The sequence below is a fragment of the Tenrec ecaudatus genome, chromosome 4 (genome assembly GCF_050624435.1).
Source record: "Tenrec ecaudatus isolate mTenEca1 chromosome 4, mTenEca1.hap1, whole genome shotgun sequence".
Taxonomy (NCBI): domain Eukaryota; kingdom Metazoa; phylum Chordata; class Mammalia; order Afrosoricida; family Tenrecidae; genus Tenrec; species Tenrec ecaudatus.
This window is the reverse complement of record NC_134533.1, coordinates 103065051-103137139: the sequence shown is the minus strand read 5'-3', so window position 1 is coordinate 103137139 and position 72089 is coordinate 103065051. Positions and strand designations below refer to the sequence as shown.

General features: G+C 40.7%; 2 protein-coding genes and 1 non-coding gene across 5 annotated transcripts; 2 read left to right on the top strand and 1 right to left on the bottom strand.

Annotated features, from left to right (window-relative positions):
• Nucleotides 1–14763: 14763 nt before the first annotated feature.
• AASDHPPT (aminoadipate-semialdehyde dehydrogenase-phosphopantetheinyl transferase) lies at nt 14764–42057 on the bottom strand. Of its 2 annotated transcripts, XM_075546540.1 has the most exons (7): nt 41796–42057; nt 40083–40308; nt 26875–26996; nt 26162–26323; nt 18254–18325; nt 16528–16681; nt 14779–15153 (listed from the first exon to the last, which is right to left on the bottom strand). In XM_075546540.1, exons 1-7 carry the CDS (start codon nt 41976–41978, stop codon nt 15134–15136), a joined length of 939 nt encoding a protein of 312 aa, XP_075402655.1. In that variant the 5' UTR covers nt 41979–42057; the 3' UTR covers nt 14779–15133. The 2 variants fall into 2 exon arrangements, with proteins under 2 accessions (XP_075402656.1, XP_075402655.1); XM_075546541.1 differs by having other exon boundaries at nt 14764–16681; nt 41796–42056.
• Nucleotides 42058–42368: 311 nt separating this feature from the next.
• Nucleotides 42369–69834, top strand: KBTBD3 (kelch repeat and BTB domain containing 3). Of its 2 annotated transcripts, none has more exons than XM_075546538.1 (3): nt 42369–42414; nt 56904–57148; nt 61849–69834. In XM_075546538.1, the coding sequence occupies exons 2-3, from the start codon at nt 56928–56930 to the stop codon at nt 63449–63451; spliced, it is 1824 nt and encodes a 607-aa protein (XP_075402653.1). In that variant the 5' UTR covers nt 42369–42414; nt 56904–56927; the 3' UTR covers nt 63452–69834. The 2 variants fall into 2 exon arrangements, with proteins under 2 accessions (XP_075402653.1, XP_075402654.1); XM_075546539.1 differs by having other exon boundaries at nt 42389–42404.
• Nucleotides 55432–55538, top strand: LOC142447454 (U6 spliceosomal RNA). The gene has a single exon (XR_012784155.1). It is a non-coding gene; the product is annotated as a U6 spliceosomal RNA (small nuclear RNA).
• Nucleotides 69835–72089: the final 2255 nt, after the last annotated feature.

Sequence of the window (72089 nt, the reverse complement as noted above, 5' to 3'; positions counted from 1 at the left end):
TGTGACACCACTTCTTGATAAAATTTTTGTTACTACAAGATGTGTAACTACTGGAAATATTCAGAAACCCTTCATGCCAGACACTTCTAAGCCTGGGGACACAAGCCAGAGAGCTAAGTCTGAGGTAAAAAAAATTGTTCCTGCTTCAAGCAATTTTTAATATAGTAAGAGCTAGATATACCAAACAATAAATAACAATACAAATTATGGCTGAGCAAAAAAAATGGAGCAAAATGCTGAAACGGTGGTTTAAAGTTTGGGCTGTGCTGGGTTTGAAGTATAATTGAATCATCTCTGTTAGGTCTGAGGGCAGTTAATGAACCTAGGGGTCCTTGTGGCATGGTGGTTGAGCATCGGGCTGTAATCTGCAGCATAGGCAGTTTGAACCCACCAGGGGCTCCGGGAGAAAGATGGGGCTTTCTGTTTCCATAACTAGTTACCGTCTCAGAAACTCAGGGGGCCTATGAGGCCACCATGAGTCAGGATTGACTGGATAGCAGTGAGTTTGGTTTGGGTTTGGGGATTCCTCGGGTGGGGCAGTTAATGGGCTTAGCTGCTAGCCAAAACATTGGAGATTTCTGACCACCCACGGGTACCTGAAAAGCAAGAGATCTACTTGCCCAAAGCATCCATTGAGAACCCTCTTGGTTCGGAACTGCTAGGATGCACATGGGCTAACTGCGAGTAGGAATTGGCGACTATAACTGGCTAGTGTTGGACTCACAGTGATCCACAATTTAACGGAAATTCAGGCTATCTTAAGTTAAAACTCACAACTTCTTTTTTACACATCAAGGATGCCAAGTTTAAGAGGCATGAAGAGAAGTGGATTTTTCCCTCACCCAGTTTGCTAACTGATCAGTGGACAATTCAATGTCCACTGGAAACTTAAAGCTGGGTGCAGCAGACTGTACAAGAAGCTCTGTAAGTGCTACGCATAGTAAGGCTTCTTCCGGTGAGAAGACCCTTCCCCTAAGCACTACTTTCAGACCGCAGGACCCTGACGAGCAATACTCCACCATCCCTACCCCAGACATATTCCCAGGGCATACAGCTATCTCAGAGTTGGGAAGTCAAGTCAGTCTCAGGGATGGGTGGTTGTGGAGTTTTCTGCTCTTTTTTTTTTCAGGGTTAAGGTTAAGGTGGTTAGGTTAGGGTTAGGGCTGGGTTAGAGTCAGGGTCAGGTCAGGGTCAGGGTGGTTAGGGTTAGGGTTAGGGATAGGGTTAGGGTCAGGGTTAGGGTCAGGGTTAGGGTTAGGGTTGAGTTTTCTGCTCTTAAGGTGAAGCTTTTTAGATATCAAGGTAAGAAGAGGAGAATTTAAGGAGGCAGAAACTTCTGTGGGGAAAGTTTTCTCAAAAATCTTTTTAGGTGAAGTACGAATACAGTGTTCAATTGTAATGACTTCCTGCCCTAACTACCAAACATTAACCTTGTTTTTTCAAACAGGCAAATGGAATGATTTAATCTGGTTTGCCAGCAAAATAATTTTGGAAGCTATGAGCAAGATAAACTGGAAGGCTGTTATTGTGTATATGACCTTTATGGCACATAAAACTCCTCTTACAACCAGAAAATAGAATTTATTCTATAAAACCAAGCTGTTAAAAAATAACTTTGCTAAAGAAATGTAGCTGACACTCCATCCATAACTACCGGAATAGCAATGAGGACATTTAAGATGTGCGCCATTGGGACACAAATGCTGAAGACTATACGGGTACATGAATTGGCATGCTGGGATATGCAGCTCCGGAAGAAATGGGGACTGGGCAGATGGTTTATAACACGTCCTTCTATATATTCACCAGAGAGAGATTTGTCTGTTAGTCTTATGACTATCTGTACAGGTTTTTGTTTTTTTGAGGGGGAGGGGGGGTTAGTGTTTATCTATACAACACAGGCAGGATAGACAATCTTACAGAGACAACGAGTGGTCTGATGGTCCTGGGTGGCATGGGAGGGGCAGGAAGGTAAGGCGGAAACCAGTAATGATGGCTACAGGGGAACAGTAGTAAGCGTTCTCAAGTCCATGGTAAGAAGGGGTTAGCTTTTCTGGTCCTGTTTGATCAATCAAGTTGTATCTGAGAGGAATTACTGAGAGGTAAATGGTAGGTAAACACGATAGTGGGGTGGGAGAAAAAAAAAGAAAAAGAGGAAAGAAGAAAATATCGTGTGTATGTATACTTTTTAATATATGTATTTTTATGCAAAAGCACCAAGGAAGCAGATGGACTTTGAGCTCCACTTGAATCTGACCTCAGTACAAGACAGTTTGTTCTAATCATGTGGCACTGGATGATGCTCACCTTCCTGATATAATCACTGAAGACAAAATGGACGCATAAGCTAATGTGATGAAGGAAGCTGGTGGTACCTGGTTATTAAAGAATATAGTGTCTCAGGTCTTAAAGGCTGGTGGATAAACAAGTGGGCATCTAGCAGGGAAGCAACAAAACCTACATGGAAGAAGAACACCCGCCTGTGTGATCATGAGGTGTTGACGGGAATAAGTATCAGAAGTTCAAAAACAAGCAACCGAATTGATGTGAAGCAGCATGGATGTAGTGGAGACCCAAAACCCAAGATAACTGGACAGTCCCACTCAGAAGGGCCATAGAAGGGATGAAAAATCCAGCACGAATGAACCATCTAACTATTCTCTAGTTCTTTAATATTTCCTCTTATTATTATGGTTTTTATTTGTTTTACCTCATTAATCTTGCTAGATTTGCATATGTTCATCTGTATTTTTAAGATCATTCGTTCCATACATGAAAGCCAAGATAGATAAGCCTACAGAAACAGTAACAGGAGTAATGGCGCCCTGAGGGTGCAGGAAGAGAGGGTTGGGAAGGGAAGAACAGGGAGCATAGAGCACTGATGACTGCGTAACCCCATGAGATGAGATCAAGCAACAGAATTTTATGTGAATGGATATATTGGATTATGTAAGAAATGTCACACAAACACACACACCCTTTTATAGGAAAAGAAATAAATAAGGGTTCCTGGAAGGAGGTAGGATGGTGGAGGTAGGGGGAAAAGAGGGGCTGATATCAAAGAATTCAAAAAGAAAGACAATGTTTTGAAACTGATTGTGGTAGCAATTGTAAAATGCTGTTTGGTGTGATTGAACTATGGAATGTTATGATATCTGTAAGAGCACCCAATAAAATTTAAACATTTTTAAGTAGAATTAACAGATAAAGATGTATAGTCACGATAACATAATTTACATTTGCAATTTTGCTATGATCAGACATATAGCTGAAAGATATAAAAGCTCTTGCTTTTAAGTAAGCAAATTAAATACACACAATTGACTTGCTTAAAAGAATGAAAAAATCAATGTGGAATAATCAGCTTTTTATCATGATGGCAATCTGGCATATCTACCTTGGGCATGCTCATTTTTGTAATGTATTATATTTGTTTCTGGCCCACTCATTCTTAATTATTTAAGATTTTAAATGATCAGATATTATACAATCTATCTCTCTCACGCAACACACGCACAACACTGTGAGACATGAGTGACTAGGATACAATACACTGAACAAGAACATAGAGGATTCATTTACTTTATTTTTTTTTCATTTTCTTATAAATGTGAAGCAATTGCTTTGAGAACATTCTTCTGTTTGATAACTACATAAGCAAATGTATCTTGACTTATAATTTATCAACTTCTGAGGAACAGCATTTTAAATTATAATTCTAAGTGTAAATGTGATTAAACTGCAGGGACAGGAAAATATGTTTGTTCCTTTGAGTAAATTAGTCAGACACAAAATAGAAAGACTATCAGTTTCAAAACAAAAACATTTCCAACATATTTGATAATTGAGCCATGCTTTGTATGAACACTGGTGCAGTAAGGCTGTGTCTGTAACCTAAAATAACAATTCTGTTTTTGAATCCCAGAAGCCCTTTCTACATAAAGATTGGCATTAAAAAATAATATTCACTTAAAAAATATTCAAGTTACCTGTATCAAGACTCAGTATCTGATTAGCTCTGCTCCAAAATGATAACATTTATTTGCACCAAAAATATTTAGTTTAAAGCCCATATCCAAATGTGATGCTGAAAAAACAAAAAGGAAAAATAAACTAATTTCATTTTCATTGCTGTGTGGTAATGAAACACCTCCCAACTTGCTTCTCTTCTGTAGTGTTGTAAATGCCTAAGTTTGCTGAATGAACCTACCCTTCAGATATAAAATATATTGCCATAGAATTTTGAAACATGTATCTCAAAATATTCTATAATGAACTTATTTCCCTGTTGTTTCCTACCTGTGAACCTGCTTCTTTTGAGCCCTTTCCCAGTATCTCACCAGAGCACAAAAAGTATCGATAATAATAAGACTCGGTGGCATATGGTGCTGGGCTGCTGGCTGCAAGTATGATGTCAGCCCTGTGACTTCCGTGAGGGGATGTCCAATTGTCTACAGATGGGCTTTGAGTCTCCATTCCACCCCACTTTGTTCGCATCCATCTGATTGTATGGCGTCTTCTGATGCCTGATACCTGATCCCGTTGATGCCTGATACCTGATCCCGTTGAAATACACAGGCTGGTGTATTTCTTCCACGTGGTCTTGGCTTCCCTTTTACATGGCTAACTGTTTAACTTTCTTTTTATTTTTTTAAATCATTTTATTTGGCTCATACAACTCTTATCACAATTCATATATACATCAATTGTGTAAAGCACATTTGTACATTCGTTGCCCTCATCACTCTCAAAACACTTGCTCTCCACTAAAGCCCTTGGCATCAGTTCATTTTTCCCCTTCCCTTCCCCCTCCCCCTCTCTCATGAACCCATGATAATTTATAAATTATTATTTTATCACATCTTACACTGTCAGATGTCTCCCTTCACCCACTTTTCTGTTGTCCGTCCCCCAGGGAGGAGGTTATATGTAGATCCCTGTAATTGGTTCCCCCTTTCTACCCCACCCTCCCAATATCACCACTCTCACCACTGATCCTGAAGGGATCATCTGCCCTGGATTCCCTGTGTTTCCAATTCCTATTTGTACCAGTGTACTTCCTCTGGTCTAGCCGGATTTGTAAGGTAGACTTGGGATCATGATTGGGTGGTGGGGGAGTAGCATTTAGGGACTAGAGGAAAGTTGTATGTTTCATCGTTGCTACACTGCACCCTGACTGACTCATCTCCTCCCCGCAACCCTTCTGTAAGGGGATGTCCAGTTGCCTACAGATGGGCTTTGGGTCTCCACTCCACACTCCCTCTCATTCACAATGATATGATTCTTTTGTTCTTTGATGCCTAATACCTGATCCCTTCGACACCTCATGCTCACACAGGCAGGAGTGCTTCTTCCATGTGGGCTTTGTTGCTTCTGAGCTAGATGGCTGCTCGTTTACCTTCAAGCCTTTAAGACCCCAGATGCTATATCTTTTGATAGCTGGGCACCATCAGCTTTCTTCACCACATTTGCTTATGGACCCATTTGTCTTCAGTGATCCTGTCAGGAACATGAACATCACAGAATGCCTAGTTATTAGAACAAAGTATTCTTGTGTTGAGGGAGGACTTGAATAGAGGCCCAATGTCCATCTGCTACTTAACATATAAATATATGTACATAGGCCTATATCCCTATCATTATATATTAATATATTTACATATCTACATGCCTATATCTGTACTTTTGCCTCCTAGTTCTTTCCTCTATGTCCTTTTACTTTCCTCCTGTCCCACTATCATGTTCCACCTTAATTCGGCTCAGTAATTCCTCTCAGCTACATTGCACTTGCTCAAACCAAACCAGGCGTTCGACACACTCCTTGCTATTGATTTTAGATCTCTTGTTGGTCCCTTGTCCAATAAGAATTGTTTTCCCTTCCCCCACTCCCTCTCCCTTGTCTCCCAGGAACCATTGTCCTGTTTTTTTTCTCCTCAGGATTGTTTATCTTGTCTATCTTAGACATTAAAAAAGGAGGAGGAACCAGTGGAGGAGGAAGAGGTAAAGGAGAAGAAAAAAAAAGAAGAAAGGGGGATGTCCTAGAAGATAAAGAAGAAAGGGGGAGGGAGTCCTATACATAGTTCCAGGTCTGTCTGCTGACCCTTATGTACATTTTCTGATCGAGTCTGATGAGGTACCAAGCCCTGCTAAGTCTGAAGTCTGTTTTTGGGATTCCTTGAGGACTTTGTTGCTTTGCTCCCCTGCTGCTCTGTTGCACTTCGTGTTTTGTGTGTGTGTGTCTTGTGGTGGTGGTGGTGTCAGACCGGGCACAATTCCTATACTGTGTCTCCAGTGCTGTCCCCTGCAATGCTGGGTCAGGGTGGGAACGTGGTGTCCAGTGGTGGGCTAGCACTACATTCCTCTGTGACTTCACTGGACCCAGTTTGTAAGATAGAACTGGGGGTGTCATCCCTTTGGCTTGGTGGGCCAGGAGGCGGTTCTGTGGTTTTCTCTCTTTCCCTCTTAGTTTGCTCCATGTGGTCTCGGCAGCCCCACCACTCTCCCAGGCTGGATGTTGAGAGCTGTCCTCTGTCGTGCAATCTCTGGGCAGGGGTCCATGTAGCTGGGACCGGGGCAGACCCCGCAGACCTCTGTTAGTTCACTATTTCATGCCGGTATGTTACGCTCCAGGCCTGGCATAACAGATTGTTGCACTGTTGTTGGACACATGCTTTTCCTGATTCTGAACCATGCAGCATGCCCTTGCTCTGCTGGAAAGACTGACTGCCTTTTGTTTCATGGACAAGTTGCCCATGAACACAATATAGTGTTCTGAATTTCCAATTTGTTTCAATTTTATCCATGGTCATGAGCCACATAGCCATTCTATGGTCAATAGATCAAAAACAAACACCTTGATGATATTCTCTGATTTTAGCAAAGATGCATGGCATCAGCCATGCTACCCTTCATGCCACATCCTCTGCTGAGTTCAGCTAGACTTTCTGGCAGTTCCTAGAGAATGGACTGCTACAACCACGTATGGATTGCTGCCACAAACAAGGGTGTGTGTGGTTCTATTCCTGTTATGGATCTTACTGCTCTAGGACCGTTACCCAGAACTGGGATTGCTGGATCATATAGTATTTCTATTTCCAACATTTTAAGAAGCACTATTCCATTTTCCACAGTGTTTATACCACTTTAAACTCCTGCCAGCATCCCAAGGGAGTCCCAGCCTCTCGACAGTCTTGTCAGCATTGATTGTTTTCTGTTTTTACTTGAACATTGCTGTTATTGCTGGGGTGAGATACCTAATGTGGCTTTGATTTGTCTAATGCAAGAGTTTCTTCATGCGTCTGTCAGTCACCTGTATGTCTTCTAGAAGCCAGAAGAATGATATTTCAAGAAAACAGTTCTGTCTGACAAACAATGCCAATTAATGAAGCTTAAGAATCCATTGTTAACTTTAGCAATGTGGATGCTGCAGCATTACATGATCTACTGTCAACTTGAGGAAGGGGTAAAGTCTAGCCTGTCAATCAGGTTGCAACTAAATGACCTCATTTGGAGGTGCAAAAGAGATAAATAGCTCACTGGAGGACAGACATTACTGTTGACAAGCCACATGAAGCTATGCTGATGGAGCCAGAGCCCTGGAGCTGGAGTTGGCACATGGAGACTCACACCAGCACTGAGATGCTTCCACTGCCACTGGATCCACAAGACTTTCCACCTACTGGCCTGTGATCTTCCTGAATTCAGCATCATTGCATGCATTGTCTGAGTCTGAAGAGGAATTTATAGACTGGTATCGGACATATGGGCTAATATCAGAATTATGGACTTGATCTGGACTGGGCTAGGATGTTTTCTTAATGTGCAATTGCTCTTTGATATAAAGTTCTCTATTACACACATATGAGCGTCTCTGGATTTATTTCTCTATTTAACCCAGACTAACACAGATATCATTAATAAATAAAGACTGCTTCTACCAGCAGGAATGAGTGGAAACAATCAGATTTAAGAGAGTAAGAAGATAGACGTAGATTCCAAGTATAAACAATACCATAATACAGAGAAAAAGAAATAGGGTGGAGCAGATGACTTAAGAGGGGAGATGTGACTTCAATCTCTACATCAAAGAGAATGGCCCAGTTCCGAAGGAAAACAAATTGATGCAGGTCTTCTGAGCACTAAGTGCATATGGGAGCTGGTTCAAAGTGCTGTACTTAGAAACAGGAGTCCTGCATGCAGCGCAGGCGGGAAGTCAGACGTGTAAGCGCAGTTGTAGGGAGGGAACGATGGTAGTGCTCTTCTGATGGCATCATGTTTTGTTCAGCAAACAACTAAAAAGAATCTATCTAAGACAAGTGTCAGAGTCCTGCATGCAGCGCAGGCGGGAAGTCAGACGTGTAAGCGCAGTTGTAGGGAGGGAACGATGGTAGTGCTCTTCTGATGGCATCATGTTTTGTTCAGCAAACAACTAAAAAGAATCTATCTAAGACAAGTGTCAGGATGTGAGAAAAGGAGGCACCAAGCTTTACAGGAGAACAAACGTTGAAGGACTCACTGCAGGAATTGCTGGTGAGAACGCAAGTAAGATGGTGCTGCTGCAGGGGAAGGTTAGGGAGTCCTTCAGCTATTAGACAATGACTACACGAGCCAGTACTTCCACGCCTAGCTCCATCTCCAACAGACTGGGAACAGGATCATTTGTAGCCCTAGCCACAATAGCCAAGAGCTGTAAAAAAATGGCAAGCCTTGAAAAACCAGGTGCATCAACTGATGAATAAATAACCTGGAGGTCTGGTACCTGCTACAACATAGATGCTAACTGAAAGAGCCAGAACAACAACAACAAAAGAGTACATTCTTCTATCTAGTTGGAAAGTCCAGAGTCTAATCCATAAAAACATAAAGTAAATTAGTTCCCATGGGCTAGGAGGTGAGGGGATGGTTAATGGCTATTGGCTATTGATGAGTATAGAATTTCTTTAGGGGCAATCAAAAAACAGTCTTAAATTTTAAAAAAAAGTTTTGTTTGCACAACTTGGTATAAAAAATTAAAACTACAAATATATATATTAGGGAGTAGTGGCTGCAACAATAGGCTCAAACATAACAACTGTGAGGGAGACAAAGGACAAGCAGTGTTTCATTCTGTTGTAATCGGTTCACTGAGTAGGAACCAACTCAATAGTACCCAACGGCAACATGTGCTTTCAAATGATGCACTTGATGCATGGTGTGTTATGAATATCTCAGTGAAAACTAGTAATTAATATAGTATTAAAAAACAGAAACAAAGATGCCAAACACAAAATACAAATATTTTCACTGTACCTTATAAACAGTATGAGCCGTTTTATGGCCTAACACATGGTTTACCTTGTGGAACAATAAATGTGAACTTGAGAACATGTATCTGTTGAAGTTGGGTAAAGTGCTCAATACATGTTAGATCTGTTGATTGCTACAATGCAGTGTGTTACTTAATAGGGCTCTTCTAGCCATGAAAAAAAAAAAAGACTAAGCTGACTGCCAGTCCATGCCAACTCATAGCAACTCTACAGGAGAGAGTACGTAGAACTGCCCCCTGTGAATTTCTGAAGCTGTAGCTCTTTATGGGAGTAGAAGACCTCGAGTTTCTCTTTTGGATTGGCTAGTGGTTCCGAACTGCTGACTTTGCAGTTAGCATCCCAACATGTAACCACTACGTCACCAGGGCTCCTCTTCTAACCAAAGCCTTTGTTAATCTATCAGACTTTTCCTGAGTTTGGGTAAGGTGTAGGTAGAGACTCTGACTGTATTACCGGAATTCAACGGTGAGTGCCATCCTGCAGGGTAGAGTGAGCCTCCGCAGCAGCAGGACAGCTCACTGCCAGCAAGAACCAGGGATGGCGTGTGTCCTCTGGGTTGTGAGGTCCCTCCCTGAACAGTGATATCTCCTTGATCCAAAAAGTTTGCTTTGACACTAGGACTGAGAGGGCAGCCGCAACCAAACTAGGACCCCCAGCAGAACAAGTAAGCGGAGTGATTCGGAGCAGGGGGCTGGCTTGCGGAGTAGAGCACCTCGAGGCACTAATTTAGCAAGCTGGATTTGCTGACCCATGGAGCTAGAGCTCCACCTGCAGGTCGAGGTGTACAGAAGCGTGGCATAATCTTAGGCAGTTTATGAATTGCCTTAAAACACTGTAACATGTTCTGACCTAACAATTGTATACCCAAAATTAATCAACTGAATCGTGCTCTGTTACCTTCCATAATAAGGCTGACCACTGTGAGCACTGTTTGTGAGTTTTGTGTGGCTACTGCAATGAATTAATTGAGCCTTGCCGAAATGCCCAATTATGTGTGACACAGGACACTAGCATAGAAAACATCCTGTTTCCTTACTGATCCTGTCTGGTTCTTCTATTTATTACTGAAGAGAAGACATTAAAGTAAGCCAGCAAGGGTAGACGTAGATATGAAGGAGAAAAGAGTAAGCAGTTCACCAGACTCCACCAGTGAAATACTAAAAAAGAACATAAAGGCAGCCAACCATGAAGAGAAAACAGAGCCAAGGCTTTGACATGAGCACCAAAGTCCCCGGCTTCCAATGGCCTCTTCTATTGGTTCTAAGGCAACACCCCTGCACCCCAGTAACTTTTCTGAAAGCTGCTGGCATTTTCCCAAACTTGTTGCTGACCTAAGCAAGCACATGGCAATTGGCTTCCATCGGAAGTTGCTCTGGTGTGGGAGCAAGTTACAAGTTGGGCTGCTAACTATAAGGTCAGCCGTTCAAACCCACCAGACTCTCCTCAAGAAAGAGATAAGGCTTTCTGCTCCCATGAAGATTTATAGCCGTAGAAACTCACAGGGGCAGTCCTCCCCTACCTTAGAGGGTAGCTCTTGATTAGGCAACAGTGAATTTGAGTTTTAGCATATACCTAAGCGTTTATGCCTCTTCTTAATGGGAGTTCCTTTCCAATTTTTCTGTTAAAAAATGACCTTGAACAAATGTGAATGACACTCCACTACAGGAAAATCCCTTTGTGGCTCTATTTGTCTTAACATAGGGGGAAGTTTGTATTAGTTATCTGTATTGCTTTCTTTTAACAAGTGACCCACATTTCAAGTAAAGATTCCATGCAGCATTTACCAAAAGTTATATAAAGGGACTCTAATAGGTTATTCCATAGAGAAAAGCAAGATGGAAACTCTTATTTCCCAATCCAAGTCGGGGTTAATCAACAGGTGGAAAAGGTACTCAAAGAGCTCATAAATGAGCAATAGCTGTAGTTCCATATTAGTTTTCTCTTCTTAAAAACGAAGGAAAATAAAGCACACGCAGATCTGCTGCGAGAATTGAATAGCGCGTATAAAACATCTAGCAGGGCTTTTAGAAGATAAGTCAGGCTTTAGCAGACCAATTTTCAAATACACGACACGGTATACTACAGAGTACAGGAATGTTTCCTTTCTCAAGGACAAAGAGGGTGGAAGACAACAGCCACAGAAACTTAGAAACTAAATTCAATGGATTAATTGTAACTGACTTTGTTGACCTGAAAACCGTGTGCACTAAGCCAGCTGAAAAATGCAGCGCTGTGGCTCATGGCCGCACAGGCTTCAGCAACTGCAAGCACCAATACTCAGGGGAAAGCAGGTGTAATGAAACATAGGATGGGCACCCTGTTTAATGCTCAGCTAGATCCCCCATTTCACTCTGCATTAGGGGACTGGCCATCCTCATGTAAGTTCTCAAAAGTTATTTTCTCCTACAGCTTTCTTTTGAGCTAGTGAAAAATGCAGGAACAGATGTGTGATGGGTGTGAGACATAGCTAACAGGGAGAGGTAAGTGATCTCCTGAATGATGTTTTACGTAAAAGGAGATTCGGGAATGAGTGTGCACCAGTCACACAGACTGCACAAAGCAGATTGGTCCAGGAGTGACTTCTCCAAGGAGAGATGAAAACGATAGGAAATTTGAAATTTCTAAACAGACAGAACTCATAGACCACTGAAAACTAGGTCAACAAGTTATTACTGCAAGAAAACCACCACCAAGGACAGGTGAGAATGAAACATTATGTAGTTGTGAGCAGTAGTTTCTTACCTTAATAATGTAAATGTTCTTAAACTGTCTTAATAAAGTAAATATTGAAATACAAATATGTTGAGAGAGAAGGCCAAGAAAGAAACTTGGAATGGATGGAAAGGACAAGAGCTGTTTTGTACTTTCAGTTACTTTCCAGAAATAATGTTTAAAATTAAGGAGTCAGGTAAAACCAAGTTATTCAGAGCCACGACTGTCACAAATCCACTGTTAAGCCAGCCAAGTCTGACTCATAGCGATGGAATATGGATTTCCAAGGCTGTGAATCTTTAAAATCTTTAGAAAACCAAAAAGGAAAACATGCTCAGCATAGCTTAAATGGAAACAACTCAAAAATTCAAGCCTTAAACTGTAATACTGATTCTACATGTAACATATTGAGTGCTACAGGAAACATCAAAAGAAGATGGAACTAGCCACTGTACCAAAAGGAATGTCAACATCCAACCATGCAAGAGGTAGCACACGATCAAGAACAACTGGTACTGAAGAAGTCCAAGTTGCAAAGAAAGCAGCAGCCAAAACCAAGATTCCAAGAATTGATGGAATGCCAACTGAAATGTTTCAACAAGGTGAAGCACTGGAAGAGCCCACTCACCCGTGCCATAAAATTTGCAAGACAGCTAGTTGGCCAACTGACGGGAAGAGATCCCTTAATTGTGCCCAGTCCAAAAAGAGGTGACCAAACAGAATGCAAAAATTACAGAACATTACTGATCATCGCATGCAAGTAAAATTTGAAAGATTGCCAACGGTTGCAGAAGTACATTGACAGTGGGCTGCCAGAAATTCAGGCCAGATTCAGAAGATATGGAATAGACCATGACTGAAAGCAGAGAATACTAGAAACATGTTTTAATCACAAAAACATGTTTTATTGTCTATGCAAAGGCATTTGACTGTGTGGACCATAACCAACCATGGAGAATGGGTGTGGCAGTTACATAACTCTGTCAACTTGAGTGAAGGGGTTGAGTCGAGCCTGTTAATACAATAGCTTCATGATCTCAATTGGAGGTACAAAGGAGATCAGTTTTCCCTTTCTGGCTGTTAAGATACCCAGAGAGCTGGAGGACATGGAGACCCACGCCAGCATTGAGATGACTTCACTGCCACTGGACCCACAAGACCTTCTACCTACTGGCCTGTGATCTTCCTGCACTCGGCATCCTCGCATGTGCTGCGTGAGTCCATCCAAAGAGGGATTTATGGACAAGTGTTAGACATAGGCTAATACGGAACTTACAGAGTTGATCTGAATGAACTGCTTTAAAATACATTTACCCTTTGACATAAAGTTTTCTCATGCACACCAGTGTCTCTGGATTTGCTTTTCTAGTCAGCCCGGACTAACACAAAGAGAATTCTAGGACACTTGGGTTTGCATAGAATCTGAACATGGATCAAGAGGTCGTTATGCAAACAAAAAAAAAGGTTAACACTGAAAGGTTGAACATCAGTAAAGGTGTGTCAGGGTTGTATCCTGTCATCCTACTTAGCCTGTATGCTGAACAAATAGTCCTAGAAGCGGGACTATGTGAAGAATGTGGCATCAAGATGAGAGAAAGGCTGATGAACAACCTTTGATGTATAAGATAACCCAACCTTGCTTGCGGAAAATAAGGACTAAAAACGCTTCCTGGTGAAGATGAAGGATCACAGCTTTTAATATGGATTACAACTCAAAGGAATGAAAACCAAAATCCTCACACCCGGATAAATGGGGAACATCATGATAAACGGAGAAAAGCCAAGAGTTGTTCAGGAGCTCATTGTGCTTGGATCCACAACCAACGCTCATTAAGTCAAGAAATCAAAGGACACACTGCATGGGGTAAATCTGCTGCACTTCTTTAAAATATTGAAAAGCAAGGATGTTACTTTGAGGACTACTGTGTGGTTGATCCATGTTATGAATGGTATTTTCAATCACCTCATATACATGTGGAAGTTGGACATTGAATAAAGAAGACTGAAGAATCGATTTGAGTTGTGGTGTTTGTGAAGAATACTCAAAGTATCAGGGACTGCTAAAAGAACAAGAAACAGCCAGAATGTTCCCTAGAGGCAAGGGTGGTGAGACGGTCTTAGGTACTTTGGATATGTTACCAGGAGAGATCAGTCCTTGGAAAGGACATCATGTTTGGTAGAGGGGCAGTGAAGAGACAGATTCTCAACACAATGGATCGACATAGTGGCTGCACCAACAGGCGTTAACATTGAGTACAACTGTGAGGAGGTGTACGAACATTGAGTACAACTGTGAGGAGGGCGTACGACTGGGCAGTTTTGTTCTGTGGTTCAGTGGGTCAGGATGAGCGGGAACTGGCACTACAGCCCCTAAAACCAACAAGGCTTTACAGGACAACCTGCCTCACCTTTTCCTCATGGAACAGTTAGTGGTTTTGAACCGCCAACCTTATATTTAGCAGGCCACCACTTAATTCTACAGCACCACCAAGACTCCTTATGGTAGTAACAAAAGAATATGCTGAAGAATAGAAAGTGGTTGCCCTGGGGGATCCGAGATGGAAGGAGGTGAATGTATTGATAAATTTAGGAAAGAAAAAAATCTTGTAGTAAAGAAATTAGGAAGAAAAAAATCGATTTGACTTTTAAAATGTTATGTGTGACTTTGATTTAAATTTTTTAAAAATCTAGCATAGTGCCTAGTTCATAAAAATTCCATAATAATGTTTATAGTTTTATTATTCCACAGTAATGTTTACAGTTTTATTGTTATAACAAGATATCATATCACCATTACATTCATGCTAAGGATAACAATACTTCCTTTATTAAAAATGTAACTTGATCTTTAAAAACATGATATTTACTATGTCTAGATTATTTGAACATGCTTGATAATTTTTTTAAAAAGGATAAAACAAAAAAAAAGAAAAAAAAAGGATAAAACATTCCAATTTTCTTTTACTAATTATTTTTAAATAACCTACACACAATTTTCATTTTAATAAGAAAACAAATTATTTTACTTATTGGTATTTAACACAACTCCCCCAAACATGCACTATAGCCATACAAGACAGTCGGTCCTCAGTATGATGGTCCTGGGGCCTCACATATTAGGCTCCGATTCGAAGTCCTATTTGCACAAATAAAAATAGGCAAATTATGGCTAGGCAGTTCATAAAGAAGAAATGCAACCAAACAATAACATTAAAGATAATGTCAGAGGAAATACAAGTTAAATAAGATACCACTTTTCACATGTATCAGGAAATTAAATACAAAAAAAAGAGTACTTGAGTTGCACAAGGGGCAGGTGAAGCGGGGTGGGCACACACACATTACTAAAAGGCAGTCTCTCTGTACAGCCTTAGCGGGGAGCAGCCGCCAGACCTCCTCATGTTCTCCTGTGGCTTGAGAGCTGATGCGCTGCTCCACCCCTGCACCTTCCTGGTGGACATGCTTAAGCACGTACCTCAACTTGAGTTACAAGAATATCCACTCTCCATCATATGCTTAAGACAACCAAATGTCTCAATATGGGAGGAGTGAGAAAATTATGGCACGACTTCCTTCCACCACGTAATGACTTCCCCTCAAAGTCATTCAGCCATACCTGCTGGTTCACCTTTGACCTGACCAGGGGAGTTCACATGCCCACACAGGAGCCAGTATGGCCATGGACGGGTTTTCTCAGTCAAGGCAAACTGAGGGAGAGGGCGTCTGGAGGCTTCATAATAAGTGCCTTCCCCAGTGATACACTGAGATGGGAGAGAGGTCCTTCCTGCCGTCTGGAGGTGACTACAAGGATGTGAACTCAGACGTGACAGCAGCAGCTTCTGTGAGAACCAGGGGGACAGGCCTACAGCAAAACCAACGACCCGAGCATGTGAGAGCCAGAATGCGATCTTAACGACACCTCAAGCTGTGCTACAGGAGATAACGAATGGCCAATTGTATCTGGACAGTTAGTTACCTCTAACCCAAATCATCCAGCCACACCACGGAGTACTCTACAGCCACTAAAACAAGTGATGCCACAGAATTACATTTATTGATATATATATGAACAGCAGGTGCACAGTTAACAACAACCAAAAACCACACGCAAACAAAAATGTTCCCATTTTTAAAAAATAACTGTTTGGAAACTTCATTTGCCAAGAAAAAATTTCGAAAGCCTATACTACATGGTTTTGGAAGTAGTTACCGCTGAAAAAGGTCTAAATGTTTTTATTTTCTATTTTCTACCCCTAGACCAGCATGTACTTACAATTCTTTTTATTTGTCAAGCCAATGTGATTTAGGGGAGAAATACAGAGGTAAGCCTGTTTCATTGAACAATGTTGAACTGGAAGTCTATTTTTTTAATAGGAAAGATGGTTGCGGTATTTAACTATTTTGAAAACAAAATTTGTTATTAGGTATTCATTTTTCAGTGAGTACCAAAGATTACAAAGTTTTCCTTTTTCTCTGCTACTACTCAGGAAAGCATATCATGATTTTGTACCATTTCGTATCAGTATTTCTTCTGTGAAGCAGAAACAGTCCCAAAATGAAGGGTCTTCAGGTGTCATCGGGACAGCCGAGGCGATCAAGTCATTGAAGGTCAGAATCTTAAACTGCCTCTGCGGAGGGTTAGCCTCATCGTCTTGAGATGGAGCCTAAACACAGGTAGACATGTCATCAAGCCACAGTGCAATTCTCGAGGTATGAAGAAGACCAAATGACATTTTGATGGTAGTTAATTAAAACAGGATTTCTAGAATATTCCTTTTATCCTTGCTTTGTAAATGTAACAAATCAAGAAAAAGAAGAAACAGAAAACGTCACACACAATGAATAAAACCGTTTAAAATACAAAGTTACTGAGTTCTGATCCAATTTGTGCAAATGGGACCTCAAAATCTGCAGCTTATCAAACAGGCAGGTGATTCTGAAAGTAATGTGCCATGGAGCAAATGTGCGTACACTGCTCCTCTGGAGGGCAGATCACCTAAAACTCTTATGACTATAAAGGTGTAACATTTCTCAGGAAAATTATTTATTCAACACTGAATTTATCCTGAATCATCTACTGTGATCTGTGATAGAGCCCTGGTTTATAACTCAACACAATGCCGCCCTCCCTAACTCAACACTTTCTGTTACAGATCATAGGGGGATTTACATTAAGCAGACCGGATACCAATTTTATGTCAGGCCTGGGCCTGCACTGTCCTCTTGTCCTCTTTCTACTATGCCAGGGCTGCCTAATTCCTATCGGATGAAATTAAAAGCAAGTATTACATATGCAAATGTTTTAGAAGCTGTCAGTTCTCCAGAAACATATGCAATTACAGAGTAAGAAGCTGGGACCTAAAATACATGGGAAAGGCAACTCCGATCAGAACACCTTCAGAAACGGAGTCAACTTTCACACGTCTTCCTTTGTAAGGCAGGAACCAGTAAGGAATCCTAACCCATTGATAGGTTGAGCTATTGTCCATGGGTAGTGGTGCACATATGTTCACCATTCTTAAATTAAAGGCAGGAACATAGTTTGTTATGTTAGCCTATCAGCGTTCCTTAGATAAACACATCTGCAGAAGCATCACTACATAAGGCGGGCTTTAAAATGTGTGTGAAAGAATAGAATGAAAAGATAATGAGACTTTTCCATGAGCATTTTTAAGCCTCCTCATCCTAAGGTCCTAATCCCCTTACCAGAAAACTGAAGCAAGCCTGAATTATGACTGGGCAATTATCTCACACTACAGCACACGATCTGCCCCACGTTTCACACTGTGACCACACAAGTCACGCAGGATACTTTTGAAAGGGGAAAGAGACTGAATTAGAAAGATATTACCTAGCAATCTTCAACTTTATACCTTTACATTTCACAGCTTCAACCAACCAGGAAATAAGCCCCCGTTAACATGACAAGGACAGTGACTATCTTGAATTTCTATTGAAAATGTGATCACTACAACAATATTATAATATTTCTTCTCTGTAATACTTAAGTGTATTCCACAGTGAAGAAACAGGTAATTTCTTTCTTCCTTCAGTAGCAGTCAAAAATAATGTTAGGGATTTGATGTTGAAAATCTATTTTTACACCTACAATCTTAATTAAAAATCCTCTAGCTCAAAATAAACTATACAGTTCTTTCCATAAAAAAATAACAAAATAAACACTGATTCGTGCTTTTTAGAAAGGAAAAAAAGTCAGAAAAATTCTAAAATCTTACATTCTGATGCTTAGATCCATCGGGTTTCTTAAGAGCTACTGCGACAAAATGATGCTCATCGATTTTGCTTTCCTAGAGAAGGAAAACAGACCACACACATTACTAAATATGTCAGAACAGATGCACTTTTGTTTCCATTTTTAAAATTTCAATGTATATATTGCTACACATGCCTATACAGATACATACATGAGTAGATATGTCCTAGTCTATCAGGCCATTTAAAGATAAGTAATCTATATCCTGGCCCATTATTGCTAAATACTTCAATATACATTCCCTATTAACCAATCTTTTTTTTAAAAATCATTTCACTGGGGGCTCATCCTATACATCAATTGTATCAAGCATGTTTGTACATGTGTTGCCACCATCATTTTCTAAACATTCACTTTCTAATTTGAGCCCTTACCAGCTTTGCCCCTCCCTGCCCCCCATGATCCCTTATATCATTATATATCCCTTATATCATTATATATCCCTTATATCATTATATCCCTTATATCATTATCCCTTGATATATTGTAAATTATTACTGTTTTCATCTTACACCAACTGCCGTCTCCCTTTGCCCTTTGTTTCTGTTGTTCATCCCCCTGGGTGGGGGGTGGGGGCGATCATTGCGGTCAGTTCCACCTTTCTCCCCTTCTCTCCCCACCTTCCCCCTGCCCGCCTGGTCTTGCTATCCCAATTCTGTCCCTGGGGGAGTTATCGGACCCGGATTCTGTGTGTCGTGAGCTCTTACCTGTACCAGTGAACTAAAGGCAGTGTGGTCATGATAGCTAGTGGGGGGTGAGGAAGCCTCAAGGAACCACAGGAATACTCTTGTTTCATTGGTGCTATACTGGTTGACTCATCCTTCCTTGTAACCCTTCTGTGAGGGGGATGTCTTATTGTCTACAGATGGGTTTGGGGGTCTCTGCTCCGAGCCCCCTCGTTCTCAACAATTTGTTTGTTTTGGGTCTTCAGATACCTATTGCTTGATTCTGTCGACACCTAATGATCACACAGGCTAGGGTGCGTCTTCCATGTAGGATTGTTGCTTCTCTGCTAGTTGGCGGCTTTTTTAACTTCAAGACTTTAAGACCCCAGATCCCATATCTTTTGATAGCCAGGCACCATCATTTTTCTTCACCACATTTGCACCCAATTTGTCTTCAGAGATTGTGCTGGGAGGGTGAGCATCACAGAGGGCCAAGTGATTAGAACAAAGTGCTCGCGTTGCAGGAAGGCTTGGGCAGACCCCAAAGTCCGTTCACTTGCTCAATGCATTGCCATAAAAATGTATGTACAGAAGCGCAAACTTCAATTTTATGAATATCTTTACATAAGTGCACACCTGTTTATACCTCAATCCACAGCTGACTCATAGATCTGTTTCCTTTTACTTTCCTCCTGCCCCCAAATCCTGCAGCCCCTTCTTCTGCCTGTGATTCCTCAGCTAGATTGCTGTTGCTCCGCCACCACGACCTCTATGTCCTCCTCACTGTTGCTTTACAGTCTTTTTTAATAGAACCACAGTAATCACAAAATTCAACATTAATGTTGTGAGTCCTAATTCGCAATAAAACACTGCCCAATCTTGCCTCACATACACTGTTGTCTGAGATGACTTGTAGCTGTGTAACCGTTTCATTAAGGGTCTCCTTCTTTTTCACTGATTTGTTAATAAATATGCGCCCCTTCTCTAGAACTGGCCTCTCCTGAAAACATGTCCAAAGTATGTCTCCCCACCCTCGCCTTTAAGGAACATCCTGGCTGTACTTCTTCCAAAACAGATTTGCTTGTTCTTCTGACAGTCCATGTCGCCTTCAATACTCTTCACCAACACCATAATTTAAATTCACCGATTCTTCTCCAATCTTCCATGTTCACCGTCCAGCTTTCGCATGCAGATGAACCACAGAATGGAACAAGAGCCCAATGGAGAGTAATGCAATAGCCTAAGCCAATCTGGATACACTTGGCGTGTGCCAAAAGGGAACATGTCAGTTAAGCCATACTGACTATATGACCAGGGTAGGAAGAAAACAGAGGAGCCCCTGGAGTTCTCATCCGGAATGACCAGGTTTAAGTAATATTATGAGAAAACAAAGTTAGAAAGAGAAAATAACTTGAAGGGCAATTACCGTATGTACTCGTGTATAAACAGTTTTTCAGCACATTTTTATGCCGTTTTTGTTGTAAAATTAGGTGCCTCGGCTGATATTCGGGTCAGCTTATACTTGAGTATATACGGTACATATTGGGCTGCTTGTTACCTGCAATGTCAGCACTTAGAAACCAGCAGGCACTCCTTGGGACAAAGACAGGGTTTTCTACTCCTCTGCAGAGCCACAGTCTCAAGAACTCACAGCGACAGTTAAAACTCTGTCCTAGAACGTTGCTTTAAGTCAGCATCGATTCTATGGCAGTGAGCTTAGTTTTCTGGTTAGAGTTGATTAAATGTTCAGGTAGAAACACAAAGCAGTGAGAAACAAGAGTCTGAGTTTTAAGATTCGGTAGCAACATATAGTACCATAGAGTGCTTGAGACTGCTAACAGTGAGAGCCACAATAAAGGATACAGATACATGCTTTAGAAACTAGAGCAAATGTAGTAATGAAGTGTATGTACTCTGTTCTAGGATTTAGTTCTTTCTTCTCTTTCTACAGTCACTCTTCTTAATGTTCTCCTGAATCAACACAATGGCAGTGAGTTGGATATTTTGTACTCTTCATGGTCTGATAGTGTATTGTACACTAATAGCCCTTAATGACAGCTGTGTTTTCTTAAGGTTCTCAGTTCCCTCTTCTTATATATTTCACCTGGAGTGTTAAAGGCACCGCTGAGATTGATCTTCCTCATTTTCTTTTTAGTTTTTACATGCATATTCTTCTTTTGAATCCTCATGGAAATAAATGTTCCTTTTCCTCTGGGAATACAGAATTTTAACCAAGGTCCTAGGAAAACATTTCCCTTTGTTTTTGCATAGAGGATTATACATTCAGCTTTCTGCAGCAGGTCCAGACCAGAAGCTGGTGGTTACTCGCAGCCTCAATCCTGTTTCTGGTTCTGTGCAGGCTTCTTATAATGCTGCCTGCCAGAATGGGGCTCCTCTCCCCAACTTAGCTTGTCACATCTCACTGTGAAAAGAAGAATGCTTCAGAGTCCAAGGCAGTTCGGTTTCTGTTGACTGCTTCTATTTGTTAATGCAAGCTACAGTCTCTGGCTGTACGTCTCTCAAGATAGCGTTCTTCATCCTGCTGGCAGTCAATGTTATATTCAGCATTCTTAATTTAAATGCACCAATTCTTCCTCCATCTTCTTTAATCTTCTCCAGCTTTCACAGCTGACTTGTAATGCCTGTCCTCAGCACCTGATGCACGAAGAACAATCGCTCTCTTGCATTTGTGGCTTCGCCTGGCTACAGAGTTCGGCAGCATATTTAGCCCATTGGAATTGTGCCAACAAGATGAACTACAGCCAGCTTCCTCCTCCTTCAACTCGCATCCTACAGCCACTACAACCTGGATGGAGCCGCTCTTCAAAGTTGACAGGTGAGAAGCAGTTGCCATAGCTATCGCCACATCTTTAAATTCCTGAGAACAGTCAAGTCTCCTACACGCTTGATTCTACTTAAGGGAACACCGACACAGGATTCCTAGTGTGAAGAAGACTACTCCCACATACGCCCACTAGTCTTACATAAACTGGCTTTGGTGATGGTCACTGGGCCACTGTTCCCAGCCTAAAAAGAAATACATGAAGATGTTTAGCAATACATGGATATATCTAGCACTCTCTTTAATGGCAAAAAGACAATCAAGATTTACTTCTTAGCGATGATCTCTGTCTGTTTGATTCTCTTTAAAAGCACACTGTAAATGAAATGGTAACTGGCTTTATAATAGATGCAAACTTTCTGTATTAAACCAAGAAAAACATTTTAACCCAATGCTAATCAACTTTTATACAAAATTGCATTGGGTTAAGCTAGAAATTTTTTAAAAATAATATGCTATAAAAAAGATATCAGCATCTCCTAATCAGTTGAAAAGAATGTTTTAAAAGATTCTTATTAGAAAAAGTGCATGTGCTTTGCTAGTAAATGATCAAATACACAAAATAAATTTCATTAAATCAGTTTTCATTAGCTTATACACAGAATAAGAAAATAGCACTAAAGAGAAAAAATAATGTTAAGAAAAATTATACTTAGGGAGGGGACGTGGGGAGGGAGGGGCAAAAATGAGCTGAAACCAAGGGCTCAAGTAGAAAGCAAACCTTTTGAGAATGATGATGGCCCCAATTATATAAATATGCTTGGCACAATGGATGGATGTATGGATTGTGATAAGAGTTGTACGAGTCCCCAATAAAATTATTTTTTAAAAGAAAATATGAAATACAATTTTCAAAGTATTTGAATAGTTTAAATGTACCATAGTATTCTGAATAGGTTAATAATAGGCCCTGGAGAAAACCATTGGTTTGGATGACTAATATTTTATAAATGTTATACTCCTCTATTTCAAGGTTTGATATTTTAACTTAAAGATAAAATTTTAACAGGAAAATTACCGATTTAGGATTCAATGTTTCTATTTAGTATTAAATATATGTTTACATTCTGTGCTTACCATGTAACCCATTAAAAATGATAGATTTTGGTGATGATTGTATAACTCTTCTTGCTGTGATTAAACTGTTGAATTGTAATATGTCAATTATATGCCAATAAAATTGTTGAACGGGAAAAAAAGAAAAATAATAATACTTGCCAAGGTCAAAAAGCTCATGTTAAGATTCTAACTCACTCCCTAAAAATACTAAGACCTTTCCACTACCACTCACCACAGAGTGTACTCCAACACCAAGCTTTCCTTTGTTTCCCTGCTGTAAGAATCCTCTTTGCAACAAACATCAGATAGATCATAATAAGCATCACACCTATAACTATGTATGTAAGCTAATTCTATTAAGCCTACTACTAAGGGTTCACCTAGTTTGCCTCACGGGTTCCAGACTAGGTGACCCACCCACCAACAGTCGCCCGCCCAATAAAAAATGGTGCAACAAACATACAATTGAATTTGTAAATGGTCACATACATACTAAAAGCTTATTTGCCTGGCTCTGATTGACCAAAAAAAGGATTCCACATAGTAAATTTTCATATGGTAAGGTGTCTTCCTTTAATAAAGTTTTAAAAATTGTATACTATCTTTAAAACATAGCATCCTAAATATAATTTGGTCTTTGAGAGAATCCTCTATTGGGCATCTTCTCAGCTGTTAACACAGCGTGTTTTCTCCAATTATCCTCTTCCCGTGGAATTCCTGATGCTACTCTCACTTCACTTCTTAGACCATTCTTCCTCAGTCTCCTCCTCCATTACTTCCAAGAGCTTTGTTCTATCGATGGCCTTCCCTCTCCTTCCTCTTTTCTTAGCGATCTTTCTCTTGCAAATGCTGGATCTTTCTCTTGCAAATGCTGGGCTTCCTCCATTTTCCACAGGCTAGTATGCTGCGAATTCAAGAGTGTCGCCCTGCAGTCCAGTCCTCTATTCTTCTTGATAACTTGACATGTTGGTTGGACTTTTCTAGGGTATCTCACACGTAAGAAGCCACCTGGTTTTCAGGACTCTGTATCTCAGTAGCTGGCTCTGTGTGTCACTCTTCACTACTGCTCGACATCTCCCTCCCTTAAATGCCACATGCCACCATTCACAAGACTTAGTGGCTTTCTGAAAATGCAATTCTCACCTCGTTATTCCCTACTCAACACATCTGAAATTCTCTTAAGAAACTCCTATTTTACCTACCTATCATCAATTCCTTATTCAGGGAACTGCCTTTGTCTGGACAGCACTCAGGAGATCAGAGGAGGTACAATCATATTCGAGATTAACCATTAACTGGGCTCTGGGACACCTGAGTCAATCGGGTTCTGGGACACCTGAGTCAATCACAGTAGACCACTCTCTCGACTTAGCTACATTGACTGGCCTCCAGATAATGCTCCAATTCAAGTACGTTGAGTCCCACACCCAGAGTTTGGGGGCTTTAAAACCAAATATTGCTACTTGCAAGGGTGAGAGGCAGTCATGTTTCCAGCCACAATAACCCAAAAGATAAGAAAGCTGGTATAAGATCTCATCCTGGTGCACCAAGAATTGAGGGCAACAGAGCGGCACAGAACAGCGAACAGAGAGGACTGTGGGGCGGGCCCCAAACCCAGCTACCTTGACCCCCTCCCCAGAAGAACGCACTACAGACACAGCACTGAAGACAGTCTAGGGAGAGTGACGGATCTGCCCAGACCACAAGGGAGCCAATGAAGAGGGAAAGATGCAAAGAGCGAGAGCGAGAGAGCAAGAGAGAGAGAAAGCGAGTGCAAGCAAGAGAGAATCATATTCTGGCCCACGAAGCCTCAAGGATGACATTCAGGCTCGGAGTAGCCAATGCAGAAGACCATAGGGCCTGCCCCACCATGAGACAGGATGTCCCCTCACTGACTCACAGCAATGCAGAGGACAGCAATAGAGACACAGTGTGGGAATGTGCCCGGTCTCACGCCCCCCACCCACACACGCAAAACATGAATGAACGCGCAACAGAGCAGCAAAGGAAACAAGGATGTTCCTGAGGAGTGCCGAAAATATACTTCTGACTTGGGGGCAGGGCTTGACTCCTGGTCAGAAAATTTTCATTAAGGGTCAGCAGACAGACCTGGAACTATTCATGACCCCAGTTTTCCTTACAAATCCGGCTACACTAGAGCATATACACTGGTACACAAGAGCTCTGGTACACAGAATCCAGGACAGATAAACCCCTTAGGTCCAGTAATGTGAATAATGATACCATGAGGGTAGGGGGAAAGTGGGGGGAGAAAGGGGAACCTATAGCAATGATCAATATATAATTACCCCCCCTGGAGGGGGAGGCAAACAACAGAAATGTGGGTGAAGGGAGACTGCAGATAGTGTAAGATATGAAGATAATAATAACTTATGAAGGGGTTCACAAGAGTGGGGGGGCAGGGAGGGAAAAAAGAGGAGCTGATACTAAGGGCTCAAGTAGAAAGAAAATGTCTTGAAAAGTATGATATCAACATATGGACAACAAATATGCTTGATACGATTATTGTTCTAAGGGCTGTAAGAGCCCCCAATAAAATGATTTTTTTTAAAGGCCTAATTTTTTTAAAGGTCTGTATCCCTAATTTTAACTGAGCCAGAGAAATAGCTACGTAAACTGCTCAAGTAATCCTCTAATTTTTTAGTGAGTCTATGTTGGATGATTCCAATAATCAAGAACGGTTAGTGACAAAAACCATAATACAGAATGATATTAAAATCTTTAATCCCGCCAAAAATGCCCACATTACTTTCACAGGCTCATGTGGACTATTAGTAAGTCATCTTGGGTCCAGTGAAATTAGCCTCTGTAGGCTGCTCACACTCAGAGCTATTTCCATTTGAGGGTCTTTACAGAGACCCTACGTTCTCTCTCCTATGCCTGTTGCCTGTGCCCCTTCTCCCATCAGCTTTCCTTTCCTGACTATGACTCGTCTTTAAAGTAGTACCTTAAATGTTAGGGTAAAAGTCCAACCCCTGACTTCCCCTTCAGAGCACCAGGCCTGGATTCACGTCATGTTCATTCTACCAGTGCCAGAGGCCTTCAAGCTGGTTCCAATTCTCAGCACCACCTCCACGTTCCCAGTCAGGGAAGAGCTGTGCTTTACAGTCAATCTTTCTGCCACATCACCTCTGCACGGACTCAAGCCTCTGAGCGCTCACTGGGCAGCTAGGCAGTTACCATTTGTGCCACCCTCAAACTCCTACATCTATTCTTGCATATATATATTGCACCCACAATTAAAGCATGAAAATTCTTACAACAGTTTTGATAAATATCTTACCTCAAATACCCATTCTTTTTCTTCCTTCCCATCTAGGAATAAACGAGTTTCTCTATAAACTTGGCCTATATCCAAGTTTAATGGGGAGATATCAAATTCAAGTCGTTGTAATTCAAATCCTAGTCCAATACCAATGGCTTTTATAAAGCTTTCTTTCAATGCCTAAGATAGAGAGACATAATTTTTTTAGTCAATTTTCCATAGAATCTACAACATAAAACTCAACACATCTGGATTTCTTACACTACAGTATATTATAGCTATAAGGCTCCCTTTTGTTTGGAACCTTAGAAACCTGGAGAGAAAGCAGCTGTGAGCAATCACTTAATCACTTTGTGCCACCACCCCCTTGCCTCCCACGGGATAGTGCTAGTACCCGTCTCCGAGGAGGGTTGTTACCATCAACTAATTCATGGAGCAAATGCCACCTAAGAGTGTGGCACATAAGTAAGGCTATGCACGCTCCTTTAAGTTTAAAACTAGTAGTGACAAAGGATGATAAATGTGTTGATTTACCTTTAATAATGTGATCTTGTGAGTATTAAAGATAGGTTGTTTTAAAATGTCATTCCAATGTAAGAGATTATGCACAAAACCCAAGAAGTTTCATGGTAATGACTCATTAATTTCAATCATGAGATGAATTCCTAATCAAAACATTTTTGCTCAACTGTAAGAGAATCATGATAAACTTTTCAAGTTAGACACTTTACCCAATTTCTATAAAACATATCCAGTTGAGTCCACTCATCCTTAAAGCTTTTGATGGTTTCCCACTCTTTGTTGGTAAATTTTCTTTTCATAATATGGAAGAACTCTGGAATTGAACCGCGACCTGTCAAATGAAAAAATACAGAACAGTCGCTGTTACGTTAGCACAGTGTTCAAGAGCACACAACACGAAATTATAGGCTGATTCCACTCTTCAATGTAGAGATAATCGTTTACATAAAATGCCAACAAATCAAAAGTGGTAAAAAATGAAAAATTGCTTACAAAACAACATCAAAGGAGTAACATACCTCAACAAGCAGGGTTTAGTCCAGAGACAGAAAGGTGCTTTAATGTTAATCAATAATGCTAAACCGAATTGCTAAATTTAATGGAGGGAAACTCAAGTATCATTAATAAACAGGATGAAATTTAGCAGCCTTACCAGTTACAAATGCTGAGTAACTACAGGTGGATATCTCTTTCCGTTAACTTTGTAGAGGAACTAGTGGTAGAAAGCTAAAGATCATTCTTTTATCCAAAACTATCACTATGTTTGGAAAATTAGTACACACTCATTTTTTTCCCAAAATTTGCTACTTTTCAACTTATTTTCTAACATGACTTGTCTGAAATCAAATCAGCGTATTTCAATCCTGACTCTTTTCTGCAATGCCACTGAAAAAGCTTCTTGCTCTGCTTCTGGTTTTTAGTTTCCACATCCATTTCTCCCTGGAAGCTCAGAGGGGAGAAGTCATTTGCACAAAGTCACGTCAGAAGCCTGCCGGCAGGAGTCGCAGCTCAGGACCCGGCCCCTGCGCTCTTTCTCTGCCTTCCGAGCTAAGGTGCCACTTCTGTTACTTCTTTAAAGATAACTTTTTATTATGCACTTTGCAGGTTTGATTGTTTTTTAAATATAAAGCATCTCTAGTGTCACTACTCAATATCTCAAAGTATTCTAAAAATAAATGACAGGAAAGGGTGGCTTAGCTTTCAAGTCCAACTTAAACAATGTGAAAACTCTCCCAGCATCCATGCTTTAATCAACAACTACTACAGGGTGTCTACGGAATCGGTGCCATAATTCAGGAAGTCAGACAACATTCTTAGGCTCAGGGATTCTAACAAGAAACTAGCCATTCATACTTCTCCGCAATAGGAGCAAGGGTTTTACTAGACAAGAGATCACTTCATTGTGAAAATAACTCCCCTCAAAGCAGAGTAACCTTGAAGTTCTCTCAGGATCACATTTTCAGGTACAGGTTGGACTGCTAACCCCGAGGTTAGCAGTTCAAAACCACCAGCCACTCGTTGGGAGAAAGACAGGGCTTTCTACTCAAGTACAGAGTGACCATCTCAGACAATCACAGGGCAGTTCTACCCTGTCTTGAGATTTTTAAGAGAAATGCATCCACTATATTTGATACTAATTGGACTGAAATGCTGCACGTTAGACTAATAAGGCAGGAAAGAGCACTAAATAGATCTTTCAGCAACCTCCGGAGGGAACCCAAATACACTCAATGTAAGAGCACATACTGTAGTTTCCTTGGGTGCCAAAACTTTTTCTAGTATGTCTTATTTTTCAATGGGCCAAAAATAAAAACTACTGATCACTTTCCACTGATAATTGAGTTAAGTTCTAAAGTGAAATGCAAACCACAAACTACATAAACAAGCCTTATTTGTAGCATCAATTTGTTAACCCTTCCAAGATATTATTTCCATTAAATGATATGAGAACGGCATGACAAAAGGGTACTTCACTTAAGACGTGTTGTATGGTTTCTAACTTATTGACCCACTTAAGAAGAACAAAACACTACTATATTGATACGGAACAAATTCTAACAGACAATTTTGTCATGCATGAGCCAGAGTTCTCAATTACATTCTTTAACATAATTAAGTTAGCATTCTAAAGAAATGTTAACATAAAGTAACTGTCTCACTTTTAAATGGTTCAAATTGATAGTGAGGTAAAGTCCTTCTATAAACAGCAAGAAATATTTATTTTTCCTAAATTTGTTGCTAGCAACTTAAATTCTTTAAACATAAAGGTTTGATACCAATGGGACAGATTTCATTTCCCTTTTCACCCACTACAGGAAGTCTACTATGTTACTACAGATTAAATATACCAAAAACTGCCTGGAAAAAATGAAGAAATCCATCTTGAATAAAGAGCAGCCACAATGTTCCTTAGAAGCAAAGATGGCAAGATTTGGTGCTCTGGGCAGGTTCTCCGACGCGGCCAGCTCCTGGAGAAGGACATCGTGCTTGGTCAAATGCCAGAACAGTGAAATAAAGCAGGACCTTCACGGAGATGAACTGACACAATGGTGACACCACGGGGTTCACACATAACAATTGTGCGCCCAGCCCGGGACCAGGCAGTGCTGCATCCTCTTGCACAAAGGGCTGCTGTGATTCAGAATCAACGTCAAGGTGCCCAGCGACAAGGAGACCTGTGTTAGGAATGCTAATACTTCCGCTAACTCCCTGATAATGAATGGAGAGAGGTCTTCCTCATACCCAGGAAAGCTGAAGGAGCTATGCCACCTTCCTACTCCCTCTACAGGAGAGCTCCACAGGTTCACAGAAAAATCCTTGTTCTGCTCCTCGAAAAACATGCAACTACATGGACCAGCTTAACCTGTAACAGAGACAGTTCATGCAACTCACCAAACAGCTGTATTTCTTAATGAACTAAAAATCAAACTTTCGGTTTTGCCATGTGAATAATGGGTCCTAAACTGCAGATACGTGTGCAATAAGAAACTCTGAATGGTTAGAGTTTTACTTATAAGATAAACAAATTTAAGTAAAGTCATCCAGTATTTTTTGAAGGCAGGCTTACATTTCAAAAGGAACACTTCCCAACAAACCTCTCTACAGGAAGAAAGAACGATCCTCTACCTGTCTGCCCACCATGACAGGTGCTAGCCACACAGGTTACAGCTCACTTGGAACGTGGTTAAGGTAACTGAGAAAAGGAAATTGTATATAACGTTGACTAGTTTAATTTTGTATTTGCACAACCAAGTGGGTCTACTCCAGTAGAGTGCAGTTTGGGAAACTACAAACATAAGTTGCAGCATCCTGTCTTCAGAAATTTAAGCCTCACAATTTTGTTTGGCTCCGAGATTCTAACAGATTTCCCTTGTTTACAGATGAGAAAACTGAGCTCTATCAAACCTGGAAAGAGACAAGGATGGTCAGAACTCAAAGGACCTGATTCTCAGAAGGAAGAACTGAAGTATAAATTAAAATACAGGGTGGTCTTCTTACATTCTCTTCTTAAATGTTACAATTATGTGTTTGCCTAAACTTGAACTTTCATATCTCAAATGCCAACTCCACATTTCAAGATCCCTGATTGACTGAGTACGGCTCTTATAAGGTAGCATCAAAACATTATGCAACTCATGTTGGTGGAGCAACTACTTAGGTGCCAGTTGCTGTGGAGTTGATTCTTAACGGAGAACCCCTGTGTGTCACAGTACAATTGGGTCTATCGGCTTTTCAAGGCTGTAACCTTCCAGAGGGAGACACCAGGCCTGTCTTACAGGAGGCTTCTTGTTGGGCTCACACTGCTCACGTGTCAGCTGGCTGTTGAACTCTCAACCATTTGCCACCTCCAGAAGTCCCTACAGCTCTGACGACCAGGATCGATGCCACCAGGTCCAGTGGTCTTTCTTGGGGGTGAAACAAGTCCCATAAAAGCAGACGTCAACGTTTCCTATTTAATGCTTGGCTAATATTTAATCACAGACTTATTCCGTGCAAAGTCGACAGGCATTCCTTCTAAAAACTGAGTTAAGTGCTACACGTAGAACTGAGTAAGAGACCAGGTCCCTCCCTTTATCTTCATCTTCCCTATCAAATATCTTAAAAGTTGAAATGTAAATGTCAGTAGTTTCACAAAGTAAGTTTCTAAGCTCCCTGTCATCTCCACTTCAAATTGGCAGCAGCATGGGTTTGACCAGGCCTCGACTGAGCTGCAGGCCTGTCCTATCGGGTGTCATGAATCAGAACTGATTCAACGGCAGCGCTTTCTCTTTTTGGGTGGTCCATTAGATCAAGACAAATTCCTCACCCATTTCAAATTCACCAGACTCCTTGAACTCTTAGCCCTGTATTCTAATCCACATTAGAAATGACCCTGAGTCAATAATTTACATCTGTTTACATGATTTACAGACTGGTACTTCCGAAAAGTAGACCAGCAAAGCTACAAAATCCTCTTGCGTAATAGAACTGAAATATTAAACTGCCGTCTGAGGATCCTTAAGGGCAGAGCATTCATAACTTTGGGGGCCAGGACTCCCTCGGCAGTCTGGTGCTTATTCCCCGACATTCTATCAACTGGAAACAAACCCCTGCGGGAAAAGACATCGGTGGAAATGACTGACTAACACGTACTGGGCTTGGGAAAGACTCCTTACAGAGTACTTTCAGCAATGAAATGCAGCTCACAAAAGGGACAAGCGCACATAATTCACGTGACTGGAAGACCGTCCAACCCCCTTGACTGGATTCTGGTACAGACTGTGTAACGGCAATGAGAGAAATGGTTTCTCTCATTTGAATTTGGAAGAGAACAGGACATATGTGGGTGAAAATGCTGAATTAATAAACCAAAAAGTCAAAAGTGTTTACAAGCTATGCCTGCTAGTATCTATGGTGTCATTTTGTTTGCTGGTTTATTCTAGTTATGATTTTCTCACTTTCTAGAAGCCCTCTGATTTTTAACTAAATTGGATGGGCAATCAAAGGGAAAAATTTTAAGTATGCATGCTAATAATAACAAACTGATTAACATAAAAAGCAATCTAACACAATCAATGGAAAGCAATCATAAAATTGATTATATATTGCTCAAAACACATCTGATATGAATGCATCCTCACAGACTTTTAAAAGCATCTTTCCTACGGCACAAAGCAGAACTGACTAACTCGAATAGGTGATTCGTTGCTAAAAATTCAGTCAAAGCGCAACAGTGCCACACTGTGGCACTCTGCAGCAAATACAGTGGGTAAATATTCTGTTAACTATAAAGTATTCCTAGAGAATTGAAATTTTTCAAAAATGTGCAAGAAGTATCAGTATTTGTGTGCCTCAAACTACCTGAAGGCAGCATAATCATCAGACAAGAAAGATAAAATGTTTCTAGTAAAAATCATCACAGTCATGACTATTACAATCTTCTGTCATCTTAGTGCACCTTTTATGAACGTAAAGGAGCCTTCGTGGCACAGTGAGTTACCTGTTGGGCTGCTAACCACAAGGTCAGCAGTTCAAAACCATCAGCTACTCAGAGGAAGAAAGATGAGGCTTTCTACTCTCGTAAAGATTTAGCCCGGAAACCCGGGGTGGGGGGGGGGCAGTTCTATAAGGTGGCTATGTGTCAGATTGGACTCAATGGCAGTGAGTTTGGTTTGGAGAGAGCTTCTGAATGTAGTGAGATGCACACAGATTAGAAGAAAATAACATACTAAAAAACTGACACAGAACTTTAGGAAAACCACATCTCTCCTGACTGCTTAATCTTCAGGAAAAGTAAACTTAGATATACCAGTAAACTATCAGGTGCTCTGCATTGATCAAGACCACATACTAACCAAAAGTGTATTCAAACTGTAACAAGACAATATAGAGCTAACACTTCCAGCTGCTATTGCAGACTGTGAAAACATCTTCCCACTAAGGATCAGAGCCTCGAAGCACGTCCACTTCATTTCCTTTCCAAAAATGTGCATGTAACAGCATCTCAGTTGGGGTTAGCTCCCCGCACCTCCCTTTCTTAAAGAAAATGGAATAGACTGGATTCGTGGGGAATTGAGCAAAACCCTGCTGTGTGCTCCAGGGCAGCTCTCCAAGTATCTGAGCTGCCAAGACAGACTTCACAAAGTGCATGAGCAAAACCTCTTGGAGGGTACTGACCAGAATCAGCAACATCTTCCTCCGTAAGGTGAAAGAGCACAGAAATGTTCACTGGGTGGAGCTAGGGTCTGCCCTCACCTGCTAATCTGCAGGATGGCAGCTTGAACCCACTTGACAGCAAAGGGGCGGAGAGGCCTGGAAACCTGCTTTCCTATTCGGATCAGAACTTTGAAGACCCCACGGAGCAGTTCAACTCGACAGCATATGGAGCTGCCAGGAGCGAGAACTGGCTTGGTGGCAATGGGCCTTTCGTTTTGTGTTGTTCAACAGCACTCCGGGCCATGCAGACCTCCAGGAATGCAGGGCAGCCTTGACAGAAGAGACAGCGGGACAGATGGCAGCAACCTCCAAGGTAAAAAGAGGACCTGAGGAAGGGAACAAATGACGCAGCCAGGAAAGGAACAGGAGGAGTGAGGAGGAACGGCACCACCCTAATTCACCGATGAGCACAAGAATGCTAAGAATAGCGCTTTTCACTGTGGCTGCATTTCTTCAATAAGTAGAAGAAACACAGGGGGCTTCAACAGTTTACGGAAAAATTCCATTTTCTTCTCATTAAATCTTCCCATGAACTTTCTGAATCCCTGTATTTTAAAAGAACTTGAGAAAAACGGTCCCCTCGACTCCTTTGTATCACTTAATAGATTGAACAACTATTGAGTGGGCGTGTGCTACGGGCCAGACATCGGCGGGTTGGCAGATACTGGGCATCCTAGTGGACACACCAAAATAAACACGGCTCCTGCGCTTGTCCAGGAGCGAGGACGGGAACAGCCAAAGGGCTCCTAATGACATGTGAGAAGGGCCACGGGCCGGAGGCTCTGACATCAGATGGTTAGGACGAGCATTTCTCGGGTATCTACCTGCTGCTTCTCATTCTTCACGTCGCAGGTAGACAAGAGCGAGGAGTTCAGGCTGCGGAAGCCAGCTTTGCGATGACCTTGAGCAGGAAAGCGCCTGCCATGGAAGCATGAGCGCCAAGGAGGGCAGCCAGAGATGAGAGTGCCAAAGTAGGCGGGAACAAGAAGCAGGACCCTGTTAGGAGGCTTACATCTCATTCCATGGAACAGCACTTGAGTCATCAGCCTTCTGGTTAGCGTCTCGATCCTTATCCCAAAGTGCTGCAGGTATTTTGAAACACCCCTCTGTGTACAGAGAGTAAAATGGAATAACCAATTCAAGAAAAACAAAACAGAAAACTCACTACCTTCGCGTCAATACCAAATAACTCATGGCGACCCTATAGGGCAAGGCAGAACGGCCCGAGTTTCCAAGACCGTCAGTAGAAAGCCCTGTCTTTCTCCCACAGAGCAGCTGGTGGTTTCAAACTGCTGACCTTGAAGCTAGCAGCCCAACAGGTAACCACTACGCCACCAGAACTCCTCGCAAAGCCAATCAGGAGACTAGAAATAGTCCAAGAGAGATGGTAAGGTGGAGAGAGACAAGAAACATGCTCTACACCTTCCTAGCTATAACACAATACTGCAACTTAGGAATACAAACATGAACCTGAAAATATAAAAACTCGTGAGGAAAAATACCCGTCTTTTCCCAGATTCAGGTCATGGTTTTATAGCAGTATCCTGTCCACCCTATCTTGCCTCACTTTGCAAACATAAGACGACAACTGATCATTTCAAAAGGCTATTCTCTTTATAAACACAAGGGCATTTAATGGTAAATACAAACTAGAAAATAAGTGAATAACCACTTCACCTGGTCAGTTACAATGACCAGGACGTCAGGATCCTTGCAGGTTTGGAATGCCTATCCAGGCACGGCAGTCACGGAACACATGCTCACTGAGTGCCTACTTTGTGCCTTGGGTAAGGTTCCTCTCGGTATTACGTAGGCAGGGGGCCTCAAACTTTCTAAACAGGGGGCCAATTCCCTGTCCCTCAGACCCGCTGCAGGGCCGGACTATAGTTTAAAAAAAACTATGAACAAATTCCTATGCACACTGCACATACCTTATTTTGAAGTAAAAAAACAAACGGTGCAAAAACACCCGGCAGGCCGGATAAATGTCCTCGGCGGGCCGCATGTGGCCCGCAGGCCGCAGTTTGATGTACAGTAAAGTGGTGGCTGTGACAATCACTTTGATAGTGGGCATGCCATGAGGAGGGACCCCAAAACTATCCCATGGTCTCCTGCACAGCCACAGCAGCTAGGGGAGAGGACATGCACCGCAGAAATGGCTTGATTAGCAGAAGACTCCACGTTCCTAGATGATGCTCACCGCAGATTAGATGGGAGTAATGGAACCGAGTCTCTTAAATACACTTATCATGCACCTAGAACAGGGGTTCCCCAACTTATTTGGCCTGCCTCCCCTTTTCAGCAAAATAAAATTACTCAGCACTCCCTAGCAATTAAAAACTCTTGTACAATAGCCCATAATCAGAAATAGTCATCTGCTTTTGCAGTCCCCGAGTCCTTCTAGCACCCCACTGGGGGTCCTATCTATCACCCACTTTGGGAAACCCCTGCCCCAGAGCTTCAGTCTATCCTGCAGTTCAAGATCTACTAGGAGTTTAAAATACAGATACTACAAAGTAACAACTGGGGTAACTGTTAAGGCCCTTAAGATGCTAAGTAAAGCAATTCAACTGTGTCCCCCGAGAAACAAACCAGTGCCTCCTTCCTCCCCTCAGGGAGCAATTCTGGAGCTTAGTTAACTATGAATGCATCATAACAACACTAACAACTGGGAACCATTTCATTGCTGAAGTGTAACTGAGCTTACCAAAAGCTTTTAGGCAATGAAATAGTCTAAGGAAGGAAGGAACCCCCTGACTAACGTGATTACTCAAAAAGCAATACTCAAATTAGTCAATCAAAACTACTTGGAAGGATGGGGACATACAGGTCCAAGGGAACATAATGAGCACAAACACAATCTTTAATTGTTGCCCAACTACTTTCCTATCATTTATGATAACCCCATTAGTAATTATTGGATTATCCAATAGGGTCATATGCCATCAATGACTATCAGGCCAACTGTCAACAAAATCTGTTTCTGTTGTTTTGTTTACTTTGGTTGCTTGGTTTTTCTGTCTTGTTTTTGTGCATGTTATTATCTCCGCAGGTCTGTCTGAATCAGATAGGCTGGATGAACAATATGGAGACAATGGGACTGACAGTTCTGGAGGGACATGGGAGAAGGGGGGGTGGGGGGAAAGGTAGTGGTGTTAACAAACCCAGGGACAAGGGAATAAGTGATCCACACCGGTGGTGAGGAGACCTAGGAGGGCGTGACCAAGGGTAATGTAAGCAAGAGGAAATCCTAATGAAGGCGCAACATGATAGCCGGACAAAAGGAATGTAGAAGGAAATAGAGGAAAGAGCTAGGAGGTAAAGGGCATTTATAGGGGGTCTAAATACAGGCATGTACATATGTAAATATATTTATCAATGAGGATGGGGAAACAGACCTATGTGCATACATTTACAGGTTTAGTATTAAGGTAGCAGATGGACATTGGGCCTCCACTCAAGTATCCCTCAATGCAGGAATACTTTGTTCTATTAAACTGGCATTCCATGATGCTCACCTTCCCAACACAATCACTGAAGACAAATAGATGCCTAAGCAAATGTGGCGAAGAAAGCTGATGGTGCCCAGATATCAAAGATATAGCGTCTGGGGTCTTAAAGGGTTGAAGGTAAACAAGCGGTCATCTAGCTCAGAAGCAACAAAGCCCACATGGAAGAAGCACACCAGCCTGTGCGATCACAAGGTGTCAAAGGGATCGGTATCAGGCATCATGAGAACAAAAAATTATATCATTGTGAATGAGGAGGAGTGTGGAGTGGGGACCCAAAGCCCATCTGTAGGCAACTGGACATCCCCTTACGGAAGAGTTACGTGGAGGAGACAAGCCAGTCAGGGTGCAGTGTAGCAATGATGAAATATACAACTTTCCTCTAGTTCCTAAATGTTTCCTCGTCCCTCTACTATCGTGATCCCAATTCTACCTTATAAATCTGGATAGACCAGATGAAGTACACTGGTACAGATAGAAACTGGAAACAGGGAATCCGTGGTGGGTGATCCCTTCAGGACCAGTGGTGTGAGTGGCAATACTGGGAGGGTAGGGTGGAAAGGGGAAACCGATGACAAGGATCTCCATATAACCTCCTTACTGGGGGACGGACAACAGAAAAGTGGGTGAAGGGAGACGTTGGACAATGTAAGATATGACAAAATAATAATTTATGAATTATCGAGGGTCCATGAGGGAGGGAGAGTGGGAAGGGAAGGGAAAAATGAGGAGCTGATGCCAGGGGTTTAGGTGGAGAGTAAATGTTTTGAGAATGATGAGGGCAATGAATGTACAAATGTGCTTTACACAATTGATGTATGTGTGGGTTGTGATAGGAGTTGCATTAACCCAATAAAATGATTTTTAAAAAAATCTGTTTCTGGCAGACAACATTCCTAAGCAAGGGTCAGTCTCTTGGGCCAAGCACTACTGTATAGTTGTGCTGACTGCAAGAAATCACGGCTTCTGCAGCTACTTCTGCTCTTAGAAAAAGAAAGTTTGTGGAAGGACAGCAGCAAGCTGTAAAGCACATGAGCTCATTCCCATACCCCCTTGGAATCCTTTCAACCGTGAGCTCAGCGATTCTCAGGGACAGATGACAACCAGGAAAAAGGCCTATGCACACATTCACGTACATGAAACAAATCCTCAGGCCAAATTAAAACAAACCCTCAAGGCCTATCCAGACACTGGATTAAGAACGTTTGCTAACTTCTCTTAGGCCTCGCAGTGTAACACTTATTGCCAAGCAAGGTAGCTGAAGTCCATAGTGGGCGACTGGCATCATGCCCTACCCACCCCATATAACGAGGACAAGTCCGATGGGGGCATGTGCGCCAGTGTCCAGGGAGGGCCTGGGTGCCTGTCCACTGCAGTTGGACTGTGTGCTGCAGGAAGGACAAGCTCCTTGGCACTGTATGAAGGACAGAAACAGCAAAGCATGGCAATGCTCATTTTAGGAATGTAACAGGTCAATGCTGGACACCAGATCAAAATTCCGAGGAAGGAAAGGACACTGATGGCAGTATCTTGAAACCACGCTGAAAACAACAAAGGCTTTCCTCTGGCCTGGTCCCTAATGCAGAGGAGCTCCCGGAGGCAGGCCCTGTTTGCGCCATCTGCCTGGGTTCCTGGGGCTTTCCCCTCCACAGAACTCTGGGGGAATGGAGATTTTCTTGCACTATGACACAGAAGAGAAGATTTAATGGAACAGTGATGGACACAAAGTAAATGTGTGTGCCGAATTGTTAGAAGATTCTCAGAACAAAGAATGGAAAGGTAGTTGGGTTCAGACTTGGCTCTTCAATCAAATGCCATCATTTTTGAATATTGGGAAGATTACCAATGTGATTAATCAAGCATTGGAGCCTATAGAGAGAAGATGTCTATCAGGAAAGCTTAGGTTAAAATTTGACTTTATGGAATTGGCCCTCATTTTAAAATAAATTGTGTTTGATTTCTTGGAGAAGAAATGTCTAATTTTTACTGGATTACTGAAGTAAACAACCTCAAAGTAAAAAAAAAAAACAAAACCAAAAAAAACTTGTTAGAATTTTTCCATAATTACCCATAGAGCACGTCTCATCCAAACAAGACTGGAAATATACTTGTAAAAGAGAGGTTTATGAGCAGGTCAGAGAAAAAGTAGTCAGTGGGAAAATTCAATGAAAGAAAAAGGGTGGTCAGTAGCCATATACTATATGAAGCCCAGGCTGTTAGCTAAAAAAAAAGTATCATCACTTGACATTTATTAAGCATATGGTTGGTCCTGCCCTGCGAACTAGAGGTTGGCGGCTTAAACCCACCCAGCAGTACCACAGAAAAAGAATCCTAAGATTATAGTCATTGAAAAGTTCTTTGGTCACACAGTTCTACTCGCTAACATGTATAGTCCTCAAGAGTTGGAACTGACTTGAGAGCAGCCAACAAGAACAGGCAAAAATCCAAATGAATTATAAAAGCCATGAAAGCCTTCCGCACAGGACTCACATAAGCGAAGACCCCATGATGGAGGCAGTGGAAAGCGGGCAGTTGCACTATGAAATTAGGGTGACATGAGAACTCTTATGAATAGGTCTTTCTTCTCAGCCTGCTATATAGCCTCTGATCAAATAGAACCGAGTTTCAAAAAATTCCTGGAAAAGTGGAGAAATTAAAAGACAATGGACTTTTTCTATGAGCCCTTTGAAGATGTTGAGATAAATAAATCAGGAAATATGAATAAGGAACTGGCACAAGTAAATGTACACTAAGTTTTAGTGATAATGGTGATGAGAGAAATTGGTGTTCTAGTTAAAGTATATTGGTGCATACTGAACCTCCAACAAATGTTTACAGCTTCTGAAACTTTTTATAAATTTCTGAGTTGATACATAAGCAATGCAAATATTTCAGTAAGTGCTTGTTCTTCATTTTCACTTATACAAATGTGCTACTAAGAACTAGGTTTACATATAGCACAAAAACGTGGCAGCTTTCCCTGAGGATTACAATGTAATATAACTTTGAGATTACTTTTTGAAGCTAAGAACTTACTGAAAGATGTGAAATAAAATTATTAAGGCATAATTATTGTTTTTCAAGAGTGTGCTACTCAAAATTGGACATTGGTTGGGTCCAATTCACAGTGTTATCGATTATATAAGGCTTACACTGCGCTAAGTGAATTACAGTTCTTCACAAAACTTAAAGAGTCTTTGAAAATGGTTTTGAATTTAATATTATAAAAAAGTCAAGGCATAATTCCAAAGGGGAATTTTCACTTTCCCTCTGGGCAACCCATTATATATTCCCCCATTATGGAGAATCTATGTAGAAGTTTAATAATATTCAAATAAATATGCCCCATTTAGAAATAATGTTTTCAGATACATGACTTTTTTTCTAAATTTAAATATCTATAGCATACATTGTGGCCTGAGATTATTCAGTAGGTAAGGACTGGGCCACCACCAAACCCAAACCAAACCACTTGCCGGCTGATTCCAACTGACAGGAGCCCTAAAAGACAGAGTAAAACTGCTCCTCCTTCCCATTTCTCACACTCAATCTTTCCTGAAGTAGAAAGCCTCATTTTCCAGAGTGACTGGTAGGTTTGAACTGCTAATTAACTGCCCAAAGCTTAACCCACTGTGTCACCAAGGCGCATTCTGAGAGATCAAGACCCTTTTAATTTCAGTGCTGCAACACTGAGTTCTGTGCTGTAACATTACCTGGAAAGCTCGTCTTCATTATATCAATTCCAACGTGCAGCTCAGGTTCAGAAGCAAGGACAGCGTAGTCCCCTTGATGAGAAATGTTAAAGTTGAAATTGGGATAAGGATTCAAGGAGTCCTTTGCAAGAACTGGTTTTCCTTTTGCAGTTCTTTGCAAACGAATATTATTCCAAGGGATATTCAATTTCTCTGCAACCAATTTCCTTATCATCAGACGACCAGCCTGGTAAGCATATAAAATGTCAGGTTATATCAAGGTCTAGTACAGATTTCGGCATATTGCCTCTATTACACATTACAGTTTTGTGAGTTCTAAACTCTTAATCTTCAAAAGTTCTTAAAATTAAATAACTACTAAATACAAAGCATTGCTAGAAGCTCTCAGCAATTCCCTCCCTAATAACAGGAATGCCAGCAAGTGGAGATCTGTCTAGTCTTTTATCTAAATGCATATTTGTATATTTCTGCTTCATGAGACCATAATATAGAAAACATTCTGCCAGGAAACCATTACATACCGTGTATACCTGTCTGACCTGGGCATTGTTTGCAACAATATATTGTTACCAAAACACCATACTTGCTTGACCATTCCCCTAGGAAGGGCTTTGCTATTATACAAACATCCACAACGGGCAGCCCTGTTCCGCCCATTATCAGATTGCACTCCAAGGCAGTGAGGTGTGTATGAGTTACAGAGCCATTGCTCAGCTTCAACTAGCAAGTCATGCCTTGTTGACCTACATTCCTGTAACCTCTCACCTCCATTCATCCGTAAACAATAATGTGCACACACAACATCCCCAATGTCCAAGAGTATAAGATGGCAAAATATAATAGAGTATTTCATCTATGTTCGGGTTTAATTTCTCTTCAATATTAACACTTTCAAATATTGCTGGCTTTGAAGTTTGCCCTTTTTTATCATTTCTTCCTAGTTAGAAAAAACGAGTGTCGAAAACAGCCCATGCCTTCAAAATAAATACATCACAAAGCGAATGGTATTCTGAAATAGGGGGATTTTTTAAAAAAAATCACTAAAGCGGTGATAAATGCGGGGTTGCTTCAACATTCTATGGACTAGTTATTTTGTAATCGGACACTGTACAGCTTTTATTTAAAAAATAGAACATTTAAACAAATGAGTCTATTGGAAATAGTATCCCAAATTATCTAGACAGCTGCCTACGCGTGGAACTGCAACCATCCTGTAAAATCTAGTGTGGGATCCTTTCCAGTTCCAGGGGTGCGAGGCTCCCCTAATCCATATTGTCAACATTCTAAGGCCTACCACGTGCATGACGATCCGGGAAGTGTGAGATATTTAATAGCAAGACTGCATGTGCTATGGGCCCCAGCTTAGGGAAAATATAATTTGCTAACACTTAAAAATGTATATATATGCATATATATACATAAACATTATTTTCTGCCTCTTAGGGCTCCACTACACTTATGTTATTATGTACTCGAGTCTTTATTTTGGATTACAAAGGGGGAGGAGCTAATTTTTCCGGCAACGGGAGCCTCCGGATGGTTACAAAGGCCTTGGAGAAGAGGCCTGCCCGCACCAGTCGCGGCAGCGCCGTCGAGCTCACGCCCCCTCTGTGGGCTCAGCACCCGAGGGCAGCACGAGGTGCACGTCTGCGGCCCGGCCCACCTCCCCCAGCACCCGCTTTCTCGGCTGTAAAGACCCAAGAGCTGCAATACCATGGCTGCCTTGGCGTCCCGGGCAAAGACGAACTGGCCTATACGCTCCTTCTCCTCAGGCTGGATCGATCGCACCGCCAGCAGCCACTCGGCTCTGCTCGGCAGCCAAGTGCCGCAGGAGAAGGCCCAGCGCACGCCCTCCATGGCTGGCACTAAGCAGAGCCGCTTGGCAGGGTAAACCATGCACTGCAAGTGGAGCTCGCCGCCACCCCCGGGCAGAGATGGCGCGGATGCTGGCGCGGCCCCACCCCCTTCTTCCCGACGTGCGTGCGGAGGGGCGGGGCGGGGCGTCGCGCTACGTCGACAGGCACGCAGTCTCCCGAGAACCCTCGCTTCCCGGCGCTCCGCCCTGCGGCCTCCCTGAGAACGCGGCAAAAGGCCAGGGACCCAGAGCACACCTCTGCGCTTTGCGGCAACATGTGACGTCACGAGGGGCGGGGCTCCGGCGGGGAGGGCGGGGCTCCGGCGGGGAGGGCGGGACCCAGGCCCAAAGCAAACTGTTCAGCCATTCACAGTTCGGGAAGGACTTAACGGGACCGTGGTGCGAACCAATCGCAATCAGATCACTGGAGGCAGGGAGACTTGGGGTGGAGACTTCGGAGACTGCAGGTGCTGATGGGTGAGCTCCCGGGTCTGTGGGAAGGGATGGCGTCCTAGTGCTTTATTCCCGGGAATTTGGGGTCCTTTCTCCGATCCATGGATAAAGGGAATTAACACCTCAATTGCCACCGCCGCGCTTTTGAGTTCGCTGGCTGGAGAGGATTCTGTAACTAGGAGGGGACTGACCAGGCTCAGAAACTCTGATGTGACTAGTGTCCCCCGGAGTTGGGTGACGCGGCGGCCCTGAGCCCCTGCAGCCTAAGACCCTGCCTCCATCACGAGCACTTGCAGCCCATTCATCCGCCCACCTCTTTCACCCGGTCGGGAAGAAACTGAATGCCAGGCTGCCGGCGAGTAGCTGGATTCAGGCTGACCCTTTAGTGTTGCAATGCCCCAGTGTTCTGCAGTGGACAAGCCTGCTCCCTGGCTCAAGGGAGAAAACGGAGGTTTCTGTGCTGGGACATCAGTGGTGGACCAAGGACATCACTTCAGTGGCCCTTCAGGCCCTATTGATGTTTCTATGTAGACTCTAGGTGACTCCTGTCAAAGGTCACATGAGCACAGTGCTCTGATGGTTTGGGTTCTAGGGGAAATGCGGGCTGTAAATGGTCAACTCTGAAGTAGGAATTCAAAGTTGCCTTCTGCATGCTTCCTTTGAGTGGCAGGGAAAGTCAACTAATTGTGGTTGTAGTGATTAACACAATGACCTGTCAATGAATTCTATACTCCTTAAGATGGGTCATCTCTTAATAGTCTATAGATTTCTGATCTCATGAGGCCTCTCCAATGCTTTTGCCACCAGATGAAATTTTGAATACATACATTCATCCTCATAGGGCTGTAAAATGAATGAACTGAATTGATAAGTCTTCAGACTCACCTAGTGTTTACTAAATAGGTGGTGTTATGCTTAAGTTCTGCTAACCTACCACAGGTAGCTTACAATCTGGCAGTGCAGATAAAGGTATATTAAGAGAAAGTGTAAAGCATCTGAGTGTTACAGATTACTCTCATGATATCCATAGTCAGCAATGATCATAAATCAGTTCTCCATGTTTACCTTGGTTAAACATTGCTGTCTTGGTCTTTTTTAAACTAATTTTTTGTTCTTTATTTTGGTAAATACTTTACTGTTTACTATTCATGGACATATATTACATGTTCTTTACAGTAGTTATTACTGATGGAGAAACTACATTCAGAAAGTAAACTTGTGGGATTTTTAAATTTAGATTTAGGAATTCAGCTCCCATTCATTTGCCATTCATGTTAGATCTGTAGTAATCATTTTACTTGTTTTCAACAACATTCCCCTTCCCCATCTTAATACCCTTTCTGCCTCATTCAGCACATGCAAGAGAGAAAAAACATGGGTGGAGGGTATTGATTAGCAGGCTTAAAACTAAACTACAAAGTAGATGATCTGAAATGTAAACCCTCATCTAATTTACAATTTAAAATTGTTATTTAGGAGAAAGTGGAGACCTTATGCATTACAGACAGAATATTATTGGCAGAGTTCCTGGAGCTGGGGGTATGCAAATAGTTAACACTATCAGTCGCTAATCAAAAGGTTGGAGGTTCAGGTCTACCTAGAAGTGCCCTGCAAGAAAGATATAGTGGTGATCTATTTCTGAAAAATCAGCCATTGAGAACCTCATGGGCCACGGTTTCTCTAACACGTGAGGTTGCCAACTTCAGGGATCCATCTGGCTGAATCCAATCCATAAATAGTTTAATTGACTTTCAAATGAACTTTTCTCTTTTCATAAGGTAATACTGATTCTCATATTCTGCCCACCTTTGCAACATTTAGAAGATTTTGAAATTACTTGCGTGACTTAGTTATTGTCAGGCTTTCCCAGTTGATGCTGCACACCAAGAAGCCAAGGGCCATGCTTATCCCCAGTTCATATTCAGTGCCTGGCATATGGTTAGCACTCTAAAGACTACTAGTTGACGCAGAGTAGGCTAGAAATCAGGCTCGATATTGAATAATCAGTGACCAAACTAATGTCAGCAGAGGACTTGATCTAAGCCTAGATCAATCAGAAAATAGGTTTAACTTATTATTCCACTTCTCTGGAGTAGCATTTTTTTAAATTGCTACTTTATTCCTAAGGCTTTGTTTATAGGATTGGTTATTTTACTTTTATTGAGTTAATACTTTAAGTAAAAATTTAATGGAAGATTTATAATAGAATAAGAGTACTTGATATAAAAATTGAGTCAATATTTTCTTTAGTACACTATTTCATTGAAGCTAAGCTACAGTCTTATAGAAATGTGTTATTTTAATGAGAGGAATTATCTTTTGCATAATCATAGGTACTAAGAAAGAAAAAAGTGTCCATATAACTATAGCATAGTTCTTTATTACTTGATACATTTATATTTAGTGAATAAGCTTGTATTTAGACATTTTTTTTCTAAAAAAAAACATGTAATTTATGTGCGTAAAGTCCATAAAAGTAAAAGCAAAATCAATGGGCTGAGGTGCTCCCAAAACATCTTCCCTTTCCAATGAACAGTGTCAGTTCCCGTGTTTTTCTGCATCATATTTCATTCTTTGTTTAAGTGTGCTGTGGTGGTTCAGGGCCATGGAGCTGGTTTCGATTGTGGGTCAGAAGGAAACACTGCCTGGTTCTGTACTCTCCCCCTAATTGTTTCTTGGTTTGAGCCCATTGTTGCAGCCACTGTGTCAATCCCTCTCATTGAGGGCCTTCCTCTCTTTGTTGATTTAATCATGAATATTTACATACCACTTGACGACATGCATTTAATACTCACGATCATTCATATGTAAGCATCAACACAGTCTACTGTAATCGAAATGCCCACCTTCTGCTGAAGAAACCAAAGCCTGAGAACATCTCAGAAAGCGTCACAAGTAAACTGTGGCTCCAGGTCTCATGTTCTTTATCATTTCAAAACATATCAATACAAGTAGAGCTTTGTACTGACTGATACAGGAAATGGGAAATGTCAGCTTCTTGGATTTACCATTTTATGTAAAATATATATGCAGTGCTGGAATTTACCTTTTAACCTCTTTTAAAAGTGAATCGCTTATATTTGATGTCAATATGTTAATTTAGAATACTTGAAACTTTCTAACAAATTTTACTTTTTATAGAAAAAAAATTGGGTTCAATTCTTATTTATGAACCATGAAACTTAATGCCTTAGCCCATGTTTCTAATCATGGTCAAATAAAAAATGTCTTTATTGTGTATAATTTTATATTGATATTTTAATCTGCTATCCTAAAATAGAGCTTTTATCCTCTTAAGAATCTATACTTTAGGTTTTGTTTTATTTGTTTGCTGTTTTACTTCAACTTATTTTAAAATACTGGAAAATAGATCATATCAGAAATGAATTTGTTTTGCGCTTTTGAAGTGTTTTTAAAGAAGAAGAAAATCTAATATAAAAGTTATTTCTGAATTAACTTGGTATTTTGTTGTTCCTTTTATTAAGCTTCCTATTTTGAAACCATAAAAACTGCTTTTCACTTATCAACATGGTTAGATTCCAAAAACTAAGTTGTTTTGTAAAAATAATTATTATGTAAAGATGGAAGATGACCACATCAAACCACATCATTATAGAACTGCCCAATTCCATCATTGCATAACTATCAAACTGCTGAGAATCAAAGTCCAGCCAAGTTGACAAGTAATGTGATGAGAGCCATCATTCTTCTTGCCTTGTACCTTGGCATTCATTACTGCGAGACATACAACATTAATGTGCTAAAGAATCAGATAGTAGATTTTTTTACTGTTGTCATAAATGTGGGATGCCAGATAATGAGACACCATAAAGAAAGCTCAGGCATATAGATGTATACAAAATTAAAAAGATAATATGAGAGATTCTGTGCACTTTCACCCAACTTCTCCCAATAAGTACTTAAAGAAAACCCTAATGGCTATCTAGCTGACGTGAAGTCATGGTACCCCACGTCAGAGTAGATCTGCCCCCATGGGATTTTCAGTGGCATTTTTGGGTGGACACAAATTTCCGACCTTTCGGTTAGCACACAAGCGCTTCATCAGTTATATCACTCAGGGAGACCAATGTTTCTATCCTACCTAACTATAGTGCAAAACCCAAACCAGGAACTTGATTATGATATAATGCATGCATATCATTATGTCATTTTGTATGGTTTAGATTCCTGTACCACCACCACCACCACAGTAAGGTAGAGATCATTATAGATAACTACAAAGATATATCTCTATGCTACGTAGTCACTTAGTTTCCTCTTTTTAATCTTCCCCAACCCCTAGAAACTGCTCGTATGTTTTCCATCTCACCTGGTAATATTTGGTTAATGATATTTCAATAGAGAGCATGGTTTCTGTTTAATAATACTTAGGGTGCTAATTTTTATTATACGAAAGTTCGATTCATAAGTGGGATCACAATATGTGACTTCTTGAGATTGCACATCTCATACTACCTCTGAACTTCATCTAAGTTTTTATGTAAATACTTGGTTCCTTTCTATTGATAAGTAGTTTCCCACAGTCTGGATGTTCCACATATGTTTACTTATTCATCTATTGGGAGATATATTGGTTATTTCCAGTTTTAGGCTAAAATAAAGCTATAATGAAAATCACGTGTAGGTGATTTTTGTAAACAACGTTAAGTTTTCATTGATTTGGGACAAATGCCCAGGAGTGATTGCTGAATCATGTGATAGTGTGTTTTTAGATATTTTAACAAGTCCCAAGCCTTTTAACCCACTATCCACTATTTTCCACCTGTAATGTACCAAGTTTCTACCAGCGTGATCAGGTTTCTCCACACCATTGAAAGCCTTTGGTTTTGTTTACTATATTTTATTTTTACCTATTCTGATCAATTGTAATGATATTGTGGTGTTGTCTTTATTTTTACTTTATTAACGACTAAGGAACATCTTTTCATGTACTTATTTCTCTACCGTATGTCCTCTATACTGAAAAGTCTTCAGGTCTTTTGCCCATTTTCTAATTGAATTGTTTGATTATTTTAAAAATTTTAACATTGAGATTTGAGTGTTGTTTATATAGTGTAGGTATGAGTCTTTTGTCACATGTGTGCTTTGCAAATATTTTATCCCCGGTTGTAACTTGTCTTCTCATATGTTTAACAATTTTTTGCAGGATTTTGGTTTATATAAGATTCAATTTATGAATGCTTTTTCCTTAAATAAATCATGCTCTTGCTATCCTGTCTGACAATATTCCCTAGTTATTTATCCTGTATTTTCTTCTACAAGTTAAAAATTGCATAATTTTGTTTTATATTCAAATCTTTTATCTATTTCGAGGTAATATTTCATATGGTGTAAGATTTAGGTCAAAGTTCATATTTTTTGCCTATGAATTTTTAGTTGCCCCAGAATCATTTGTTGATTATCTTTCTCCACTGACAGGCATTTTATACCTTTGTTAAAAAATAAGGTACCTGAATTCATGTGGGCTATTTCTAGTTTCTTTTTTATTGATCTGTCAATTCTTTTATGCATACCTCATAATATTGATTACTTATTATATGTGGTTACATAATAAGTCCACCGCTTTTCTGTCAATTTGTCATACTGTGATCACTTTTATCTTTCTGTGATGCTGGAAGCTATGTCACTGGTATTCAGGCCCTACAGCATCACCCAGAGTGAACAGGTTTGGGCAGACCTGACAGACTAAGAACAGACTACAAAGAATGAATAAACCGTTCACTTTTGGAGGAAATGAGCCACTGAAAACCTTGTGGATAGCATCAAAAACGTGTCAGATAATGAAAGCCTAATGAGAAGAAGCGTGACATTGTCAGAGCCCGTGCCAGAAAATTATCCCCTCTGGTGAGAAGGCTCTCCAAACATGACTAAGTGGAATCTACCATCTCAAAGTACAGCGGACTATAATGATGTGAATGGTGTGAATGAAGCCTGTGGGGGTAAAACCTTCCGGACTTTCCATTTGCTGATGGGAAATGACTCACAATGAGAAGAAACAAGTGCAGAAATTGGAACTTGGGATGTAGGAAGTATTAATCTAGGAAATGAAATGAGTAGTAATGATTGTACAAATATTCTAAACATGATTTAACTATTGAATTGTATAATATGTTAATTGTATGCCAGTAAGCTGGTTAGAAAATGAAATGGAATGCCTAAAGTTCAATATTCTAGGCATCAGTGAGCTGAGATGGACTGGGATTGGTCATTTTGAAACAGACACCATGTAGTTCACTATGCTGGGAATAACACAGTCAAGAGGAATAGCATCGCATCCAAACTCAAAGGACATCTTAATAATTGTCTGCAAGTACAGTGCTGTCTCTGATGGGATTATGTCTATCCGCCTTCAAGGAAATCAATACAACTGTTATTCAAATTTATGCACCAAACACTACAGCTAGTAAGGACATTGAAGAATTCTAACATTTTCATCCTGAAATCGATTATAAATATGCAGTCAAGAGATGCACTGATAATTATTGGTGATCGAGATGCAAAAATTGAAAACAAAGAGTGGCCTTGCTGATGGAAACAGAGCCGGAGATAGTATGATAAAAACAAGACCAATGACTTGTGCATAGCAAATACCTTTTCCCAGCAACACAAAAGGCAACTCTATAGGTGCATGTCTCCAGATGGGATACACAGAAATCGAGTTGACTGCATCAGTGAGAAGATTTTAATGGAGAAACTCAATATCATCAGCTAAAACAAGGCCAGCGCTCGTTTATGGAACAGACCACCAATTGCTCCTATTTAAACTGGATTTTATTAAGAAGAATGGGACACCAAGATTGGATGAAGGCTTATAGCCTGCTCTGTGCAGATGACACAACTTTGCTTGCTGAAACTAAGGAAGACTCAAAGCCTTCAGTTTAGATTATAACTCAATGTGAAGAAGACAAGAGTCCTCAGTACCGGGCCAATAGGTAACATCCTGATCAATGGAAAAAAAGATTTAAGTTGTCAAGGATTTCATCTGGCTTAGATTCACAAACAATGACATTGAAAAGAGGAAGGCCCTCAACAAGATGGCGTGATACAGTGGCTGCAACAGTGGGCTCAAATAGAAGAACATTTGTGGGGATGACACAGGACTTGTCAGTGTTTGTTCTGTTGTACATCAGGTTGCTATGAATTGGAACCATCCGTAACAACATGTAATAGCTTCTGAAATTGTGTAAACTAATTCTTCTTGGTAATAAAATAAGTGTTTTAGGTGCCATAGCTTATTTATCATGCTGTATAAGTTTTAGAATAATCTTGTGTACATCTACTAAAAGTCTTACGAGGATTTTATAGGAAATGCTAAATCTGTATATATCAATTTGGTGAGACTTCCAATCCATGATATGTCTTTCCATTTATTTTTATACTTTTCAGCACTTAAATTCTGGACATTTTGTTATATTTAAGTGTCCCTTTTTAAAAATAATTGTAAATGTTATATTATTTTTGGTTCCAAATTCACAGCTAATATATAGGAATCCAACATTTTTTTTGTATATTGAGCTTCTGTAACTTCTTTGATTAGTTTTTAGAAGTTTGTTGTTGGTGGTGGTGGTGGATACCTTAGCATTTTCCACAGACAATCATGTCATTTGTAGAGTCCGTTTTAGTTCCTGCTCTCCAGTGGCTTTGTCGGTGTTTCTCCAGCTTGGCTTCCTTGCTGGCTAGTGCCTTGGGCGCTAACATGAATAGCACTGTTGTAACTAATATCTTTCCCTTGTTTCTGGTGTTATGGAGAAAGCATTCAAATTATTATAATTAAATTTGATGTTAGAAGTTACTTTTTTCAGTATACGCTCTTTATCACCTATAAAATGTATGTTTGTTTTGTAATAGCACTACGAGTGCTCATCATTTCTGCTTCATATGTTTCTCAGCTCCGTCATCTAGGGAAAAGAGCCCTGGCGGTGTAGTGGATTGTAAGGCACGTTATGATTCAAAAGGGTCAGGACTTTGCACCCACTGGTTGCTCCTCAGCAGAAAGTCAAAGTTTTCTGCTTCTGTAAAGAGTCACAGTCTTAGAAACCTAAGGAACAGCTCCTCTGAACTCCAGGGTCACTATGAGTAGAAATCAACCTGATAGCATTGGGTTTGGGTTTCTTTTTCAGTCTGGTCATCTAGCGTATACACAGTTGTGATTGCTTTATCTCTCTGCTGGATTAACTGTTATTGTGTAATGACTTACTGTACACCTGACTTTTCTTTGCTGAAATCTACTTTATCTGATACCAATAAAGCATACTTGGTTTCTTTTAATAAATGGTTGTGTAGTATATCTTTTCCATCCTTTCAGCCTACCAATATAGTTTTATTTGCAATGTATTTCTTATATGCAGGGTATTTTAAAAATTATATTCTGCTAATTTCTTTTACTTGTTAGGCATAGGCCATTGCAACTGATGTAATTATTGGTATATTAGTGTTTCAATTGGCCATTTTTTTTCTACTCTCATTTTCCTCTCTGTTTTTTTTCCTAACTTTTTAGGGGCTCTTAGAACTTTTGGACATTTCTAGGATTTTGGGCTAAGATCGAGTGTAGAAATTTTAGATTTCCAGTTTGATTTATCAATAGTAACTCTGAGGGAGTATCTCTGTATATACAACCCCTTTTATATAATTTTTTTTTACATTTTATTAGGGGCTCATACAACTCTTATCACAATCCATACATATACATACATCAATTGTATAAAGCATATCCATACATTCTTTGCCCTAATCATGCTCAAAGCATTTGCTCTCCACTTTAAAGCCCTTTGCATCAGGTCCTCTTTTTATTTTCCCCTCCCTCCCCGCTCCCCCCTCCCTCACGATCCCTTGATAATTTATAGATTGTTATTTTGTCATATCTTGCCCTATCCGGAGTCTCCCTCCCCCCCCCCTTATCTGCCGTCCATCTCCCAGGGAGGAAGTCACATGTGGATCCTTGTAATCAGTTCCCCCTTTCCAACCCACTCACCTTCCACTCTCCCAACATCACCCCTCACACCTCTGGTCCTGAAGGTATCGTCTACCCTGGATTCCCTGTGCCTCCAGCTCCCATATGCACCAGTGTACAACCTCTGTCCTATCCAGTCCTGTAAGGTAGAATTCGGATCATGGTAGTTGGGGGGAGGAAGCATCCAGGATCTGGGGGAAAGCTGTGTTCTTCATCGGTACTACATCGCACCCTGACTGACCCATCTCCTCCTAAGCCCCTCTATGAGGGGTTCTCCAGTGGCCGACAAATGGGCCTTGAGTCTCCACTCTGCACTTCCCCCTTCATTCACTATGGCATATATATATATATATACACACATACATACATATATACGTGTATACATACACACACACATATATATACACATATTCTTTTTTTTTTCATGATGCCTTATACCTGGTCCCTTTGGCACCTCGTGATTGCACAGGCTGGTGTGCTTCTTCCATGTGGGCTTTATTGCTTCTGAGCTAGATGGCCGCTTGCTCACCTTCAAGCCTTTAAGACCCCAGACACTATCTCATTCGATAGCCGGGCACCATCAGCTTTCTTTACCACATTTGCTTATGCACCCATTTGTCTTCAGCGATCGTGTCATGGAAGTGTGCAGCCAATGATATGAATTTTTGTTCTTTGATGCCTGATAACTGTTCCCTTTGGGACCACCTGATCACACAAGGCTGGTGTGTTCTTCCATGTGGGCTTTGTTGCTTCTGAGCTAGATGGCCGCTTGTTTATCTTCAAGCCTTTAAAACCCCAGTCACTATCTCTTTTGATAGCCGGGCACCATCAGCTTTCTTCACCACATTTACTTGTTCACCCGCTTTGGCTTCAGCTGTTGTGTCGGGAGGGTGAGCATTGTAGAGTTCCAATTTAATAAAAGAAAGTATTCATGCATTGAGGGAGTGTTTGAGTAGAGGCCCAAGGTCCTTCTGCCACCTTAATACTAAACCTATAAATATAGACACATAGATCTATTTCCCCATCCTCATATATATATTTGCATGTACATGTCTTTGTCTAGACCTCCATAAATGCCCCTTGACTCCTAGCTCTTTCCTCCATCTCCCTTGACTTTCCTCCTGCCCTACCACCATGCTCCGTCCCCACCTGGGCTACAGAGCTATCCCTCTTCTCTACGCAACCTTACCCTTGCTCATTCCCCACCAGGCCTGCCACTCCCCCCTCACTACCATTTTGGGTTCCATGTTGTTCCCTTGTCCCTGTGTTTGTTAACACCACTTCTTTAGCCCCCTACCTCCCCCCACCCCAAGTCCCCCCCCCCCCGAACTTTCGGTCCCATTGTTTTCCCTCCATATAGTTCATCCAGCCTGTCCTATTCAGACAGATCTGTGGAGACACTAACATGCACCAAAACAATAGAGGAAAACAAAGCAACAGTATACAACCAGACAACAAAACAACAAAAACAAACCACTGACAAAGAACAGAACAAAACAGTTCACAAGAGAAAAGCTTGTAGTTAGTTCAGGGATCGTTTGCTGGCCCTTAGGAGCGTTTTCCAGTCCAGTCTGTTGGGGCACCACGCCTTGGCCCCAAATTCCACTTTCAGCATTCCCTGGGGACCTTGCCACTCCATTCCCTTGCTGTTCCGCTGCACTCCCCCAGTGCTTTGCCTCGGTGTGGTGGGATCAGGTCAGTTGCAATTCCCACACTGTGTCTCCAGTGCTTTTATATAATTTTACCATCACTCATTTATAACTTTAAAATACTTCCATTACATATTTAACAATATTAAATCATGTCATATTTTTTAATCAGCCGTTAAACATAATGCAATAAAAGCAAGTTAAGATGGAAAGTTTACTGTATTCACTCATGTTTTTTATTTTTGGTTTTAATATTTTATAAACGTTTTCATTAATAATGTTGTATAACCATAACTTGTATTTATTGCCAAATATTCCATCACCATAATTAGTGCTTCCTAAACACTGACTCTCCCTTTCTCCTCCTCCTTATTAATAAACTTTTGGTGATGGCCCATAGATAGACCATTGATGCACCGGTTTATTTCTGGACTGTCAATTCTATTCCATTAGTCTATTCACCTAGTATTGTAATACCAGTACCAGGATCTTGATTACTATAACTTTATATCATAGTAAATTTTGAGATTAGTGCATTTGAGTCCAACTGCTTTGTTCTTCTCCAAGGTTCCTTTGTCTATATGAGGCCTTTGCATCTTCATTTAAATTTGAGGACTGACTTTGTGCAAACTGCAGAGTCAACAGTTCGAATCCAACAGCCACTCTGCAAAAGAAAGGTGACATTTTCTACTCCAGTAAGCAGTCTTGGAAACCCACGGAGGCTGATATTCTCTGTCCTATAAGATCATTATGAGTGGGAATCAACTAGGTGACTGTCAGGATGTTATTTGTTTAGCTTCCTTCCTGATAGTCTAGAATCCCTTTATCAGTTCCTTTCTGCTTATAAAATTTCCTTTAGCAACTCTTAGAGTAAATGCTTAGTTTTCTTTCATCTGAGAATGTCTTGTTTGTGCCTTTATTTCTGAAGGTTAATTTTGGTGGGTGTATGTGTTAGGCAGGGTTCTCTAGAGAAAGAAAACCAGGACACCTGTGATTCTAGATGTATATGGATAGATATAGACAGCACGCAGGAATCTAACAGTTAATTAGTCCACACAGCCTTATAGAGGACTCAGTTCCACTCACTTCTGTGAAACAGTTAATATACTGGAAGTCCTTCAACTCATGAGGGCTGCTCAGTCCAAGGTCAAGGAAGCAGACAGCTGAGTCTTCTGTCCAGCAATGCAGGCAGTCCGGCCAGAGGCAGCAAACAGCAGGGTGCATCTCCAACAGTCAGCCAGATGACAGAATCCAGTAGTTCCAAGCTCAAGTGACATATATACCAGCAGCGTGGCGAAGCAGGTCTCAAAGGAACCTCAAGCTCTAGCAACATGATCCATAGGTTTGGTGTCCCGCAGGTAGTGTAGCTCGCAAGTCAAGGCAGAGAACCCGCTAAGGCAGCTACACACTGGTCCGATCACCAGAGAGCAAGAGAGACAGGGGCTTGCCAAGCCATTTATCTCTCTGCCCTCCACTCAAACTTATTAATCCTACATATACTTATTGGCCAGGTTGGCACAGTAAACCCACCTATCACAGTGTAGAATATAGGGTTGCCGAATCTTTTCTTTTCAATGGCCATATTTTTTTCAGAAATAGGCCATCAAGTTCTTCTTTCTGGTCTAAGTCTGTAAGTGCCACTGATATTGGTGTACCATGGATGACCCTGCTTGTATTCAAATACTGGTGCTATAGCTTCTAGCATAACATTAGCACACAGGCCTACACAATAAGACAAATGGACACAACCTAGCCTCATGGAGAAAGTACATAAATAGAGAAGACCCCACTGTTGTAGCTTTCATAGTTGAAGCATCAGAAATGTGAATGAAGAATCCATGTTGAACATAGGTTCCCAAATTTATTTGGCCTATCCCCACCCTTTTCAGGAGAAAAAAAAAATTACTCAATACCCTTCTGGCCATTGAAAACCTTTTTTTAATAGCCCATAATCTATGATAAAGTATAGGTGTCTGTTTTTGCAGCCCCTCTGACCCCGAGAGGGTGCTGTGGAACACTGATTGGATGTCTAACCCAGCCAGGCCTTCATTTAATTTCAATTCAAACTATCAACCAACTGTAGCCATATCGAAGACCAAGCAGGAGCCTCTATCTGAGCCCACAGAATCTCGTCAAGTCATTGGTTGACATCTTTCTCCCACCGAACAGCTGTTGGTTTCAAACTGGTGACCTTTTTGGTTAGCAGTTCCACGTGTAACTCCTCCCCTATGAGGGCCCTTGGCATATACCAGGGGCTAGGGAATCAAGGATTCCTGTTGGTCTGGCTTCTCTAGTTCCCGGATTCCTTTTTTGTTTGTTTGTTTGTTTGCTGTTAGTGTTATAGATGTTTGTGCTTGCGGTTTGATGCAGTCGCAGTTGCTGTTGTGGATTGCCGACCAGCTATATAAAAAGAGAATTGCAGTGCTCGCTTGGGCAGCACATATACTAAAATTGGAACGATACAGAGAAGATTAGCATGACCCCTGCACAAGGATGACATGCAAATTCGTGAAGCATTCCATATTTTTAAGAGCAATGTATCATTAAACCCTTTATTTATCAAAAAAATGGAATTGCACTAGGCAAAGCGGAGATTTGGTAGCATCCCTCCTCCCCCCACCCTCCCCAACCTCCTCTGAATTAGTGCACCCAGTGGCGTTGCCTGGCAAGGTTCTCTCTGGTCACAGTGAATTTATTCATAAAATCAGTTTCGCTCAGACCTTGTTTTTTGTGATGGCTGATTTAAGAGAACAGCATGTGGCTGAGAAATTTTGTTTCCTGCTCCGGAAATATGCCACAGAAACTATTGTGATGTTGAACACAGCTTATAAGGACAACACTATGGGTAAAACTCAAGTGTACGAGTGGTTTTCAGGTGAAATGTGGATTGATGGCAAACCTCATTCTGGACGTCTGTAAACTTTCTGAACGGATGAAAATGTCAACTCATAGTGCATTTGAACTTCATTCGACCAGGTCAAATTGTTCACCAAGCTTTCGATTTCTAGGTTCTGAAAAGATAGTATAACAGTGTTCAACAAAGAAGGTCTGACTTGTGGCAGTCAGGGATTGGTGTTGCTACCACAATAATGCACCTCATGCAGCCATCTCCACCAGGTTTTGGCAAAAACAGCATGCCTCTTCCCCCACACACCTGACTCACTTGACCTTGCTCTGATACTTCTTTTTGTTTCTGAGAATAAAGAGGGACTTGAAAGGACAGTGATTTGATGATGTAGAAGAGGTGAAGAAAAGTCAGCCATCCAAACAGATGGGTTTGAAAAATGTTTCCAAGAATGGAATCACAGATTTGATGAATGCATTACGTGTAATGGAGAGTACTTTGAACGTGATAAGATTGTTTTGTAAAAAAATTTAAATGCATAGCTTTGAAAAAAAATTTGGGGGGGTACCCCCTCACAGTATCAATATTTTAACAGCTGATTTCATCTCTGAATAAAATGAGTTAAGGTTAAAGGTATATGTGCTGGATAGCCCAAATAATAGATATCATAGAAATAACATCTTGTTTATATGACATTAAGATTAGATATACAGTAAGGATGGATGGCTTTGAACCAGTTCATTCTGATTCGATCCCTGCTGAGAATGTACATTTCCACTACAGGTACAATGATTCTTTACATCTAGGGTCATATTCAGTAAATCTGGGGTAGAATTGAACTAGAACAAACTGTGTGATGCCGTGGTAATAAGTTCCTATGTAAACTATTTTCTAAATAAAACATTCAGTTTAAGATAAGGTATATTACTATCTTAAGATAGTTGGATGATAGGGGTAATAAATATTTGCATATAATTGATATAGAAGAAAACTTGAGGTCTGAAATTTTCATCAAGACTATTACATTAGTGATTTTTTTTAATTCTAGTTCTATGAACAGGTCGAATTGGCTATGGATAATCCACATGACTCCAGTCAACAAACTTCGTTTAATGGAATTCCGTCCAAGACGAAAAGCAACTTCCTTGTAGCAGAAGATCATGGCCAGAAAATCCTAAGTACACTACAGAATTTTAGAGAACAGAATGTCTTTTATGATTTCAACCTGATTGTGAAGGATGAAATAATCCCATGTCACCGTTGTGTGCTTGCCGCTTGCAGTGATTTTTTCAGGTACTTTGGCTTGTCTCTTGGTGTCTCAAGGTTTATAATATTCACCCTTAATTTTTAAAAATACACTCAATTTCTCTCCCACAGGAACATGCAACACTTGTTTCTTAACAAAGATAATTGGAAAAAATATATGTTGACTAGAAATGCCTGAGTGTGAGAGTGTAAGTCTGCCCTTTTTAAAGCATTCCCACAGTTTGGTGGGACATTAGCAAACACATTATTTCATTTCTGACAGTCAGCACAAAGCTGGATCTCATGAGGCAGAGGTTAAACGTCCCAGATTTCAACTTCTCCAGGCTGCTGTAAAATAAACATAGGCATTCTATTATCTCTGACCTGACTGTGCTCCCTCCCCTCTGCCCTCTTCTTCTCGCTCTATTGCATTCAGTAATTTGCTGCAAAATTTCACACAGCTCACGAACTGTACTTAAATGTAGGCCACTTACTAGGCAAGTTACAGACGCCCACTTGGGATGAGGATCAACCTGGGAGTAACGGTTTCAACTCAGGATCAGGGCAGGAAGCTAGCTAGTGTCATGATCCTTCTGTGTTCTGCTGCTCTAAGGCCCCAGAGTTCCTTCGCAAACTGCTTCTTCCATGTGACTCCTCTGCTTCCTTACTTTTCCCTTCGCCCTTCATCATTGAAAGTATAATGGTGAAATACCTGGCCTTACCAAACACCAAACTGACTGCCATTGAGTCAGTTCAGACTCCTAGTGATCCTATAGGGCAGTGTAGAACTGCCCCTGTAGATTTCCAAAACTCTAACCCTTTACGGGAGTGGAAAGCCTCATCTTCCTCTGACCAGTTGTGGTTTCAAACTGCTGACCTCACAGTTAGCAGCCCAATGCATAGCAACTACACCACCCGGGCTCCTTTAGAGACCCTATGGATGTGCTAAACTCTAATTACCAGCATCAACACTTTTTAGCCAGGAGCCTTAAGTAAATTACTTAACCTATTCACTCTTCCACTTTCTCATTTAAAAAAATCAGCATAATGAAAATAGCACTTATTTCATAAAATAATTTTGAGTATTAAAAGAACTAGTAAATAAGTAATTCTTCAATTACATTAGATTAATGTTAGATGATAGTAATATAGTTATCATTTTTAAGGCTAACCAAAAAAAGTAGTAAAGCTCTGGTGTAAACACAAAGTTTGATTTTTCATAACATTTTCATGCTAATAAGAGATTACTATAAATATTTGAATTTTCAGTCCTCTGCTCTCTTTGTTAAAGTTCCGTATGTATTAATTAAGTGTATTGATACATAATCATTGTCCATGGTCCTTTTAATTCCTAACTTTTTATGGGTCTGATTTTAACTTTTTAAAATACTGTTAAACAAATCTAAGTAGTGTTCTTTTAAAATTTTCTACCTATTTTGAATCAAATGTAGATAGACATGCTATAATTTATACTTTTGTAGTACAAGGATACTAATTAATAATATTTTATGTTATGATTAAGCTTATTGGACTATGGAGAAAAATATATATAAATGGCAGAAAACAATGCAATGCATGATAGGTGCCCTTTATAATGTGTTTGGAAAATGAAAATTTTTATTGTGATGTAAAATCACCAGAGATAAATTGAATTAGAATCACAAATTCATAAATAGTATAACTATTTTATGATAAGATTATACATTTATTTGTTAACTGGATAATTTAAGATAGTTAGGATGAAGTATAGAAATGTGAGCTTACCAGTGTTGGTGTGTTAGGCTGAGCTCTCTTGAGACACATGACTAGTGATATCCATAATGGGGGAAAGAGAAATTTATAACAAGAAAATGGCTCAGACAGTTGTGTAAGTGAGTAAGTCCAATCTGGTTCTATCTACATCCATATATCCGATGTTAAACTGAGGCTTCTCCTGACCTGAGTAGCTTCAGGGACTGATCAGCAGAAACACCATAAGCTTCCAAAACAGATGCATTCAAGGTTAGCAACTCAGGGTAGTGATTGGAGAGGCAAATGAGTCCAATATCAGTAGGTCAAATGGAAGCAAATGAATCCAATATCAGCAGGTCAAATGGCAGGCCCCTGATGGCTCCTGGGGTCGGCAGGCAATATGGGAGGCCACCAGCTCAAGTCCAGAGAACTGGAGGTTGATGAGCCAGATGCAGGATCCAATCCTTGCAAAAGCCAAGCAAGCTTTCCATGGTGTTTTTGTATACAAGTATAGGAAGTAGACCATACCTCGAAGGACACCTCTTTTCAGTTGCTCAGGTCTGTGACTTATTAACCATTTATTCCTTTCAACAACCCAATTAAATAACTAGTAAATATCTTTATTTTCAAATAAAGAATGTGAAGCACTATGAAATTAAGTAAACTCCCAAGACCACAGCTAATAAGTTGCCGAGGCTACATACCAATACAAGTAGCTGGACTATAGAAGCCATCCTCTTAATATCACTGTTCTGTAGACTCGTGCCCATCAAGTGGCTTTTACCTGATAGCAACGCTGTAGGACAGAGCAGTACTGCCCCAGTGGGTTTCCCACACTAAAATGTCTGGGGCCAGAAAGTCTTAGGCTTCTCCGGCAGAGCATTTGGGGACTCCCAACTACTGACCCTCTGGTTTACAGCCTAAAGCATAAACTACTATGCCACCAGGGCTCCCTAACCTAACCAGCCAAAACCCAAACCCACTGCAGTTAAGTCTGTTCAAATCTGTAGTGTCTCTATAGGACAGGGTAGAACTGCTCCATAGGTTTTCTGAAGCTGGAAATCCTTAGAGAAGCAGACTACCTTATCTTTTTCCCACAGAGTAGCTATTGTGTTTGAACTGCCAACCTCATTTATAGCCCAAGCTTGGCACACTGTGTCACTAAGCTTCCTTTTCTAATTTCACTTTATTTTAATAATCTAATATAATTGTTATCACATATTCATATTTCTTAATGGGTATTCACTTTATTGAAACACTGTATAATGTATAGCATGCAGAGGATTGAGAAGTTGAATGAAAAATAATATATATAAAGATTATATATTTTCAACCTCTATATTTAAATATTAAGGTGTTATATTTAGTGTAATAGGAGTTATTTTATTATCCTTCCTTTTCCTTTATTGTCCAAAGGTATTCTATCTTTGAAAGACCACTTAAGTTTTTCTGTTGAATGCCAAAACTCAAACTCATTGTCATCAAGTCAATTCTGATTCACAATGGACAGGGTAGAACTGTCCCTGTGGGTTTCCAAGACTCTAAATCTTTATGGGAGCAAAAAGCCTTCTCCTTCTCCTGAGAAGCTGCTAGTGGGTTTGAACTACCAACTTTATCATTAGCAGCCCAACATGTTATGCAATACACCAAATAAAGATTCTAGTAAATCATTTTCCCTGTGCAGTACTTTGACATCTATGAGCAATGATTGCAAGGATATTCTGGGTAATACTAGTACAAACACATATATAAGCATCTAACCAGACCTAAAACCCAAATTAAAAACAAAACAAAAACTTACTACCATTGAGTGATTCCACCTAGGACAGAGTAGAACTGCTATATACAGTTTACAAAGCTGCAAAACTTTACAAAAACGGACTGCCACATCTTTCCCCACAGGGCAGCTAGTGAGTTCAGAACAACAGCCTTTGGAGAGTGGCCCTTGCTTAACCAACAGCACCACCATGGCTCGGCCTTAAATCTCAATGAATGATCAGCTTCTCTCCTTGGTTTACCGTGTAAAAAATTAAAAACTTTAGTTACGAAATTAATGTATGTGCGGATGGCACTCTTATTTGTATTAAAACCAGTAGTAAATGCTGATCACTTCCTGCCTTAGCATTTCCAAATAATTTATATTTTTGCTTAATTGAACCAATGAAATTCCCAATTACTTTAGATTCTATCCAAGTATGAGTCAGAACCTGGTTTGAACTGCTTTCAAAGGGGTCCAGTTATATAAATGAGGTCTCATCGCCTCAGTGGCTAGTACCATAAAAGCATATTTCAGCCTTTTTTGAATTATAATACATTGTTAATTTTACTTTTATTAAATCATGTTCCCCTTTCCCTAAAGTGTTGACTAAAATGGGACATTTTAGACATCGATTTTATTGGTCTTACTTGGTGGATTCCCTCACACACAAAAAGAATGCACTGCAAGCATCTCGTATCACACTGCAGTTGATCCTAATTCACCAGTAAATACATTCTGACATTAGATTTTGTTTTCATTTTGTGAATGCATATGAGAATATGAAATGAGTGTAAAAATTTGAATCTTTTAGACAACTTAGCTATTAGAAATATATATTCCTCCAATAGGAGAGATCTATAAGACATGTTTGCCAACACTGCGGAGCCCCGCTGGCACAGCGGCTGAACCCTCAGAAGCTGACTGTACGGTTGGTGTTCTCACCTACCAGCCGCTCTGTGAAGCACAGACGTGGCGATCTGCTTCTGTCAGGATTTACAACCTCAGGTTCCGCTTGGTTCGGACCCTGGAGGGTTGCTTTGATCTACAGACATCTTGACAGTGGCAATGGGTTTGATTTGAGGATACTGACATTATTTACATAATGGTTTGTGTACGTACTAAAATGTTATTGGATGCTTTAAAAATACATTTCCTCTTAATTTTCCATCAACTTTAGAGTAAAGGAAACGTCCTTAATGTGAATGTAATTATGAAACTATTCCCTTTTACTTGTTCGTCTGTGTTCTTTATTTTTCAGGGCCATGTTTGAAGTCCACATGAAAGAAAGAGATGACGGGAGCGTCACCATTACCAATTTGTCCGCTAAGGCAGTGAAGGCCTTTCTCGACTACGCCTATACTGGAAAAACCAAGATCACAGACGATAATGTAGAAATGTTCTTCCAGTTGTCATCATTTCTTCAAGTCCCCTTTTTAGCTAAAGCCTGCAGTGACTTCTTAATAAAGAGTATTGATCTCGTCAATTGTTTACAGTTGCTGTCAATATCAGACAGCTACGGCTCCAGCCGTTTGTTTGAGCACGCATTAGACTTCGTACAGAATCACTTTTCTCTGTTGTTTAAATCCAGTGATTTCTTAGAGATGAGTTTGGGGGTGCTACAGAAATGTCTAGAATCCGATGGCTTGAATGTTCCCGAAGAAGAAACCGTCCTGAAAGTGGTCCTTCGCTGGATTAAACATGATTTAGAGTCGAGGCAAAAGCACCTGCCTTGCTTGCTCAAAACCGTGCGACTGCACCAGCTGTCTGCGGAGACGCTGCAAGGCTACCTGCTCCGCGAAGAGCCTTTACTCAGAAGCACAAACTGCTTCGACGTCGTCACGGATGCAGTTAAGTGCGTGCAAGATTCCGGTGGACTTTTCCCTGATGCTCGACCATCTACAACGGAGAAGTATATCTTTGTTCACAAAACTGAGGAAAACGGAGAAAATCAGTACACATTTTGCTATAACATTAAATCTGATTCGTGGAAAATCCTGCCCCAGTCCCACCTGATTGATTTGCCAGGCTCCAGCCTGTCTAGTTATGGAGAGAAAATATTCTTGACGGGTGGCTGCAAAGGGAAGTGTTGTAGGACAGTTCGGCTTCACATTGCTGAGCCATGTCACGATGCCACAGACCAAACGTGGTGCTACTGCCCAGTCAAGAATGACTTGTTCTTGGTCTCGACCATGAAAACGCCGAGAACCATGCACGCATCAGTTATGGCTCTCAATAAACTCTTTGTCATTGGTGGGAAGACTAGAGAATCCCAGGCCATTAGAAGCCTCTTAGCTGTTGAATCTTACGATCCTCTCTCCAAAGAATGGGTCTCCGTTAGCCCACTGCCCAGAGGCATATATTATCCGGAAGCAAGCGCATGCCAGCATGTAATTTATGTTCTGGGATCAGAGGTAGAGGTCACGGACGCCTTCAATCCGTCTCTTGATTGCTTTTTAAAATACAATGCTGCCACCGATCAGTGGTGTGAACTGGTAGCAGAGTTTGGGCAGTTCTTTCATGCGACACTCATTAAAGCAGTCCCAGTAAATTACAGGTTGTATATATGCGACCTCTCCACCTACAAGGTGTACAGTTTTTGTCCGGACACTTGTGTCTGGAAAGGCGAAGGGTCATTTGAATGTGCAGGCTTTAATGCAGGGGCAATTGGGATCGAGGATAAAATTTACATACTCGGTGGCGATTATGCACCAGATGAAATCACCGATGAAGTGCAGGTCTACCACAGCAGGAGGTCTGAATGGGAAGAGGTGTCCCCAATGCCAAGAGCCTTAACTGAATTTCACTGCCAGGTGGTTCAGTTTAATAAATACAGGGACCCCTGGTTTCCTAATCACTTCTAAAAGCGCTAGATGGCTGGATGCTCAAAAACTATCACGGGTCTGAAAGCACAGGAAATGGGTTGGCCGTAATGATGGAGGGGTAGTCTTTGTGTCTTCATAAAAGACCGTGGTTATTAGAGGATTACGAGGCATACCTACCATATCTATACTAATAGTTCTCAGAAGCTTCAAATATGAAGTGCATTTTACCAAAAATTATACTGACTGTCACTTAGGCTTTGTGAATACCGAAGGCTCTTCGATGCTTTGAGTTGACTTTTTCCGTGCAAGACTGGTCAAAACACCAAGGTTCACAGATTTATATGTCTTCACGGGAGAAGTCTCTCTAGGTAATGGAAATGTATCATTAAACTCTTTATTGAGTGAAGTTAAAAATAAGAGGTGAGGATCCTGCCCTATTAGCTAAGTGTATAAATTATTAAAACAATTTCCGACAATAAGTTAATACCTTTTAAGCACTTTTTTCATTTACCATATTCAGTCATTTTTTTTCTAAAATGTAATATGTTGCCCCACTTTCTGAACAATGCCGTAATCCATTTTTTAAATGAGCCATCTTTTCATTAAGAGCACAATGTACCATGTATTAATGCCATATGTCACTTAGAGTTATCGAAATGCTTTTCAAATTGCTGAGTCTATTAAGTCCCAGTGTCGGTTGGCTTTAGTTTGTAGAAGTATTAATATCCCTCTTCTTATTTTCTGGCCCAGGCTTAGGAAACAAGAATTCTTCATTTAATTAGTAGTTCTAAGTTAAATCTGGTCTGACTTCATCACAAAACTTGTATCCCATTGAGGGAAGAGCTTAGAATGTGGATGGTATTCCAAGCTACCCTCTCCCAGTCATCACGAGGTTCCAACCTAATGAAGGGAATAAAAGTCTGACCCCTAAATAAGTTGCAGCTTTTAAATGTACAAAATTTAGTTTTGGTAAGAGATTTCAAGTTTGAAATCAATACCATGTTAATTTTCTGCAATAGCAAATATATTAACTGTAAAATACCATGCTCCTTTACTACTTCATCAAATTGTTCATAATGAATTGTTCCTGTGTTTTAAAAAGTGGCCAAGGCTTTTGGTATTGATGGTAATACCCATATTTGCAACACACGTTTTGTTTAGACATGTACACATCTTTCACCGAAGTAACGTAAGAGGATCAGCCACACTTGTTCTCAGCTAGACTGATTCTGCCTTGAATCCCTTGAAAGGAGGAATCTTGCTTTAAGGCTCCTGATTTCAGTCTGGAGAAATATACCGACTGGTTTTCTCTGTAACCAAATGTAGCTGCCTAGAGCAAACAAACAAAGACCCTCGATAAGACAGCTATTGGCTGGCTGCAACAATGGGCTCACATCAATAATTGTGAGGATGGTGCCGGACCAGGCAATGTACACAGTTGCGCTGAGTTGGATCCAATTCAACAGCCGCTGACACTTGGTAGAAGGTCACTGACAGTCCAGTGGGTAGGAGCTCATCTATTACTGAAAGGCCTGATCACTGACAAGCCCGCAGTTTGAACACGAGCTGTTTCACAGGTGAAAAGATCTAATGATCTGCTCTGCCTAGGAGACTGCAACATGTTGTTGCTGCCGATTGTGACTCAGTGACCATGTGTGACAGAGTAGAATTGTGCTATTAGGTTACATTTGTCCCTTTGCCTGAGCCCATTGTTGCGGCATGGTGTCAGTGCATCGCCTTGAGAGCCTTCCTCTCTGTGCTGCCCCTCTGCCTTATCAAGCGTGATGTCCTTCTCCAGGGCTTGATCTCTCCTGGCAACATGTCCAAAGCATGTAAATGAAGTCTCGCATCCTTGCCTCTAAGGAGCACTCTGGCTGTACTTCTTCCAACGCAGAATTGTGCGTTCTTTTTTGCAGTCCATGGTACTTTCAATTTTCTCTTTAGTAGCACGATTCAAATGCATTGACTCATCTTCGTTCATCTTTTTCATTGTCCAACTTTCACATGCATATGTGGCAGTGGAGCATACCATGGCTTGAGTCAGGCACACCTTGGTCCTCAAAGTAGCATCCTTGCTTTTCATTACTCTAAAGAGGTCTTATGCAGCAGATTTACCTCATACATCTTTTGATCTCTTGACCACTGCTTCCATGAGCATTGATTGTAGAGCTAAGCAAGACAACGTCCTTGACAACTTCAACTTTTCTCCATTTATCATGATGGTACCTACTGGTCCAGTTGGGAGGATTTGGGTCTTCTTTACATTGAGCTGTAGTCCAAACTGATGGCTGCCATCCTTGATCTTCATCAGCAGGTGCTTCAAGTCTTCACTTTGAGCAAGCCAGACTGTGTCATCTGCTTCTCACACGTTGTTAATAAACCTCCCTCCGATCTTGATGCCCTATTCTTTATGTAATCCAGCTTCTCTGATTATTTGCTCAATGTAGTCCATGTTAGTCCTTATAAATGCGTTCCTCAGTGGGATTATACCTAAATAAAAGTCTTTTTATTCTACCATAGAAAATTTTGAAATCCTAACTCCCAAGCATATTATTCAAAATGGACTGGAATAGTAAACGATATTGTTGTGTACGTCATAAGTAAAAGATGTCCCTAATCAAATCACGGTTGCATAAAAAGTCTTCTATAGAATCGGCAGTTCTCTATAAAAGCACAAGTTTGGTTGATGCTGCATTTTGCTGTGTATACATTTTTTTATGAAGGAAAATTCAGTGGAGGGGTGTGTGTGTGTGTGTGTGTGTGTGTGTGTGTGTGTGTCTGCCAGCCAACATTATTCGAGAAGTACCTTTACGTAGTGGCCTACACCAGGGTTTATTGAACTGTTAATTTAAGCATATATTAAGTACAAGGTTTGCTTAAGTATTGTGCTACTTGCTGACTAGGAATTGTTAATCTTTTTCAGAAAAAGAAACTAAAGCAAAATCCTAATCCGTTACTGATCTTGTTCCATTATTGTATCATCTTCTTGATTTTAATTTTTTTGTCATTGACTTATGGGTAATGTTTCTAGAAATATCCTTGCTCTAAAGGCCTATTTGGCTCCCTCTGTGTTTGATTACATTCTCTAATGTACAAGATGTTTGCCTTAGTGTTCTCTAATGGCTGCAGGTGACTTATTAATCATTTCAACTTTCGGCTGTCTCTATACATTTGTACCTTTGTGATATTCCAATCACGATGAGAAGAAAACACTCAGTCTAGTTCCAAATCCTCACCTCTGCCTTTATTTCCTGTTTCCCGTCTCCTTGGTACTAGAGCATCCTATGCTGGGCTCGACTCCATTAATCAGTGATTTCCTCCTCTCTGATTATGCATCTGCTCAGAGCAGTAGCACGTTCCTTTGATTTATCTGCCATATTGAAAGTATTTCTTCATAATCCTCAAAGTACCCCACCTATATGAGTGTAACCACTGGGTCAGTTATTTAACCTCTTATTTCTTGGTCTTGCCTATCACCATGGCATCGTGTCTTCTGGCCCCATTCTTATCTGGACCTCTGACATGTGAATTGGAGTGATCCCCCAGCAGGAAATATTGTCCCTATCTGTAAAGTTAGGTAAAGAGAAATAACATCTATTTATGTATGGGCTTTTCTCTTCGTCTTACCTATTGCAATGTCTTTCAAAATTGAAAGTGGGTGTGTGAAATATATGTATGTATGTGTGTGTGTGTGTGTGTGTGTGTGTGTGTGTGTATATATGTAAAGGTTTTAATCTATGTGAGGTCAGTTCTAAGTTAATGAGTATTGACTTATCTTTAAACATAAATTAAAATGTGAAGCACCTTTTCATCTCCAGGCTTTGACATGCATAATGAGTATGAAGAATATTTGCATGATAGAAATGAACTACATTCCCATAATGCTTAGCTTTGATATTGGGCGGGACAGAGATGGTTTTTAATCACAGTAGTGTTCATTACTGCCAGCCTTGAAAGCTAGAATTCCATTTCTTTGAGAGGGACCTCATGCTGTGATCGAATGTGATTTTTTTTTCATGATACCAAGAAGCAATTAAATCTGGGTAATGTAAAAATCAGAACTATGTTTAGAGGGTAGCATCTGTTTACAGTTTTACCTTTGGATTACATAAATGTAATCATTATAGTCTCTGCATATAGTGCTAATGTATAACTATTGGATACAATATCCTAGAAATTCATATTTACAACTGAAAGTGTAAGACCCAACTATCCAGGGGGTACCTCTATAATCAAGACCTGGAATTACAGGAAAGTCAATTTTTCTTCAACACGAAGTCAGTAGTTTGAACACACCAGCAGTTCTGAGGGTCCTGTAGGCTTGCTGTGAATATGAACCCACTCTATGGCAAGGAATGTGTTGTTTTGTTTTGTCTTGTTCTGTTAAGGTTTATGTACACATATTACTAATTGTTTTCTCTTCCATTTTAGTCAGCGTTTGGGGATTATGACTTCAATGCACCAGATTTCAATACTATTTTAATCTTAAAAGACCATTAGCAGTATTTCTTTCACTTATTTATTACTACTCAGGCTAAAGTCAACAAATGGGGCTGACACTGATAGGGAGTAACTAATACAGAGTTTCCCCTCCATCTGTCATTGGTGCACACGTATTTTTTAGTTAATGGGTACTTAAAGGCCAGTAGCTAAACTTTTATTCTGAGTTACTCTTTTGCATTTCACTCTAAATGTAGTTATACAGCCAATGTAGTGATTCTGGATGAAGATCATATGATTTGGAAAAAACACATTGATATTTAAAAAATCTAGATGTGTTTACAAATTCTATTTGACAATATGCTAGTTCTTAATAAAATTTAACATCTAAAGATGGGATTTAACCGCCATGTGCTACTATTATACACTTACCAAAGGTATCTACTAAATCACATTATATTTTATTTTTAAAAGAACCTTAGAATTTAATATAACTTCCAACCTTGTATAGACAAAGTTTCTCTAAATTCTTAAATATTCCTAGCACATGCTTTTTCAAACTTTAATAAAATGTGTTCAGTGGAAAATAGATCACTACTTCCACTTTAAAGCAGTTTTGTTAGAAAGTTCTTCCTAACATGGAATACAATTTTGCCTCCCTGTAATAATGCCCAGTCCCAGTCTGTGCTGTTCATCTAGTTAGATAGAGCATGCCACTTTCATAACACAGGGCTGACATCGGGTAATCACAATGGTCAGGTAGCTTTATTCATTTCATTCACTTTGATGACACCTCCAACCATAAGTCCAACTGGCTCAATAAAGTATGTCATTGACCTAAGGGTAACAAGGTTGCTGGAATAACTCCGAATAGAGTTCTCTGGCAGCGCAATATCATTGTTACACAATATGGCCCTACATGTCTGCCTTCCTCAGTTAACGCGATGCTTTTAAGGAGAGGAGCATCACAATGATTTTTAGCCCCAGCAATACTCTAACACAGTGCCTGTCACATAATAGGGCAGCCAGTAAGCATTTTAGCCGAAGACAGCTAAAGGAAACAAAATGTCTTACTGAATGAGTTTGATGTACCTACGTTTTAAAAGTTATTTTTATGTACAAAGGAGATGATTTTGTTTTATGTTATGTTACTTTAGAATGCTACCAGGTTACAGTTTGGCTATGTGTTCATGTGTTAATTCTTTCTGTAAGAGTTGATATCTTGCTCTTCTTACTGTAAGTCTCTCATGAAAAATGCTTTAGGTAGATCATGAAACTTCAGCTGTGTTTCTTGTTTGGTTGTTTTTAGTATGAATAAAATTTAATCATGAGGCACTTGTCTATTTAAGAAAATTAAGTGAATTATATAACGCACTGCCTGCCTTTAGAGATCATGGATAGTTAATTGTACAGTTGTATAGTATAAGTATAGTTGGCCCTTGAAAGCAAAATTATAAATTCAGAGTCATTTATCTACCTAATTATTTAGTGCTCGGGGATGATTTGTTCTTAGTGAATTTTAATTATGCTGTCTAGTTCTGTGTGTCCCATAAAAGCAATACTGGATAAGACAATGAAGACAAGGCTCATTAGTAACCACACACCCTTCTCTCCAAGCAGAGCTTAATAGTTTCAGGATCTTTTTCTCCACTGGGGGGCACAGTGCCCAAAGCTGCTTTGTTTGCATGTACAGATAATTTACTTCATTTCTCTATTAATGGAATGCAGGTTTGGCCATATGCTATGAGAAATAAAATGAGCACTTTCGTCCATTCATATGAACACAGTAAGCATTTTAATCCTGTAAAATAATTATTGATTTATTAAAATGCATCTCAGAAAATCGACATATTCTACCATTATTATTAGAAATAAAACAGATAAATGTTGAGTGCTGCTGACATTCTGGGGACTGACCAGTGTCACAGAAAAAAAAATATCTATATGAAATGTTGGATGGGAAACTGATTTGCTGTGCAAACTTTCACCTAGACTATAATATTTGTAAAGAAATAAAAGTGGTAAATGAAAGTACATATGCGCCCTCTCATGTTCTTGCTACTCCCTCCTTTTTCCTGATTTCTTTGGTTCCTACGTGGTTTTGGTGGGACTCAGAACCATTGAGAGACTGGCAGTAGAAATGACAGGGGGAGCCCTTAAGGATTGTCCAAAGGAGCTCCTGTACCTTGAGTGATGTGTCCTTTAGTGTAGACTTAAAGGAGGAAGTCCCGGGTTGATTGGTTATTGAGATGAATGGTTAACAGCCAGACTGCAGGGGAGTCAGGTGGAGGGAAGCCCCAGGCTCTGCCAAAGCTAAGAAAGAATAAGCCACATTTTCAAGAATAGAAGTAAGCTGCAGACACTAGCTTCATGTACAAGGCCAGAAACCGGCCAAATCTACCTCACTGGGTACCAGGTAGACAAGACCCCTCCTGCTAGCTGGATGGTAACCTCATACACACAGATGCCCATGGGGTGGGATTGGTGAAGGGGTGCAAAACCTGAGCAATGAAGTGGTATCCTACACAAACCCAAAACAAGTCCCTTGCCACTGGGTGGATTTCAACGCATAGCAACTCTGCAATACTTGAAAAGGCTTTTTTTATTGTGTACCTTGGACACGTGCTGCCTTAATTGCAGTTCCTGTGAATTTTTTGTATTTCAGAAAAGGCCCCTTGTTCTTAATTTTGTTTTTTCAAATGATGAACTGATTTACTGTGAGACATTCACTCCCAGTATCCTCTTCCTGATTACTCTCTCATGTGAAACAGAGTCCCTCCCTGGTGGCCTACCCTTGAAAAGCCAATTCTTGTCCCCATCTCACAGGACTGCAATGACCAGTCCTGGCTTTCAAATCTATAAAGATCTCTGATGCTTGCACCAAACTTAATGATGCAAACCTTTTGCTTATTACCTCTGATTCATAATTCTCCTCCACTTTACTCTGATTCGGCTCTTTAATATCACCAGGTAAAAACTTGTAGCAAAGTGTGTTAGTCTGTGTACTTTAAAGAAACAAATCCACAGAAATTCATGTATAAGAGAGTTTTATATAAAGGTTAAGTGCACATAAAGAAAACAGCCCAACCCAGTGTTTCCCAAGCTTACAAGTCCGACATTAGCCCATTTGTTTGACACCAATCCACAAAGTCCTCCTCCATCTCACAAAACACAGATTATGATGCCGACTGCAGGAGGAAAGCCGAGTCAGTGAATGTGTAAGCATCTCAGCACTGGAAGGGGTCTCCATACAGCTGCTTCAGCACCCAGGGCTGCATCAGGGTAGGTCCATGTGTCTTCTGCTTGGGGATGTCTTGCAGGAAGTCAGCCTTGCCAGCTGAAGCAGAGAACTGGCTAAGGCAGCTGCACCGTGGTCCAACCATCTTTGTGCAAGAGACCGGAGAAGCAGAAAGGCAAGGCTCACCGAGCCATTTATCTCTCTGCCTTACAATTGACCCCACATGTGTTTATCAGCCAGGTTGGCACAATAAACTTTAACTACATCACAAAGTTTATAAAAATTTAAGATGTCTTAGGGAATTAGCCTATCACTGGATTGTGGAGCTGTGCACACCTCACAACAGGTTTCTCCCAGCATGTTAATAATCGCAGGCTCCAGTGAAGATTTCCTCTTCACTCAGTAAGGTGAATGGTTAACCATCGCAGGCTGATGCACACCAGATTCACAGCCATCTAATTGATGCTGACTCTTAGCATCCCTATAGGTCCTTTGGGTTTCCCAGACTCTTTGCAATAGTAGAAAGCATCCAGGGCTGGTGGTTTTGAACTTCTGACCTTGCAATTAGCAGACCAATGCGGAACTACTGTTCCACCAGGATGTCTTTTAAATACCTGAAATTTCCTTTTTGCTAACTCACACTTCCTAGTTGGTGTGTTTCAGTGTGCTTTTCCAGTGGAGATGTGTTGCTATGATCCTGAGCAGGTTTCAATGGCTGGAAAGAAAGGCATGGTGATTTTCCAAAAATTATATGAAATTGTAAAGATCATTTGAAATACGTGTTTCACCTTTACAATAGGAAAAATCGCAAAGCATTGATCAAGAGGTTTTTTTAGGCACCTACGAAATATGCTTTGTCGGAAGTGATGTAGCTATTGAGCCAGTAAAAAGATTTTAAGGAGTGTTTTCCCAGAGAAAACTGAAATCTTGTAAAAGTAAAACTCTTCTACAATGAATCTAAGAAAAGTTTCAAAATGGTAATGAAATATTGTGAGATAC

Coding starts and splice junctions, on each gene's coding strand:
- AASDHPPT (XM_075546540.1), bottom strand. CDS start 41,978: ATGGTTTACCCTGCCAAGCGGCTCTGCTTAGTGCCAGCCATGGAGGGC. Junction 40,309..41,795: donor GGGACGCCAAGGCAGCCATG/GTATTGCAGCTC, acceptor TATGCTTACCAG/GCTGGTCGTCTGATGATAAG. Junction 15,154..16,527: donor AGAAATACTGATACGAAATG/GTACAAAATCAT, acceptor TTGTGCAAATAG/GACTTCGAATCGGAGCCTAA.
- KBTBD3 (XM_075546538.1), top strand. CDS start 56,928: ATGGATAATCCACATGACTCCAGTCAACAAACTTCGTTTAATGGAATT. Junction 57,149..61,848: donor GCTTGCAGTGATTTTTTCAG/GTACTTTGGCTT, acceptor TTTATTTTTCAG/GGCCATGTTTGAAGTCCACA.